General features: G+C 36.3%; 3 protein-coding genes across 4 annotated transcripts in view; 2 read left to right on the forward strand and 1 right to left on the reverse strand.

Annotated features, from left to right (window-relative positions):
- LOC109173226 (glutaredoxin-C4-like) overlaps window positions 1-7900 on the forward strand; it is an 8635-nt gene extending 735 nt beyond the window's left edge. The window contains exons 2-4 of the mRNA XM_019322531.1: window positions 374-447; window positions 7286-7384; window positions 7474-7900. Coding sequence (XP_019178076.1) covers window positions 374-447; window positions 7286-7384; window positions 7474-7547 — 247 coding nt within the window. The 3' untranslated portion in view covers window positions 7548-7900. The remainder of the gene's footprint in view (window positions 1-373; window positions 448-7285; window positions 7385-7473) is intronic.
- A 17582-nt stretch (window positions 7901-25482) lies between these two features.
- LOC109173162 (NADPH--cytochrome P450 reductase-like) lies at window positions 25483-47902 on the reverse strand. 2 transcript variants are annotated; one of them, XM_019322434.1, is made up of 19 exons: window positions 47885-47902; window positions 30024-30399; window positions 29793-29852; window positions 29628-29704; window positions 29226-29283; window positions 29042-29125; window positions 28872-28908; window positions 28681-28750; window positions 28397-28591; window positions 28116-28208; window positions 27798-28017; window positions 27625-27708; window positions 27394-27545; window positions 27179-27275; window positions 26891-27040; window positions 26707-26784; window positions 26503-26625; window positions 26294-26407; window positions 25483-25917 (listed from the first exon to the last, which is right to left on the reverse strand). In XM_019322434.1, the coding sequence occupies exons 2-19, from the start codon at window positions 30369-30371 to the stop codon at window positions 25837-25839; spliced, it is 2121 nt and encodes a 706-aa protein (XP_019177979.1). In that variant the 5' UTR covers window positions 30372-30399; window positions 47885-47902; the 3' UTR covers window positions 25483-25836. The 2 variants fall into 2 exon arrangements, with proteins under 2 accessions (XP_019177979.1, XP_019177978.1); XM_019322433.1 differs by lacking the exon at window positions 47885-47902 and having other exon boundaries at window positions 30024-30492.
- LOC109173058 lies at window positions 41786-46978 on the forward strand. The gene is made up of 5 exons (XM_019322317.1): window positions 41786-41867; window positions 41979-42466; window positions 42812-43361; window positions 44259-45827; window positions 46329-46978. The coding sequence occupies exons 1-5, from the start codon at window positions 41786-41788 to the stop codon at window positions 46976-46978; spliced, it is 3339 nt and encodes a 1112-aa protein (XP_019177862.1).
- Window positions 47903-72089: the final 24187 nt, after the last annotated feature.

The following is a 72089-nucleotide window of genomic DNA, read 5'->3' on the forward strand; positions in this document are numbered from 1 at the left end:
TACAGATTTCCCCAAATAACCGATAAATGGCCCTTTTTTGTTTATTCCCAACTAAAAGAAATCATTCTAGATGCATAAGACTTTATCATGAATGTGTTTTTGCCACAAATCTTTATATCTCGTCACATGTGATTCATCGAATAGGTTAAGCTAATCTTGAATGCAAATTGGTGGTGGATTAATTGATGGTTTTAAATGTTCCATATTGTAATTTCAGTCCATAAATGTAGATGCATTATACAGTTTTCCTTTGAAACATCATGGATTCCTATGTTATGCAAGTTCTTCAGAGTTCACTAAAGTGAGTTTGAGAATTATTAAATCACCTAGCCTTTGGCACTTTCTGCTATGGGATTATCTCTTTCCTATGCAGATATTGTAAAAGGGCAAAGGCTGTCTTTAAAGAATTGAAGCAGAAAGCTTATGTTGTTGAGCTTGATGAGAGAGGTATGTTCTCAGTTCTCACTGTGCTGTGCTTTTTCTCTGTCTCCTATTTAATTGCTTCACTGGTCTCGTATCTTTTTCAAACAAGTATCTGCATTCTTTATTCTTTTACTGCTTAATGATCCAGGGAAAGGGATAACCTAGCCTTGCAGCCTTGAGAATTTGTCGACCTCATTTTTTTTCTTTTACCATTTATGATCTTATGATTATGAAATGCTGTATTCTCAATGGTAATGTAACTCTTTTTTAACAAGTATCTGGCTTTTCTAATTTTACTGCTTAAAGATTTTGGAAGGGACCGGGACATAACCTAGCTTAGCAACAATGAGAACTTGTGGACCTCTTTTTCTACCAATTAAGATGAAATCCTGGATTCTCAGTGGTGATGTAACAAGTTTTAGACAAGTATCTGGCTTTTTTATTTTACTTTTTAAAGATTGAGGAATGAACAGGGAAATAACCTAGCCTAGCAAACATGAGAACTTGTGGGACTCTTCTTTTAAAATTTAAGATTTTCAGAGAAACTGGATTCTAAGTAGCCTGATCAAGCTGCTGATTATTGCTCTTGCTCACTCTATTTAATTTCATTCAAGTATACTGTTTTGGAACTTTCCTAAAAGTTTGTGTTTCATTTTTATTTTTACTTGGGACCTGTTTGGTATCATTCTCCATCAGTTTTTAATGATTTTAGGGGAAAGGGTCAAATATGCCCTTGGACTATATGGAATTGTGCAATTGTGATCTTGAGCTCCAAAAAACTCCAATTGAACCCTCAACCCTCGCAAAAAAGTGCAATTGGCACATTTTTGTACGTAAAACTTATGGCAGCAATAGGTTAATGTTGATTTGGCATTGATGTATCTCTCTCTCTCACACACACACACACTCTCTCTCTCTCTCTCTCTCTCTCTTTGTTTGTATTTTTTTTTTTTTGGGGTTTGAAAAAACTGTGGTTTTTAAAAATTATTTTAAAAACTTTGTCCATAAGTCATGGAGATGGAGTCTTTGAATATGGACAACGACAACTTGGGCATATTTGTCCAATTGAATCTGGACAAAGATGCCCAATGCGTCTTTGGCTTTGGATGTACAAGCTATGGACAATGACCATGGCGTCATTGTGCCTCGTGGAATATTCATTACCATGGTTTCTTCTTCAATGAAGAAGATGATTTTTTAAAAAAGTTATTATTATTATTATTATTATTATTATTATTATTATTATTATTATTATTAGAGATAAGTGTCAAGTACAGTCTTGAACTATTTTAAAAAGTGCAATTAAACCATCAAACTCCAATAGCTTCCCAAAGCTTATTCGCAATTGATGACTAATTGCTTCCCAAAGCTTATTCGCAATCAAGGTTATCAAGGCGGACTTTCTAGGCGAGATGACTAGGCGACTGCCTAGGCAATGAGTAATATATATATATATAACAATTAGTACTAAATATGCAATACTTTAAACATTGTAATCAAAGCAAGTTCAAAAATCATAAAGTCAAGAATCAACATCACACAATACTACAATACTATATATCCAATGTCTCAATTCTCAAACTCCCAAATCTTTGAGGATTTTTTTGTCTTATTCATCCCTCAAACCTCCCAATGATGAAGTATTGCGACGCCGGGAATATTGTTGTATAGGTGCACTCGTGCCTTCACCCGCACGAGCTCTTGTACAGTTGTACGAAGATTGCTTCCCTCCAAATTGGTTGAAGCACCCGGCGCTTCATCAACAAGACTCCAAGTAAGGTCATCATCGGCATGAACATTATCATTACTACCATCCACCCATTCATTTTCCCATTCAAAATCTTCAAGAATTAATGGATTGAAGTTGGTTCCTTGTTCACGCCGCTTTTGAAACCGACTAACAATCTTCCGGTTATACTTCACATAAACCAAATTATTCAACCGTTTATGTTCTAATCAGTTTATCTTAGAAAATAAAAAATAATTACTACTTTAGTAACTTAGAAAAAAATAACACTATTAGTTAGTAACTACTAGTTAGTACTAAGTACTTACGAACTCAAATGTGCTCCAGTTACGCTCACAGCCGGCAAATGAACAACAAAAGGAAATAATGCGCATTGCTAATCTTTGGAGCTCAAAATGGTTGCCTCCAAAAGCTATCCACCAATCAACTAAAATATTAATACATATCATATTTAGTAAGTTATTTTATCAAAAGTATAAAATTAGAAATTGTTTAAACTTTTAAGTTTAAACTTGTTGTAATTTAAATAATACTTACGTGGAGTTTTGGTTTTGTGTTGTTTGATGGCTAATTGCTTCCCAAAACTTCCTCGCAAATAATCATAGTCATCAACTTGATTGCTTATTTTGAGTTATGTTTCTTCATCTCGAACCATCTTACCAAGCACATCATTAAACATGCCCGTTGCTTAGAAGCATATTCAAAATCACTTTCTTTCAAATCAAAGTAGTGGGTAGGGTTTAAAAACAATGCTGCTCCATATAAATCAACTCCCATTTGATCTTGCCAGCGTCCCTCCACAATATCCATCAACCTTGACGGCAACCTCGGTTGGCTTGCAAATGCTTCATTCAATTTCTTCTTTGCAGTTGTCATAGCCATGGCAACCTCGGGCATAGCTCGGATCTCATCACCATCAACGATTCTCAATACAACAAGAATCGGTTGAGAAGCATTTATGCAATCTTCCACCCAAGTCCAGAATTGAGTAGAAAACACAGAGTCATATATTTTCTTTCCAGCTTGTGTGTTTGATAGTTTAGAAGTAGTCCAATGCTCACTAACAAACAAACTTTTTAAAGCTTTCTGGTGTTTGTACAAACTTTGCAATGTAAGGAAGGCTGTGACAAATCTAGTAATTTCAAGTCTAGATCCTTACCACCTTTGAACTCCCTCATAGCATTTAGGATCCTTCCATGCCTATAAATGAAAGTAGTGATGCGCCTAGCACTTTCAATTTTTTGCTTAAACTTTACCAACTTGTCAATATCTTTTAACATGAGGTCCAAGTAATGTGCCGCGCAGGGAGTCTAAAGCAGTGTAGGTATCTTTGCTTCCAACAACCTACCTGTTGCCTTGTAATTAGCACCATGCCTGTCACAATTTGAACAACATTTTCATTTACTATTTCTTGAATCTTGGTCTCAAGTAACCTAGCCAACATGTTGGCATCATGAGATTCGATTGATGCATCAAACTCCAAGAAAAAGGTCTCCTTCGGACTGTTGACATGGAAGTTTATCAAATGCCTATTTCTTTTGTGAGTCCATCCCTCTGTCATCAAAGTGCACCCATACTTCCTCCAAGCAACCTTATGTTTGTCTTTCAATCTGTTTCTTTTTTTTGCTTTCTCTAAGAGTGTGACCGCAAATCATGATAGCTAGGAGGTTTCCACCCGGGTCCTAATTGTGCAATGGACTCTAACATTATCTCAAAACTCCAAGCATTTGCGACATTCTAGGGAATGCCACACTCATAGAAACAGTTTGCAACATGCATTGTTGTTCTCTCTTTCTCTTCTTTAGTTCTTGTACAATCTTCAAGGGTTCTTTGATAACCCTTGCTATGCCTTTCTTCCACTACTTCTTCAGGGGTTTTCCTAACCATTGCAGCAATTGTTTTTTGTGCCGGTTGTGCAAACCTCAAAGCTAATTGCCTCCTTTTGCAACTAGTCCCCGAACTTGAATGACTAATTGAGTTGTGGATGATGGTGGTCTTGGTTGGGTTGGTTCCATTGACACTTCTTGTGAACCTTCATCCCCATTATTGTCATCCAAATTTAGTTGCTTGTTCCTTAAATTTTTGAATATATATTCTTAAGAATGAATTCAAGGAACAAGCAGCTGATTTTGGATGACAATGATGATGTCAATGATGGGATGAATGTTCACAAGAAGTGTCAATGGAACCAACTCAACCAAGACAATCATCATCCCACAACTCAATTAGTTATCCAAGTTCGGGGACTAGTAGCAAAAGGAAGCAGTCCGTTTTGAGGTTTGCACAACCGGCACCAAAATCGATTGTTGCAATGATTAGGAAAACCTCAGAAGAAGTTGTGAAAGAAAGACATAGCAAGGGTTATCAAAGCACCCTTGAAGATTGTACAAGAAGAGAAAGACAGAGCAGCAATGCATATTGCATATTGTTTCTATGAGTGGCATTCCCTTTATGTTGCAAATGCTAGGAGTTTTGAGATAATGCTAGAATCCGTTGCACAAATAGGAATTGGGTGGAAACCTCCTAGCTTTCATGATTTGTGGGTCACACTCCTAGAGAAAGGAAAAAGGAAACGGACTTGTTGAAAGAAAAACATAAGGTTGCTTGGAAGCGATATAGGTGTACATTGATGTCAGATGGATGGACTGACAGAAGAAATAGACACTTGATAAACTTCATTGTCAATAGTCTGGAGGTGACCTTTTTCTTGGATTCTGTTGATGCATCGAGCGAATCTCTCATGATGCTAACATGTTGGCTGGTTACTTGAGACCAAGATTGAAGGAATATGCAAGGAAAATGTTGTTCAAATTGTAATAGACAATGGTGCTAATTACAAGGCAGCAAGTAGGTTGTTGGAGGAGAAGATACCTACGCTGTTTTGGATTCCCTGCACGGCACATTAATTGGACCTCATGTCGGAAGATATTGGCAAGTTGGTAGAGTTCAAACAAAAGATTGAAAGTGTTAGGCGCATCACTACCTTCATTTATAGGCATGGAAGGATTTTAAATGCTATGAGAGAGTTCACATGTGGTAAAGATCTTGTGAGACTTGGAGTTACTAGATTTGACACAGCCTTCCTTACCTTGTAAAGTTTCTACAAACACCAGAAAGCTTTAACAAGCTTGTTTGTTAGTGACCATTGGAGTGGTTCTAAACTATCAAACACACAAGCTGGAAAGAAGGTATATGACTGTGTTTTTTACTCGATTCTGGACTGGGGTGGAAGATTGCATCAAGGCATCTCAACTGATTCTTGTTGTATTGAAAATCGTTGATGGTGATGAGATTCCAGCTATGCCCGAGGTTGCCATGGCTATGGCGATTGCAAAGAAGAAATTGAATGAAGCATTTGCAAGCCAACCGAGGTTGATGGATATTGTGGAGGGGCGCTGGCAAGATCAAATGGAAGTTAAGTTATATGGAGCAACATTGGTTTAAACCTTCCCACTATTTTGATTTGAAAGCAAGTGATATTTCAAGTGCTCGTAAGCAACGAGCACTCTTTGAGTTCATCTGTCGGCTGTGAGTGTAACTGGTGCACATTTGAGTTCGTAAGTACTTAGTAATAACTAATAGTGTTATTTTTTTAAGTAATTATTTTCTATGATTTAAATTCACACAAAGAAAAGAAACCAATTAGAACATAAACGGTTGAATGATTTGGTTTATGTGAAGTATAACTGGAAGATTGTTAGTCGATTTCAAAAGCGGCATGAAGAAGGAGCCAACTTCAACCCATTAATTCTTAAAGATTTTCAATGGGAAAATGAATAGGTGAATGGTAATAATGATAATGTTCATACCGGGGATGACCTTACTTGAAGTCTTGTTGATGAAGTGCTTGGTGCTTAAACCAATTTTGAGGGAAGCAATCTCCTACAAGAGCTCATGCAGGTGAAGACACGTGTGCACCTATTCAATATTTCCCAGTGTTGCAATACTTCATCATGGAAAGGTTTGAGGGACGAAGTAGAAGATGTGGATTCTTTTCCAAATGATGATATGAAGATATTGATGATGAAGATGCTGAGGGAATTGGGAGTGATGACCATAATGTTGGTGGTGAAGGGAAGGGATTGAATTAATGGATGATTGAGATTTGAGAGTTTGAGACATTGGATATTTGATATTTAGTATTGTACTATTGTTTGATGTTGGGTCATGATTTTTGAACTTGCTTTGATTTTAATGTTTAAGTTATTGCATATTTAGTACTAATTGTTTTATATGGGAAGATATATATATATATATATATATATATATATATATATATATATATATATATATATATATATTACTCATTGCCTAGGCGGTCGACGACATCTCGCCTAAAAAGTTGCGTTGATAAGCTTGGATTTGATAGTTTGAGACTGAATATTTGACAATTGATATTTAGTATTGTATTATTGTTTGATGTTGGTTTATGGTTTATGAACTTGGTTTGATTTTAAAGTGAATTATTGCATATTTAGTACTTATTGTTATATATATATGATCAAATGAGAACCCCTCTCATGAAAACTTGCGAACCAGCATGAATGCATACAAACTATTCCAGGTAGATTGTGTGCATTGTGCACTGGAATATAGATTGTGTGCATTGGAGGAGGGGTTCTCATTAGAACATCACCATGTATATATTACTCATTGCCTAGGCGTTGCCTAGTCGACTAGGTGGTCGGTGGTATCTCGCATAGCCGACTATTTTATACTTGTATTACAATGTTACATACTAGGCATTTTTATTTTTTATTTTGGTAGAGTACATACTAGGCATTTGGTTTGCGTAGTTGACATTCCAAGAGAATGTCGTGTACTCGCCACTTGAACTTTTTTCCTCTCTTGGTGGAATTTAATTTTATCACTTCTCTTAGGTTGTTTGAGATTATGAGTAGTTTGGAGATTAATTAAAATTTGAATTGTCTGGTAAGGTGATTATAAAATGTTTCCTTTGCAACTTGGTTACTGACATTTTCTGGGGAAAACTTCCCTGGTTTTTAGGTGCCCAAAATAATTCTCAGATGGGAATTTCTTAATGTTGAAATATATCTTACATTCTAGTGTTGCATGTGTTTATAGGAGACTGACCTTTAAGAATCTTTTTCACAGATGATGGATGGCTTATTCAAAATGCCGTAAGTGAGGTGGTTGGAAGGCGTACGGTGCCACAGGTTTTCATTAATGGAAAGCACATCGGAGGATCTGATGGTAAGTTACTGTCACATGTCCAAACCACTTTGCTTATCAAATTACTCATTGGGCTAATCGATATTTACATTTACTACTACTATTCACAGATACTATCGAGGCCTATGAAAGCGGAAAATTGGCTAAACTCCTAGGTCTTAATGTAAGCAAGGATGATCTTTGAACCTAATGCAATTAAATGGCAGCACAAGATAAATACTTCGGCTTTTGTTACTGCAGAGTAGTATCAGTTATCCATAACAAAGAAAAAAGGACCAGTTTTTGGTTTCAACTAATGTAAGATGTTCTCCTTTAGTGGCAAACAAATGAACATCTAGAAAACCTAGCCTGAATTCTTTAAAATGTAATGTGGTGGGTTTTTGTTCTAGTACTCAGGACTCAGATGTGGTTAAGTTTTGTGCTGAAGGTTCCTTTAGTTAAAAGAATTGAAATGTTGACCTTTCAGTGGTGATTGGTCATTATGGATGAGAATAAATCCTTGTCAAACCTAGAGGTGTGGTTTAGTTCCAATATTAATATCTTGGATCAGGTTCACATAGTAAAATGAATCCTTGATACAAATTTATTTTTAGTATATTGTAGGTTCACTTTAAGTGTGCTACATGTAATTTGTAACTAAAAATAAACGTGAAGAAAATGAAAATCATTTTTCGGGAAAAAAAATCTCATTTTCTAGTGTTTGGTTGAAAGCTAGAAAATTATATTTTTTCTATTTGGGTTTATTTTTAAAAACATGAACACAGATCTATTACTAAGTTATTTTTTTATAAAGTATTAATTATTTGATAATGATTTTAATTATTATTATTATTTATATTAATTAAAATTAAAATAAAAGTGTAAATAAATAAATAAAAATTTATAATAGTTATAAAATTAATTAATTATTAATTAATTAATTAATTAATTAATAATGATTATAACAAAAATGTGTAAGTAAAATGTTTTTTGAATTTTAACTGATTATAATAAAAATAAATACATAAATTTACAAGTAGTAATAATGCATAAATCATCATAGAATTTGAAAGTACATGCAGTAGAAATATTTACTTAAAGCGAGAAAAAGATGTCTGACGAAAATCTTTCCGTCCCTGAGTCACCGGAAGCCAGCGACAGGCCGCCGGACGTTCAAGACCCCATTGAACGGAGCTTGCTATTTACCAAGGAAGATGGACCACTGCATCAATGCATGGACGCCACCACCCTACTGGAATTTGTACCAGAAACTCTTCAGCCCGCGGCAACAGCTTCTGCTCCGACAACCGTTAACTACAAGGAATGCCTACACAATAACCCACACTTCAAGATCGCAGACCTACGAGAGGAAATTGCATCGGATGATGAAGAATCGGTTGATCTGGTGAATCCAGACTGCCCCAGAATCAAAATCACAAAAGAAGACAAAGAGAGAATTCGGCGACCATGGCGGCGCACACTGATCCTTAAGCTGCTAGGGAGGACGGGTGGTGCGTGATAGCTGGTTAGCCCCGGTTTCTGGTGCTCCTATGTATGTCCTGGCCACTAAACTGAACAGACTTGCTAAGGCCCTCAGTGTTTGGAGTAAAGAGGTCTTTGGAAACATTTTTGCCTGCCTGAAAGAGTATGAGGACCGAGTACAAGCCCTTGAGAGGGCTCTCCAGCAACACCCTGATGATGATCACGTTTTATTGGAATATAAGGAAGGGGTTGCACTCTTACAAAAGCAAGTCATGATTGAGGAAGAGTTTTCGCAACAAAAGGCGCGCATCACCGAGGTACAGGAGGGTGAGAGGAACTCTCATTATTTTCACTCTCTTGTAAAAGAGCGCAGGCGGAAACTCTTCATACACAGAGTTAGAGATGATACAGGACAGTGGATTGAGGATAGGGAGGGTATTGCTGCACAGGCAGTATCTTTCTTTGAGCACATGTTTACTGCCGAGATTGGGGGCTTTGATACTGCTTATGTTGAATTTGCAGGGGGCCTGGCTCTCAGTGGGTGATTATAATGCGGTTACGAGCAGGGACGAGACCTCAAGAGGCTCAAGCCTGCCTAATTCGCGATGCTCAAGTTTTAACGAATGGCTATCGAAGGAAGGTCTGATGGATCTTGGTTACTCAGGATCAAAGTTCACTTGGTGTAGGGGTCTCAATTCAGCATCGTTTAAAGCTGCACGGCTGGATCGTGCTGTTTGCAACATTAATTGGAAAATTCAATTCCCAGATGCGGAGGTTATCCATATGCCTATAGTAAGTTCAAATCATGCTCCGCTGCTTATTAGAACCAGGGCTCTGAATCCACATGTCGGAGTGAAGAAGTTCAAATATAATGCTGTGTGGGCTTCTCACCCTAAATTCTTGAAATTTGTTGGGGAAAATGGGAGAAAGGATGTCGATCTGGGTCAGAATAAGGATCTACTAGCATCTAAGTTTCAAGATTGGAATAGAAATACATTTGGGAACATTTTCCATCGCAAAAAACGAGTGCTGACAAGATTGGAAGGAATGCAGCGCAGCCTAGCCAACAATGTTAGATCGGACCTCATCAAACTTGATAGGAAATTACGGAAAGAGTTAGAAGAGATCCTCTGCCAAGAAGAAATGCTTTGGTTCCAGAGATCCCGTGAGGACTGGATTACGTCTGGTGATCGCAACACGAGGTTTTATCACGCTGCCACGGCTGCCAAAAAAAGGGGGTTCCAGAATCAACAAACTTCAAGATGATCATGGGGTTTGGCTCTTGGATGATGAGTCAATCATGAACCATATTTTCAACCATTTTGTTATACAATTTACAGAAGATGCTACTACAATGGCACACATTAGTAGCTCAAATTTGTTTCCTTGCCTCAACGAAGCTGATTGGAGGAACAGACCCTTCTCACCTTTGGAGATTAAGGAGGCTATGTTTGACGTGGCGGCTTTTAAATCCCCGGGGCCGGATGGATACCATGCAAGTTTTTATCAACAGGCTTGGGCAATTGTTGGCAGCAGTATCACCAAGTTTGCACTGGAATTCTTCGAAACTGGTATAATCCCAGAAGGGTATAATGATACATTGATCTCACTCATACCCAAGATCCCAAGCCCGGAGACAGTGAAGTATCTACGGCCCATCGGCCTTTGCAACACCTCCTATAAGCTCTTAACAAAAGCAATGGTTTCTAGGCTAAAAGGTATCATACAGAAGCTAATTGAACCGTACCAGTCAAGCTTTGTCTCAGGAAGACTAATAACAGATAATGTACTAGCTTACCAGGAGATTCTTCATTCGTTAAGAAATAAAAAAGGGGCCGGCGGCTGGATGGTTATCAAGATAAATCTGGAAAAAGCCTATGATCGGCTTCGCTGGAGTTATATTCGCAGCACTCTAGAAGCATCAGGATTCAATGACAAATGGGTAAGAAACATTATGGAGTGTGTAACCACATCCCGATTAGCAGTTACCTTGAATGGTGAACAATCTAACTGGTTTAAGCCCACCAGAGGTATACGCCAAGGAGATCCTTTGTCTCCTCTACTTTTCGTACTCTGCATTGAACAGTTTAGCCACATGGTTTGCCAGAAAGTGTCTTCTGGGGAGTGGAAAGGCATACGCAGCTCCAGAAATGGACCCCTGGTCTCACATATGATGTTCGCAGACGACTTAGTCTTGTTTGGAGAAGCATCGGAACAACAAGCGAGGGTAATTAAATCATGTTTAGCTCAGTTCTGTAATGAGTCCGGCCAGAAGGTAAACTTCATGAAGTCATCCATCCTATTTTCAAGAAACACCAGCCATCACAATCGACAAGCAGTTATTAATACACTGGGAATCCCGGCTATTAATGACCTTGGAAATATCTGGGAGTCCCATCCCTGAATGGCAGGATGAAAAGAGAAACGTTTACAGGGTTGATTGAAAACATGCAGAACAAGCTTTCGGGATGGCGAAGGAACACCCTATCTCTTGCTGGAAGACGTACGCTGGCTCAATTCGTGTTATCAGCAATGCCTATATACATAATGCAAACCACCTTGCTCCCTCATGGGGTAATCAAAGCCATTGAGAAGACGGTTCGTAACTTCCTTTGGGGTGGAACTGGAGAAGAAAGAAAATGCAACCTAGTGGCTTGGGATACGGTCACCAGGAGTAAGGATTAAGGAGGCCTTGGCATTTGGGACCTTGGTGCCATGAACCTAGCTTTACTTACCAAACTAGGTTGGAGGATGCAGCTTGGCGAAGAGTGCCCTTGGAGTGACATAATGAAAGCAAAATACTCAGTTCAGAGCTTAGATCCTGCAACCTGGATCCCTAAAGCATCATCCTCAAATGCATGGAAAGGCATACTAAAGTCTGCTCCAACTCTCATTAAGGGCACAAGGAAACTAGTGAAAAATGGCAGATCCTCCCTTTTCTAGCTAGACTCATGGTTGGGCCATTGCCCACTCAGGGAGCTTCTGCTTACCAGCTTGCCTCTACCAGAACTATACAAGCACATTGCAGATTATTGGGACAATCAGATGGGATGGAACTGGACATCCCCTATCGCTTTGCTTCCGCATGACATCAAGAACCAACTGGCAGCAGTAAGATTAATTGATGAGCAAGAGGACACGCTTGGCTGGGGCAGTGAAGCGGATAAGTTCACTGTGGCCTCAGCATACTCTATTATCAAGAACAACCAGGACACCAACACCCTGAGACCATGGAACAATATATGGAGGCTCAAAGTACCTAGCCGAATTCATACATTTCTCTGGTTAGTATGGCATGACAGAATTATGTCCAATGAGAATAGAGCAAAGAGAGGATTTACTGATTGTAATTTGTGTGAAGTCTGCAACACGGCTGTTGAATCATCTGAGCACATATTGCGTTGGTGCCCGGAGGCCAGGAGGGTCTAGAATCGTATCATGCCGAACATGATTCAAACCACCAGCAGTAGTAGCTTCTCAGACTGGCTAGCCAATGGCATCAGGAATGCCCCGAATCACCAGCAACACAATAAGAGTGTCTTGTTCGCACTAACGCTTTGGTGGTTGTGGAAATGGCGAAACGAGAGTGTATTCAATGGCAAAAGGCTGGGAGATAGCCACAAACAATACTGGATACTTTCACAATCGACAGAAATTAATAAGGCTTTTGAGAAAGCCAAAAAGCCAGGAATACAGTCTGCTCCGAAAGACTGGAGGCTGATCAGATAGATAATACCGTCGAAGGGGTGGATTAAAATCAACACAGACGGAAGCTGTGATCCTCTCACGAACCGGGCTAGTTGTGGAGGACTGGCTCGCAATGACAATGGCGATTGGTTAAAAGGTTTCAACTACAATATTGGTAGCTGCTCAGCAGAAATGGCGGAAGCGTGGGCTCTGTTAAAAGGAGTTCTACTTGCAAAGCTGTTAACTAAAGGCCAAGTATGCTTTGAGAGTGATTCAAAGACTATTGTGGACGCGATAAGCCAGAATATAAACATAGGAAACAATACGGACAACATTGTGAACGCTTGTAGACAGGAGCTGAGCAGCCTTGAAGCGTGGCATATCACTTTTGTTCCAAGGGATGCCAACCAGGCTACAGACTGGTTAGCTAAGAACAGATTGGCCATAGCCAATTAACCCTCTTTGATTCTCCCCCTGACGAGCTAATACGTTTCTTAGAGTTTGATAAGTTTGGTGTCCCTGTTTGGCACCACGAGACTGTATAGTTGTCTGTTTCTTTGCGGGTATTCCCCTTCCCGTTGATCCAAAAAAAATGTATAAATCATCATAATTATTTAATCAAAATAAATATTAATTGTTATTTAAAAAAAAAAAAAACTAACTATAAATTTAGGTAAAATGCACCACTTGAAGAAAGTCCTACAACACATGGTCACACTCCCTTTTCAATTTTTTGTCCACTTGAATTCTCAAACGTCTTGGTTTTTTTTTTTCTTTTTGGGAAGTGGGGATTTGGGAAATGTATGAGGAATGTAGATGGATGAATAGGGAATCCACCACACCAAGTTTTAGGGTGATAAGGCATATTGGAGATGCTGCAAGGAGATGAGAGTATGAGACCCTTGATAAGTATTTTTTTATATATATATAAAATCATCTTAAAAGGCAAAAGATGATGTGGATTGTCTCGAGTACAACCACACAATTCAAACAATCAAAATTCATTATGCCTGCTAAATAACTTGTAGTCTAGATAAGAGGTTACATGTTCAAATTTCAATAGAGATATTGACTTTTTGTGCTTTAATAGATTGAGAAAGTTTATATATACGTATATTATATTGTAATAAAAGTAGTACTAAAAAAAAAAGTTGAAGGAGTTAAAAGGCACTCTCTAATATGCACAACTGAAAACTGCATGCCAAGAGTCTCAAAATTAAATAAGCTAGATAAGAAAGTAATAATGTATTTGGAAATTATAACTAAATTCTAATTATGTAGTTGTCTTCCAGATCGTTATGTTGTGCATCCGTATGCAAAAACGACGTCGTTTTGACGTCTAACTTTAAAAAAAAAAAAAAAAAAAAATTCAGAATTGCATAACTACACCTCCATAATTTCATCACCTCCATAATTTCATAACTATACATCCAGAATTACATAACTACACATCCATAATTTCATAACTATAAACCCAGAATTGCATAACTACACATCCATAACTTCATAACTATACGTCCAAAATTACATAACTACACATCCATAACTTCATAACTACATATCCAGAATTGCATAACTATACATCCAGAATTTCATAACTAAAAATCCAGAATGAATGAACTAAAAAATGAATAACATAATGTTGTTGCTGAGAATCAAAACTGATTTTTTTATTTTAAAAGTGGGACGTACATTTTGATACAAAATGACGTCGTTTTTGCATCCGTATGCACCATAATTTGCCCTGTCTTCCTATCAACGTTCGATGGGACTTGTCAGAAATTATTATCCAATAGATTTTGGGCCAACATGATGACCCATTGAACTTGGAAAATTCCCTCGCCAAGCTAGCTAGTCCAACATCTCATGTTCGACTTCAATATTTGATTTGACTTATGTGATTATGTTCATGGCCTCTAATTGTTTCAGTAGGTAGTATTGAAGAAAAGATATCAATGTTCAAAATTTGACAGAGACAATGTGAGAATTATGTATAAAGTAGACAGATTTTTTGTACGCATTAACATTTGATTCTGTTTACTGAATTACTAAGTTACTTTGATTTACATCATTCTAAATACTAATACTCTATGAGGCCGGGTATGGAGAATCCTTGGAATTGAAAATTTAACCTTTTGGGAAAAGATAATTGATCACATAACATCCCCGGCCCTCTTGAAACTCATCACTTGATTCTTTGACATATTCCAAAAGAACATGAACCAACCCATTCAAATGATTGGATCTTCTTTGATTGGAAGTGAATCTCCATGTTTGTCGTTGTCCTCAACATTCACCTAACAATTTCGTTGTGTATCCTTAGTTATCTTTACTTTTATCCATTTATTATTCCATCAAACTATAACTATGATCCATTGAGCAGCATTATTCCAAAATGTTAGAAAATCCAAATTATCATATGAGATGTCATGTGTATTCCTCTCTTTCAAAGATAACTATAAATGTGTGATGGTTAATATAGGGAAAATAATGATTTTATTAGTCCATTAATTATACTCATATTGTATATATGCTCAATTTATGAATTATTATCATACACAAATTTTTCATTTAATTATCAATTATGTGTAGATGGCCGAGATACATGGCGACTGGTGGGCAGGTTCTTGACCACCAAGATTGTGAAGGTGGAGTTTATGAGTCAAGTAATGACCTCGATTTGACAACCGGTAATGGGGGTGCAGGTTACTGAGATACAACCTAATCTCTTCCTCTTCGCCTTTTACCATGAAACGGACATGCAGTTGGTACTAGATGGCGGTCTGTGGTCCTTTGAGAATAATACCTTGGTTTGCAAGCAAGTTTCGGATGGAGTTAACCCGGTGAGGGTTCCTCTTGATACGGTTGACATGTGGGTATAGGTGCACGACCTTCCGCTAGGGTATACCTCGAACGGAACTTTGGAGCAAAAAGGGGGTTTCCTGGGCTCTTTTCTGAAGGCTGATGATAGGTTTTCTATGCCCCGTGGAAAACTTTCTACCGTATTAGGGTTTCTATACCTATGGCGAAACCTCTAAAGCGGCGTATGAAACTGTTAAAACGTGACAAGACAACGTGTTGGGTGAATTTTAAGTATGAGAGGCTTCACAATTTCTGCTTCTTCTGTAGTTTGCTAAGCCATTTACACAAATATTGCTGGGGTGCTCGGAATGCAGGCTTACCGGTTGATCAGTATCAGTTTAGCGATGAGCTATGTGCTGGATCGAGACGGGGACCGCGTAAGTTTGGCACCTCCCTGGCTTCTGGACAAGGATGGCAAACCCGTGCAGTCGGATGCCGTTGTTACTGTGACGGATGTTCGCACTGTAGCACCGGTTATGCCGTCGGAGGTTGGCCGTCAGGAGGAGGATATGGTGATAACGGCTATGTCGAAACGCAGGCGGGAGGGTTTGAGTGGTACCGTGCGACAGAATGGTGGGGGTGACAGGGGGGATATTGCTATGACTAACGTGTCAAAAAACTTGCTTCCGACGGGCTCTGGTTCCCAGACCTGCCCATCTCAATGAGTACCCTCAGCTGGAACTGTCGTGGCATGGGCAATCCACGAATAGTTCGTGAAGTAGAGGACCTTGTGTCCCGTAAGAAGCCTGATTTTGTTTTTCTTATGAAAACTAAAGTTGACCGGACACATGCTGAACGTCTTCATGTCAAACTTGATTTCGATGGTATTTTCTATGTTAATCGTGTTGGTTTGAGTGGTGGACTAGCTTTGTTGTGGAGAAAGAATAATACGGCAAGGCTTATAAGTTTCTCGAGGAATCATATTGATGTGGAGGTCAGTATGACTGGTTTCCCGAACTGGCGGATGACCTGTTATTATGGTTATCTAGAACGCACTAGACGTATGGAATCATGGGAATTATTGAAATCTTTGGCATCGCAATCTGGTCTCCATTGGATTATTGTGGGTGATTTTAATGATCTCATGTTCCAGTACGAGAAAAGAGGGGGTAACACTCATCCGAATAATCTCCTTCGCGGTTTTGGGGAGGTTATTGAACAATGTAGTTTGGCTCAGCTACCCATGTGTGGATATCAATTTACATGGGAGAAAGGAAAAAAGCACGGCTGGATGGATTGAGGAGAGGTTGGATAAGGTGCTTGCTACTAATGAGTGGTGTGGCATTGTAACTGGGGCAAGAGTGTTTAATTTGCTAACAAGAACATCTGATCATTCTGCCATACTCCTAGCAATTAACGATACTATGGTGAGGGGGGGGGGGTGTAGGAAGAAAGAGGTTCCGTTTTGAGATGGCATGGCTATATGATGAGGGGTGTAGGGATGTGGTGGCTAAATCATGGGATGAAGGAATAAGCGAGGGCACACTTAACTGTATCATACACTGTGGAAATCGTTTCAGCAAGTGGGGCGGTGGCTAATATCAAAAGTTTGGCGAGAAAATAGACAACCTCTATAGGGAACAACTGCACTTACGGGGGCGCACTGATCTCGCCTCTCTGGCTGAATTCCAGCGTTTGGAAGAGGCACTGAGCCACGTGGAAGCACATGAAGATGTGTATTGGAGACAGAGGGCCAAGCAACACTGGCTCAAAGGTGCTGATGCTAACACAAAGTTTTACCACAGGTATGCCTCTCACCGAAAAAAAAGAATACTTTATCTAAACTTATGAATGATTGTGGGGAGTGGGTGGAAAAGGAGGATATGAAGAATGTTATTTTGGAAACATCTTTTGCACCAGTAAATAATCCTATGAGTGGGGAGTCTTTGTTTGATAATGTGGTCCCACGAGTCACCCAGGAACTGAATGAATCATTATTACGACCCTTTGAGATTAATGAAGTTAAGGATGCTCTCTTTGCGATGTTTCCTGATAAAGCGCCTAGCCTTGATGGTATGAACTCGGGTTTCTATCAACACTTTTGGGTCATAGTGGGAGGGGATATTTCGAATTTTATTGTAAATTGTCTGAATTTGCGTTGTTTCCCCTCTGGTTTAAATGATACTGATGTGGTGCTGATCCCAATAAAGAATAACCCTGAATTGGTCTTAAATCTTAGACCTATAGCTTTGAATAATGTGATCTATAGGGTTATGGCTAAAATGATTACACAAAGAATGAAGCCTCTAATGGAAAATATTATCTCGAATTCACAAAGTGATTTTATACCTGGAAGGTTAATTACTGATAATATCTTGATTGCTGCAGAGGTGGGACATTATTTGAATAGAAAGCAGTGTGGGGCTATTGGGTGGAGTGCTCTCAAGTTAGATATGGCTAAAGCCTACGATCGTATGGAATGACTATTCTTACGGGTGATGCTCCATTAGGGAAGACAACGGGGCAGGGTACTCCCCGTCCCCGCCCCCGAATCCCTATCCCCGGCAGGGAATTGAAAATAGTCCCCATCCCCAACCCTGCGGAGAATTAGGTGGGGACGGGGATTCCCCATCCCCGTCAACTCTTAGTTAAAATTTTAAATTTTATTATATATATATATATATATATATATATATATATATATATATATATATATATATATATTAATCAGGGACGGGGCGGGGCGGGGAGGGGTATCCCCGTCCCTGTCCCCGTCCCCGACGGGGAATTGCTTACATTCCCCGTCCCCGTCCCCGTTCCCCCAAAATTTTCCTTATCCCCGTCCTCGTCGGGGCGGGGATTGGGGATCCCCGTCGAGGACGGGGCACATTGCCATCGCTACTTAGCACTGGGTTTTGATGATAGATGGGTGGAACTTATTATGCTATGTGTGTCTATAGTGTCATATAGCTTTCTGATTAATGGCCCCCACAGTGAATCAGTCACGCCCACTCATGGCTTAAGACCGGGAGATCCACTATCCCCCTATTTATTATCATTTGTGCTAAAGGCCTCTCTCTACTACAGCAGGTTGAGGGTAAGGGACTGATACATGGATACAGAGTTGCTAGAGGTGCTCCTCCTATCTCTAATTTATTTTTAGTTGATGATAGCCTGTTATTCTTCAAAGCAAATGTGCAGGAAGCCACTAAAATTAAAAATTGTTTATCAGTTTATGAAAACTTATCTGGACAAGTGGTCAATTATCATAAGTCTAGTATTTGCTACAATAAAAATACATGTGAGGAGGATAGGGGTGAGATTGCATGGATTTTGGGGGGGTGACTCGTGCTCCCGATTTTGGGAAATATCTGGGATTGCCATCTTTCATTGGAAGGAATAAGAAAGCGATTTTTGCTTATATTGAAGATAAGATCAGACAGAGAATTGGATCTTGGAATAAAAAATTATTACCACAGGCTGGAAAGGAAATTTTATTGAAAAGTGTAGCGCAAGCTATGCCTACTTTCTCAATAAGTGTCTTCTTACTACCTATATCTGTATGCAAGGCCATTGAGCGACTCACAAACCGTTATTGGTGGGTTTAGGAACCGATCGTGGTATTCACTGGAAGGAATGAGATAAATTGTGTATTCCTAAGAAATATGGTGGCCTCGGGTTTAAAGAATTGAGAGCATTTAATTTGGCACTGTTGGGTAAGCAGGCATGGCGCTTACTTACTAACACTGACTCATTGGTGTCTCGTGTTTACAAGGCCAGGTATTATCCTAAGGACTCCTTCTCTGAAGCATGTTTAGGAGGTAATCCAAGCTATTGCTGGCGTAGTATTATGGCGGCTAAAAACCTAATATGTAATGGAGTGAGACGGCGTATTGGGAATGGAAATTCTACCTTAATCTGGGAACACCCCTAGCTCCACGATGACCAAGATCCTATGATTCAGACTGAGATGCCACCCTAGTTGGCCGAAGCTAAAGTGATGGGCTTAATCAACCAGGCTACAGGGTCATGGGATTATCATTTGCTTAGAGATATCTTCCAACCAAGTGATGTGCCTAGAATATTGAAAATACTGATTTCGATGGAGTATGATGACATGTGGTACTGGCACGTGGATCCTAAGGGATGTTACACCGTTAAAAACGGTTACATAGTTATTATTGGGAATTATGATGGCAATAGTGAGGGGGCATTTGATAAATGGGTTACTCTATGGAAACTAAAAATTCCACACAAATGGAAAATCTTTCTTTCTGTGGAGAGCTATTAGTGATATATTCCCCACCAAGAACAACTTGCTTATAAAGAGGGTAGAAGTTGATCCGATATGTGCCATGTGTGGGATCATCAATGAGGACATTATGCATTCATTAGTGTTGTGTGGCTATGCAAATTCCATATGGTCTCAATCCAACCTTCCACTCCCAAATATTGTGACAAATATTTTTCATGAATGGTTTAGTGCAATATTAAATATTCTAGACTCTTGATAGAATAATCTACGCAGCTGCAATCTTATATCACCTATGGAGAGCACGAAACAGAGCGGTTTGGGACGCATCTCTACCATTACCGAAAAAGTTGGTGGCAATGGCCGGTGCTACCATGCAAGCTTGGCGCCGAGTACACAGCGGAATTGCAGCCCATGCAGCTGCCGGACATGTCATTGATACCACTGCCACCCAGCAAGTGCCTCCAGCGTCATTACTGCCACACGAGATTGCTGCCAACGCCTAGCCGGCGAACCCGAACACGCCACTGCCTCCCGACACCACCGACGCCGTCCAGCCAACGGACCATGCACTGCCACAACTGTCCGTTGTGCTTCACGCAGAGACACGACCGAGGAAATGCTACGTCGATGCTGGATACCACCATGCGGCGAATTTGGCTACGGTTGGGGCAATACTTATGGATGCGGATGGTGGGTATATTTAAGCCCTTTGTGCACCACTACCGAGCTGTTTCTCCCCGCTGATGGCCGAGGCATATGTGTGTAAAGAAGCTTTGTCATGGTTATGAGCACGTGGAGAACGATCTATAGAAATATACACTAATTGTCAGACACTTCAGAGCTACCTAACTTCAACAGAAGCCCCACATCGTTCGTATACTGGCTATGCCATTGATGGATGCAGAGCATGCATATCTACTTTTACTTCCTGTTCAGTTATCTTTATCCCTAGATCGCAGAATTACTTAGCACATATGTTAGCTTCTACTGCTTTTCAATTTACTACAGCTATGTATTGGGACGATGTCCCGCCTGACACTATCTCAGTTTATCTATAAATACAACCACATTGGTTGACCTTCAAAAAAAATGTGTAGAGTGACAATTTTAATCCACCACTTACAAATTATGTTAATATTAATAATACATTTTAAATCTCCAAATTATTGAGGGACACCTTAGTTAATTATTTTTTATTTATATCATTTTGTGTTAAATAATTAATTAATCGTTGAGGTTGACATGCAATTTTTTTTTTTTTTTGGGGGGGGGGGGGGGTCATTGGAGTGTAGCTGAAACTTCAAAATTGTTTTGGTTTCCAAGTTTACTAAATATTCCGAATTTAAGTACTTTGTTGTTTTCATGTCAATACGTTGGAATGAGTCTTCAATGTATAGGTACTTCCAATTCATGCCATTTCTATTTTCTTAATAAATAAAAAAAAAAAAAAAAAGAAGAACTATCATAATTACATTTTCAATTTTTTCTTTGCAACAAGACATCACAAAAAACAAACATATTAGATCTCACACACACACACATATAAATAGTTTGCTCACATAAAGAAATGTTAATATAAAAATTGATATTATACATATTATAATTCATAAATCAATTTCTATCATTTGAGCATCATTTTGCATAAATATTCTTCAAGAATCTATGTAAGAAACAAAAAACATTACAAATAAGACATATTGATTATATATTATACTATTTTAGAAATATAAAACCAAGCATATAAATATCACCATAGATTGATTATTTAGAAAGATAACCATTTCCTAACTAGTAAATTCGCATTTAATCTTGAAATTAAAGATAAGTAAATACATGTTTATAAATCTTAGAAAACTAAGAATTCTTCATTATGAATGAAAAAAAAATGCATATATAAAGATTTAGTTGAGAAAACTTTATGTAATGACTAACATGTTCTTCAATAATTTAGAAATTTAAGGTTCAACGTTAATTTTAATAGAATTTATTAGTAATATATTGAAACGATCACTTTACACATAATTAAAGGAGAACATATATATATATATATATATATATATATATATATATATATATATATAATAGAATTTATTAGTAAAAAAAACATAATTAATAAAGCTAGCCATATTAACTACTTGAGAAATTTGTTGACAAAGAGAGTATTCGAATCACACAACAAATTGAAGTGAGTACTACATCACAATGCCATTGTTTGATAATCAGCAGTTAACAATTAGCGTTAGCGGATTTGACCAGCGAATTATATCAACGGTTGGTAAAAAGATATTTGAAAATATTAGCCGTTTAGATTAACATGTAAAATGACCTAAGGTATACATAATAATAATAATAATAATAATAATAATAATAATAATAATAATAATAATAATAATAATAATAATAATTGTTATAAAAAAATAAAAAGTATAATTATGTCAATCATATTAACTACTTGGGAGATTTATTGACAAGAAGAGTATTAAAATCACACAACAAATTGAAGTGAAACTATCTCGCAATTTTATTGTTTGGCAATCAGCAGTTAGCTCTTCAATATTAGTATATATTTAATATTTTATGCTCTAATTTTTATTTGCTCTCCCTTATTTTCCGTATTTAGTTTCAACCATACCCATACAATTATTTTATTGACAATTATAATCAATCTTGACTATATTATCTTGCATTTATAAACTTAGAATTATATATTTAAATACGCAAATTCAACATTCAATTATCTATGCATGAATAATTTCAACATAATCTTATATTTATATATTTTATAGTACTTATTTAAAAAAAAATATATATTAGACATTATCTCAATCGCGCAATGCGCGTAAAAAAACTAGTGTATATATATATATATATATATATATATATATATATATATATATTGACTGAGTCTAAAAAATATAGCTATAATTAATGGATTGAAATCGACATTTTCCCGTAAATAAACTAAATATATAATATATTAATAATTGTTTGGATGTTACATTATTAAGTTATTAACAACTGGGATATAAAATATTTTCTTTTAAGATAATACCCTATTTTAATAAAGAATATGAAAAGTTCAACTACTTTTTCTATGTTCATTTACTACCTCACAAGTCCCAACCAACTATTTTCTTCTCTTCTCCCAACCAACTATTTTCCTACCGACCGTGTGGCATATTCCTCGTCAAATATTTCCTAGTGGTCCAATAACTCCAGCTTGCAACTTTCCAACCTTCTTTATTTCCCACAAACAATATTTATTTTATTTTCAATGTGCTTCAAGAACTCAATTAAAACTAACATGTTAATTAATGAATATCATGCTATGCAAAAATGTGGAGGTGGTCCCCGTTCGATTTGGTTGAATTCGGTTAATGGTTTCGAATTGATGGTTAACGGTTCACAAATAGTATAAAATGTAACCTTAACTATTAATATATAATTTTTTGGCGGTGTATGAAATGTCAATTTCAATTCATGAATCTTAGGTTAACCAAATTATTATTATTATACATTTTAAAATTTAACATGTTTTTTTTTAACAAAAATGCAATGGTGTGCATATATATATATATATATATATATATATAAAACAGTTTGGAACTGTGAACCATCCAGTTCGATTCATGAATTGACAACTCACAGTTCACAAAAATGTAAACTTTAATTTTAACCACAGTTATTAAATTCGAACCTTAACAGGGCGTTTGGTTGGAGGCATTTTAAATTCTCTTCCCACTTAATTCCCACATAATTCCAAAGGCCATTAAATTCCGTAGTTTGGTTGGAGGGAATTGCAATTCCCTCATTTTCATGGAATTAAAATCCCATGTCCCCCCCCCCCCCCCCCCTGGTATTTTAATTCCTGGGAAAAAAAAGATAGTGATGAGTCAAAATTACCCCTTCATTTTTTAACCTAAAATTAATGTCTAACAACAATAATGGACATTTTTTACTTTATACTACTTATTCTCTTTCAATTCCCATGTATACCAAACATTGGAATTGAAATTCCCATTAATTCTATTCCTATCAACCAAACACTGGAATTTAAATTCCCACTTTATTCCCAGTAATTCAACTCCCATGGAATTACAATTCATTTCCCACGTAATTTCCCCCTCCAACCAAACGCCATGTAATTGTAATCTTTTTATGTTGTTATGGTTCAAGTTTGATTAGTTCAAATAGTGTACAATTCGATTTTGACCCTTCCGTTGAACCAAACCATGGCCACCTCTACCAAAATAGAGAGAAAAAGAGTCGGAGTTAGGGTTAAATTCTATTAGAATAACAATGAAGAATATACTTTAAAATTTGATGCCTAGAAGTACATAGATTATATTATTATAAATTTGTAGTAGACATTTTTGGATGCTTTTTTTTTTTTTTTGGGATATTCTTGACTATTTTATTTTATGTTAGTGGAAAACCAAAGCAAAGCAATCAACATTAATTAATTAATACGTGATAAAAGAATCAGAAATACAAGGAGTGGATTGATATTCCAAGTCTTTGAGCCACACTGAAATCCAGTAGCTCTATTAAAGACTTGAGTTACATAATTCGATAAGTGCCTAACATGACGAAGAGCAATATCATTAATGGATTGAAGAAATCAATGCCTTCTTTAAAAACAATGCATGCATACCAAAATATCAAGAATTCAAGAGTCCTTGACATATAATATGTTAACTTTAATAAATAATTATGTGTATGCAATTAATAAATTATGTATATGTAGCTAACATATTATGTGTCTTAAATTTATGAAATTTTTTTTTGTGAAACTGTATGTTCGTGAGACGAGTCGGGTTAGGAGAATTTAGGTCTTAATACGTTATTTTATGCAAATTGCTTATTATAGTTTATATATATATATATATATATATATATATATATATATATAAATAATTACATTTATACTATAAAGTATTATATATAAGGAGTATTGATGATATTTGTATTTTGTTATGTTATTATTTTATTCACTGCAAAATGTGTATTACGTTTATGCTATAAAGTACTCCGTATTATATATAAGACTTAAAGTATTTATTATATATGCAATTCTGTTATTTTATTTTTTTGCAAATTGTCTATTACATTTTTGCTATAAAGTACTACATTTATGCTATAAAGTATTATTATTATATATAAAGCAAGTATTGATTATATTTGCAATTATGCTATGTTATTGATTTATTTCCTACAAATTTTCTATTATGGTTTTTCTATAAAGTACCATATCTATGCTATAAAGTATTATATATTCACAATTCTCCTATATAAGCTTCGAATGCTCCTAACCCAACTCTCAAGTGGAAAACGCCCTAGTCTGGTGTGTTAAAACTTAATGTCGACGTCGTCAACGATAAAATATCTAGAGCTACTGGTTTGTGGCTTATCCAACGTGATTCTGAGGGCCAATTCATAGCAGCATTGGAAATGAACATGAAAGTGTGCCGTCATGCAAAAATGGCCGAAGCTTTAGGAGTGCGGGAAGCTCTAAAATAACTAAAGGGGTTAGGAGTGGAAGAGGCACAAGTAGAATATTATGCATTATTGGTCATTGGGGAGGCATAAGAAGTGAAGGTTGCGACACATCTTTTGATTTTTATTTTGGAACATATTAGAGCCCTAACTAATAATTTTTATAATATTAGCTTTGTATTTGCTAAACAATCTGCAAATAAAATTTTACCCATTCACTAACTAAAAGAGCTGTATTTATAGTTGACCGTAAAGAAGGGAGGTCTGCCCCTCCAGCCTTACTTTTTCCAAGGTTACTTCTTACACTAAAAAAAAAAAAAAAAAAACAAAACAAAACAAATAAATAAAATACTCCGTAACTTTAGTAGGACTCCCCTATAGAAATTAAAAAACCTTGAAATTATCAAATAAGAAAAGCTTTGCTTGGTAAAGAACTTTATATTACTTAGTTGAGAAAACACATTTACCAAAATCATATTATGGCAGTCAAAGCCATTGTTCAGACTCATCAAAGGTATTACACAAAGTATACTTACTATGCCTAAAATTAATGCTTAAATTATTTTGCATTACTTGTTTACAAATATAAATTACATGAACTGCATTTCCCTTGAATATAATAATAAAGAAAAGAATCATTGTACGAACACTTAATTTGGTGAAGTAGACTGGCAGATTTCCTTCAAAAGTGGCCTTGATATATAGGCCATTGCATAACTTAACATTCCTTTGGTTCCTTTCTCTCCCAATTATCAGGGGCAGGTAGAAGCTATTACCATACATCGCGCAGATACCTTCCGCTCATCTGCAGATTCTTCACCATACTCTCGGCCTTGGAGCTGTCGAGTGATCCCTGAAATTGAAATCAACCAAATTGTTAGGTCGGAATGAAGGGATGTTTTCTTTCTGTTAAGAGTCCCACATTGAAAAAAATAAGAGAAAATATGGGTTTATAAGACCATTGGTCCCAAAAATAAACCCTCGGGGACACCTTTGGCACAAGGGGTAGAGATACGAACACAATTTGCACGTGGCTAAATAATAGAAGGATAACCAGCTTGGTTGGCGTGATGGCTGTGCAGTCTCATCCCTTAGGAAAAGTCGAGAGTTCAAAACCCTCTAAACCAATATGGCCAGCACTTAACCGTTCAATTAGGCTAGCCCAGTGCGAACGGCTATATATCAAATCAACTTTGAGAACAATAGAGTTAAGAGGAAAAGGGTCATACCTGCTCTTGGAAAATAGTATGGAGAGTTCGGTGAACATCTCTAGCCATGCCTTTGGCATCACCGCATACATAGAGGTATGCTCCTTGAGAAATCAAGTTCCAGATATCCGCTGCCTGAGCACACACACGAACAAATTAATATCATCAAGTCGACAAAAATTAATCTTCACCACACATATAGTGATGACTATAAATGCAAAAACACATACTTTTTGGCTCATCTTATGTTGAACATATTCCTTGGTAGGCCCTTCACGCGAGAAAGCAATAATTAGCTCAGAAAGTGCACCAGTCTCGACAAAGTTGTTCAATTCATCCTCATAGATATAGTCCTGCAAATTACATTATAGATTAGATTGTACTATACACAACTAAACTAAATCACCGCTTAAAATCAATCACAGACTCCTCACCATTTTGCGGTTCCTGCATCCAAAAAACAACAAAGCCGGACCAAGTTCTGCACCTTCTTCCTTCAGTGCCAACCTTTCCTGTAAAACAATGCACATCTCATAATTACGCTTGATAAAGTGCAAAATATTTATAGGAAACAGGAAAATACATCATCAATAACAATAAGAATATCGTTTATCTAACCTGAAGAAAGCCCCTGAATGGAGCTAATCCAGTTCCCGGACCAATCATTATAATGGGTACTTTAGTTTCAGCAGGTAGTCTGAAGTTAGATTGCCTAACAAACACGGGTGCCCAGCTGCAGTCAGGGCTTTCCTCCAAAGGAACCGCATTCTGGATGGGCAAAAATTGTCTCGAGTGAGTTGATACAGAACACACTGAAATAATGCTTCTTTATTGTCTATAGACTCCAAGAAATTTGCAGATTGTGAATATTCAGCCATAAAATTCAAATAGAACGCAAGAAAATACCTTTATCCATGTTGAACAGATCCCCTTGTGGATGCGGCCAGTAGGAATTTTGTCATATACTAAGGCACAAGTGACATGGATTCGTGTAGGGGCCATTCTACATAATATAGATGTTGATTATAAGAACAAATCCGGAGTAATTTTTCGAGTAAAATGAGAACAAATATAGGGTTGAGTTTAACTAAAAAGTTGAAATATTTATTTGAACTTTTTACCTTGGAGAGGACGAGATAGAATAAAATCTCGGCTGCAGACGTGGAGCAACTCCTGCAAAGAAAACTCCGAGTGGAGGCTTGGCTGAAGGAAATGCAGCCATTACTTCAAGAAGGCTTCTCTGGCTCGCAACTACCCATTGTGCATATTCCTCCTGAAATGGAGACAGATTTTCAATAAGAAAAATGATCCCAGGGAGCATAGTAGAAGTTATAACGAGACGAAGTCCTTACCTTTCCAGCCGGGGATGCAAGATGCCTCAAGCGATCAGCTTCAGATGGATCAGAAGCATAGGCCGCCAAAGCAAGCAAAGCAGACTGTAAACCCAAAATACAATCACTTCAATTCACAGATATTGCTCTGAAAATCTATTCTAATAGCCAATCAGCTCGAGGAAATGACCTACCTTTTTAGGTGAGCCCAAGAGATCGGCATATTTAGTCAGTGCCGTTCTTAATGTACAAGGAGGGAAGGGAGGCGGCAATGAGCCAAGTGGTGTGCCATCCTCTTTATCGGTGTGAATGGAAAAGAACGTATTAGGTGGTATGTTCAGTAATCTTTCGGCTTCCTCCACTGTTTCAATTAAATTTTCACAATATACGCCAACATGGTCCCCAGTTTCATACCTGTTCAAAACATTTGTATTTGTGAGAAGATTCTTAAAAGCTCTCACCAATAATGTCGGAAGTACTTTTAGTATCAATAGTTCTAAATAGCCACTTACGATAGTCCAGTTCCCGAAATGTCAAACTCCAGATGAGTACAAGAGCGATCAGATTCTGTAGTATGAAGTTCCCTTCTCACGGCTACATTAGCTCTGAAAACCCAAAACACGAATGTGCAAGAACATAAAAAGATTAGGAGCCAAAGTCACTTAACTGGGCTATAATGCACATGAGTCAAACAGCACTAAAAGATTAAATCCAATCAATTAGCTAGTCTAACCCACAGACTTATAAACCCATATATTCTCTCTTATTTTTTCGAATTAAGCCTCTTTCGAACCTGCAGGGATGCTGGGCATCATAAACACCATGACCATTTGCCAGGCCATTAGCAAGTCCGTTTACTTTGATCGATTCATCCTGGTCACTCAACACAACTCTATATTCCAAAACCGCAGCAGTATAGGGAGTAGCACTCGTTGCACCATCTTCATCACGGAGTAAATTATCCAACTCAGGCCACACATTCTCTCGCCTACAAGTTCAAATTGGAAATACACATTTAGCAACATATAATAACGGTAATCAATCTCATCAATTTTAAAGTAAGTCCATGTGCTATACCATGCAGAAAAGTCATCTTCAATGCATTGATCATCGTCTCCCATACCCACCGGCACTAGTCGTTGCCCACCTGCAATGAACAAAATGGAGCACGTAATGTACCAAAATATAAAAGATATCAAAGCAAATCCCGTTACTAGAGAGTGCATATTGAAGAAACTACTGAAAAGTATTGAAGTAAATATATATACCTTGCTCGGCAAGAACATCATCAACTACTTTGGCAATCTGTGACCAAATAAATCAGGGGAAAAAGAAAACACTTTTACTAAGCAAAAAAGACCATAACCAATATGTTCAAATATACTATAAATACCGATAAAATGGTATGTGAATTTGATACCAAATGAACATATCAGACCTTGTTGAAATGCTCATACTGCCGATTCCCAAGACCAAATACACCATACCGAAGATCTTTAAGCCATACACCCCTCTCTTTTCCCTGTACAAACCGAGAAATGTAATCATTAAGCTACAAACCAGCATAAACTAAAATTCATTGATTTTCCAGATCATTCAAAAAGGCAAAAGCAATTTTTTACCTCAGAAAACCATTTATAAAATCTTGCAGCATTATCAGTTGGCTCACCATCTCCATACCTGAAATCGAGCAAAAACCAACCAAGTTCAATCATCACTGTTGGGCACATAAAGGGACCAAGTCCATCAATTTAGTGGCTATAAAAAATGTCATGGCAGTCTATAATGAAATAAAGTTGTATCTTCGCTACAAACTACAATTTTGAGCCAAATTACAGGTTCAAGCCCCCCGGAGAGAGAATTGTTGATCGGAGGCCGATAAAGGGACCATCAGGCCAAATCCATAAGGAAATAAAGTTACCAAGACAATATTAAAATATAGATCAACATAGGAATGGATCCCTTCTCAATTCTCATCATCAAATTTAGAGAATATGGAAATTATGATTACTAGGACAACTTACGTGGCCAAAAAGAAAAAGACCAGACTTTCTTTCTTCAGTTTCTCCTCGTATTCATCATCATCAACCGCATAATCATCCTATAGAAATGAGCCATATCATTAATTCATGCAATAAAAAAAGGAACAATAATAATAATAATTAAAAACTAAAAATTAAATCACTCACCAAATCAACCACCTTAACATTGGCCTTCTCATATCTTGCTTTTGCTTCTTCAGCAAGTGCCTGAATGACAATATTGCCCTCAAGATCAGTGAAGAATTTAACAAGACTTTTATTGTGAATTCACTTGTCAATAAGGCGGAAACTTGAAGGATTCTTTGATTTTGACATTTCGATCAAAAAAAGTTGAACTTTTTTTTTGTTTTTTGTTCTAAAAGTTATTAGTTCACAAACCTTAGCGAAGCCTTCAGCTGTGCCGGTCTGGGTTCCGAAGAAGATGGTGATCTTCTTCCTCCCATCCTCCCCCGTCTCCTCCTCCGCCGCCTTGGGCACTTCTGGATTCGGCGGCTCCACCGCCTTCTTCGCCGACGAGGACGCGCGCCGCCACACCAGCACGAAGACGCAGCCTATCAGCACCGCCACCGACGTGGTGAGCATCGCCATCAGCTCCTTGTTGTCCATCAGCATCGCCACCGGCGACGCGGACTCCGACGACGCGTTGGACTGGTCGAAGATCCTCCCACCCTTGAAGATCGCTGCCATGAAATCGAACGGCGAGAGCTTCTCCGAGGTGGGTTCCATCTCCGATCACTCAACAATCAAGAAATGGGTTTTCTTTTCTTGAGTCCCCTGGCTATGGACTTGGAGGGAAGTAGGTGAAAATGGGTGGGAGAACTTAGGTGAGATTTGGAGAGACTCTTAGTTGAAGAAATGGAAGAGAGAAATATATATATTTATATATACACACAGAGACACATGGGGAGAACTGAAGGGGCGCAAGGCGCAACGCCTACCAAACCAGACTTGACTATTAAAACTCACCTAACACTAGTTACTAGTAATAAAATAAATCAATCATTAAATTAAAAAAAAAAAAAAAAGAATTAAGAATATGCTGTATTTTGTTAATTTAATTTTGTGTGAGACTCTCCAAATTCGATGTATAATACTTTTTTATTAATGTATTTTGTTAATTTTATTTTGGGTGAGACTCTCCGAATTCGATGTATAATACTTTTATTAATGTATTTATAAAAAATATTATACTTACACAAAATTTATTCTTTAACTTTTCATCCTTTATTTTTTACATTGTTGTTGTTTTTTATGTGATCCCAACTTCGTCGAATTAATCCTAACTCCACATAATCTCGTTCCTAGAGTCACTGTGGAGGTAAATCACGTGTCGCGCAATCAGTCCATTAATAAAATTTGAGTCTTCATTTGCACACAAGGATCGTTATATCGTGGACCGCGGTGCACGTGCACCACGGCCAAAATGGCGCCGTTTCTTTAAGTAAAGAAACGGTAACGGAACGCGCATTTTTCTGTATGTTAATTACCAATTGACACTATAATATATCTAAATCAACACTGCCTCACGTATTATTTTTATATTATTAAATGAAACTGCAGTTATATCAAAGTTATACAGTAGTTGTGGTGAAATGAAACTGCAGTGTATATAAAATGAAACAGAATAACATTTCACACATTTGAGTGTATATTGTACAATGAAACTGTAATTATATCAAAATGATCATGTAGTTGTGTTTTAATAAAACTTAGTGTATATAAAATAAAACTAAATAATATTTTCACATATTTGAGTCTATAAATATCGAATGAAACTGTAGTTGTGTTAAACTGAAACTGCAGTGTATACAAAATGAAACTGAATAACAAAGTTACTTTTTTGCGGAAGGGTGCAGAACGACGGGAAACGGATGCCGTTTCTTTTCATTAAACAAAACGAGGTCGTTTTGATACGCGGCGCATAATTAATTATGTACCGCGGTGCACGATATAATTTGCCGCAAAGGATATCTTCCAGCATCTTAAGTGTTTTTATGTTTTTCACATACATCCTTGCATTGGCATCCTTTATTTTTTATATTGTTATTGTTTTTTATGTAATCACAACTTCGTTGGACTAATTCTAAGTTTACAAAATTCCGTTCCTAGAGTCATTGCAGTGGTTAATTGCGAGTCGCGCAATTCCCTTAGTCTTTATATACACATAAATCAAATACAGACCTTCTAAGCATCATTAAGCCTTATTTTGTTTTTCACATACATCCTTCCCTTGCCATGCTTTATTTTTTATATTGTTAGGTTGTTTTTTTCTTCGGATTATTTGTAGTGTACCCATTTTGAAGTCAATTCAAAAGTGTGCCATCATTTCCATTTTGCCCATGACCGCTCTTAAATGAATCAATTTTCTTATTTTATTTATTTTTTCTTTTGGGCTGCTCATAAACGTGCTCAAACTTAAGCCACTCATCTTTGTAAATAAATATTTTTTATACCATGATTTATCGTATTAAAATAATTATAGATTTATAAAGAGTCATGCAATATTTTATATAAAAATTTATTGTTAATATGTATTACTGACATGCAATTATAGTATTGGATAATTTTTTTACTGTAATTGTTATTGTGTAGACTTTTTATTGAGTTATAGTAGAGTTTTTTTTTTTTTTGGTTGGGAGTTATAGTAGAGTTGATTAAGAGGAAATTTCAATTTTGGTCATATGACTATAGGGGTTTTGTTAATTTCAGTCACTGACTTTTAAAAGTGTCAATTTAGTATTATAACTATGCGATTTTTGTCAATTTTGGTCACTCCGGTCAAATTGCCGGCCAAATTTCACCGGAAAATTTTAATAGTTAAAATAATGAGGATATTTTGGTCATTTCAAGCCTCTTTTCTTCTTCTCCGGCGAGTCAATCCTTTTCTCTCCCGTTTCCGGCGTTCTTTCTCCATGTAAACCATATCTTTAATATCATCAAGCCTTCTTTCCACATCATCTTAGTTCATTGCATTCGCTAGAAACGGGAGAGGAAGGGATGGACTCGCCTGCGAAGAAGAAAAGAGACGTGAAATTGCCAGAATACCCTCATTATTTTAACAATTAAAATTTTCCGGCAAAATTTGGCCGGCAATTTGACCAGAGTGACCAAAATTGACAAAAATTGAATAGTTAAGGTACTAAATTGACACTTTTAAAAGTCAAGGACTGAAATTAACAATACCCCTATAGTCATATGACCAAAATTGAAATTTTCTCAGTTAATTAACACTTTAATAGGTAATTAATAAAAAAATTTGTTTCTTTTTTAGTAACTACAAAATCATGTGAGAATATTATGATACAATTTTAGTAGTTTTTTTTTTCCATAATTGAATCACATAAAAAATTATGTAAAACTATCTTATATGAGACATATCTCAAATATGCAATACTTTTTAGTGCAAAAATGTAATATTTTTATAGGTCAATAAATTTTACATATTCACTTATTCCAAAAGGCTAAATCCCCAACCCTAAGTGCCCCCACACTCCGACCCGACAGAGCATGTGGGAGGATGTAAATCACAGTGACTCAATGGGTTAGTAGGCAGGGCCAAATGCCGGTGCGCACAAGGAAATTTTACATATTCACTCAAAGTTAGGGGTGTTCGATCGGTTAATCCAGGGCCGTTCCAATAAAAATGGAGGTCCTGTACAATATCGTAATTTGGGCCCCTTTTCAAGTATTTCATATATATAAATAATAGTTGTTCAATTGTATAAATACGTTGCACTACTCTAAAGGAATCCCTTGTTTTGCCACAACTATTTGCAATATCATGCACTCAAAGTCAAGTTAAGACTGTGACTACAAGTACAAGTATAAAATGCTCTACAATTTACATCCAAGAGTTTTTTTTGTACACCTTGAACCACTCCTCCAGACCCTGATTAAACTACTTAATGAAGAACTTCAGTCTTTGAAATTCGAAACTTGTATACAGTAAGTATACTACCGGCCGACGACCTCCACTCAGACCACTTCTAGAAAATCAAAGAATCTAAGCCCCCACCACCGAGGTTCAAACCTATGAACATCCATTTGGAATGGTAACCGGGTTGACAATCCTCATATAATATATATGTATATAAGTATATAATTTTATTATTTTTTTTACAATTATGCCCCCAAATTTGGGGCCCAATTGTAAAAAAAATGATGGCCTATTTTGTAAATGGATGTTAGCTGATAGCTGAATGGGTTAGAAGGTAGACTAATTGATAACATTAGTTGATTGTAGAAAAATATTTGGTAAATTAACTGATAGTTGTTTGGTATAATTTATTTTTCTCAAAAAGCTAATTGAAAAAATTGCTTTGAGCATCTTTTTGAATTTTAGCTTTTTGGAATTACAGAAAATTGATTAACCAAACACTTATATTAATTTTTTAACCATGTCAAATAGTTAAAAATAATCAAATAAGCCAAAATTAATAGATAAGCTAACTATCTTACCAAACATGACCAATATAAATAACTCATATAATATATTATATATGTATATAAGTATATAATTTTTTTTTTTTTTAACAATTGGCCCCCAAATTTGGGGGCCAATTGTTTAAAAAAAGAAAATAAAATATTAATATATGCACATACTATACAGCAGGCAGTGCGCTGCCTGCTGTATAGTATATGTATATACATGTTCTCTACTTGGGGCCCCAAATTTTGGGGGCCCTGTGCAAGTGCCCTGGGCAGTCATGCCCAGAGACGGCTCTGGGTTAATCGAACCGATTTAACCGAAGTTTTTAAACATTTAACCGTTAACCGAACTAAAGTTTGTGTTACCGAATTAATCGAACCAATTTTTTTCGGTTAATCAAACTTTTTAAGGTAAAATTTAAAATCCTAAAAATAACACCTAAAATAATAAATTCAATCAAAATAATACATATCATAATAAATTCATAACAAAATATACAAAAACAATACCGTAACAACATTATAAACATATTACATTTAAATATTTAATACATTATATATATATATATATATATATATATATATATATTAAAAAATTCGATTAACCATTCGGTTAACGGACACTTTCAAACCGAATTAACCGTTAACCGAACTTTGGAAAAACCTTTAACCATTAACCGAACTGAAAAAGTTCAGTTAAAAAACGATTAATTGAACTTTGTCGGTTCGATCGATTAACCGAAAATTATCTGAAGTTTGCACACCCCTACTCAAAGTACGTATTTCTTGTTCTTAAAAAGTAGTAGTGCAGCTGTAGTAATTTTTTAATATATATATATATATATATATATATATATATATGTGTGTGTGTGTGTGTGTGTGTGTGTGTGTGTGTGTGTGTGTGTGTGTGTGTGTGTGTGTGTGTGTGTGTGTGTGTGTGTGTGTGTGTGTGTGTGTGTGTGTGTGTGTGTGTGTGTGTGGTAGGATTCCGGTGAGAACATGTGCTTAGGTGAGAACATGAGAACACATCATGTGCATCCATCTAATATTTTTTTTTTTTAATGATATAGATTAGATTAAGGGTGCGTTTGGAAACTCGGAAAATGACTTCCCAAAAATGTTTTCCAAATTTTCAGTGTTTGGCAGGATGGGGGAAAATGAGGTCAATGGAAAATGATTCATTAGTCAAAGGAAAATATGTATGTTTTGGGGGAAAATGACTTCCCTTTTTTTTTTTTGGTAAGTCATTTTTCAACTCTTCCTCCTCTAGCCTCTTCCTCCTCACATCCCTTCCTCTACTTCTCCTTTCACACTCTATAGATAGATACTGTATGTAATATATATATATATATATATATATATATATATATATATATATATGGGTAATCACATGTGGCCATGTTATTAGGTGTGGTCATATGGTCAATTATAGGCCATTAGATTAGATAGATCCAATGAATCATATTAATCAAGATTTTTTCAGTATTTTCGCGCACATTCTCTTACCCAGCGAACTGCAAGGGTAAACTCGTCATAAAACACCAGAATAGGGAAAATCACATTGTTGTGTGTTTTATTACACTATTGGTGTATGTTGACAACATTGTTGGTGTATTTTGGAACCCGCGCGCTATAAATGACCACTGTAATTACCATAACACTCCCACTTACCAAAACGCGCGAAAATCCTCAGAATTATCACTGTCGTTAGATTAAACTGATTCAACGACACAGATACAACCACACGACCACACCTAATGACATGTGTGTGTATATATATATATATATATATATATATATATATATATATATATATATATATATATATGAGAGTGGAAGCGATGATTCATTCAGTAACAGAATCGGGAATACAATAATACTCTCAAGAGAGAGAGCTAATTAATAGGCTAAAGACTAGGACATTATTCTATGTTACATAATATACACAAGATAATATAATAATAATACCATAGTCTAATACTCCCCCTCAAGCGCAAGGCTGGTGGCACACCACATTGAGCTTGTCATGAAGAATTCCAAAACGCGCGGCTGGAAGCGGTTTGGTGAAGATTTTTGCGAGCTGATCCTTAGTTGACACAAAATGAACCTGAAACTAGGGCTGGACACTTCGGGTTTCGGTTCGGTTTTTTTCGGTTTTAAAAAAATTAAACCATTCGGTTTAAAATAGAGTTCGGTTTCGGTTTGAAAAGTTCGGTTCGGTTCGGTTTCGGTATTCGGTTCGGTTTTGGTGAAAGTCTACTATTTGAACGTTTCTTTTTTTGCCTGACCGATTGTTCAGTTGGCTCACTTGGAGTGCCACTTGAAGTGTTTTGTTGATGACAAGATGAAGAATCATTCATCTATAGTTAATATTTGAAAAATAAAAATTATTAAAACACCAAATGTTGGGACTTACAACTTGGAGTTGAGATTTGAGGACTTGAGGAGTTAAAATTATTAATTATTATAATATTTATATATAATACTAACATTTTATACGCATGATGCACGAAAATTTATGTCTAACATTAAAAAATTGATAAATGCAAATAATTACAAATTATAGTTCAAATTATATTTCGTAATTCCTTAAAGTAGTAAATTTTAATCATCGTATTTGAAAATTATAGGGATGAATAAAATTTATATTTTACTATTAATAGAAATTTAATTAAAATATAATCAACAATTAAAGTAAGTATATAATGATTTTAATAAAATGATAATTAAAGAATAGGAAAAAGATATCATAGTTAATTTATATATATATATATATATATATATATATATATATATGTATGTATGATAATAATGATAGAATTATGAAACTTTTAGAATTAAATAACAACGGTGTAATAACAGTATAATGATATTTTAGTTTAACAAGAATGTAGTACGGACAATTTTACTAATTATATTTGAAGTGTGCAACATTTAATGAAAAATGTATACCTTTATTAGCATACAAATGTGAATATAAACATGAATGTGGCTGTAGCTTAGTGGGTAAAGCTTTAAGTTTATAAAGCTCTAAGTTTATAACCAAATGAGTAAGGGTTCAAATCTCACCTTTAACATTTAATTAATACAATATATATCTATTATTATTAAAAAGAAAAAAAAAAAAGCAGAAAACCGACCGGTTTTTCAGTTCGGATTTAACCCGAACCAAACCGAACCGATCGGTTTCCTCAAACCAAGGACCGATCGGTTCTTCGGTTTGAGGCCGAACTGAACCGGTTCGGTTCGGTTAAATGCCCAACCCTACCTGAAACCCACCGGAGGAGACTTTATCCCGTACAAAGTGATAGTCAACTTCTACGTGGGTTACCACATAGGTACATGGCACCAAGGTTGTCACACCATAGTGACGTGGGTTACCACATAGGTACATGGCACCAAGGTTGTCACACCATAGTGTGGGTGGTGTAGAAGCACTCAAGCGCAACTCCCGTAACAGAGATACTACCCAGGTGACCTCCGTGCACACATCTGCAAGGCCTTTGTATTTGGCTTCTGTCGACGAGCGTGCCACTGTTCGTTGCTTCCTAGAGACCTACGAGACAAGGTTGGACCCCAAGAACATGGCATAGCCACTGGTGGACTTCCGGTTGACCCAGTCAGAATCTGAGTAAGCATGGATGTCAGATGACCTGGATGGAGAGATGCGGAGGCCGTAGTCTAGAGTCCCTTTTATGTAGCGGAGAACACGCTTAAGTAGCCCCTAGTTCTCCTCTGTAGGAGTGTGCATAAACTGGCAAAGTCGGTTGACAGCATAGGACAGATCCAGATGAGTGATGGTGAGGTACTACAGAGCCCCAGCTAGACGCCGATAGTGCGTGGGGTTGTGAAACGGATTGGTGGACTAACTCACTGGTTGAGTGACAGCGGCCGGTGTAGCTAAAGGTTTACAGTCGGTCATGCCTGCTCGCTGCAAAATGTCACGCATGTAACGCCGTTGTGTGAGAATCATGCCTTTCGGGACGACAAGAGTCTATATGCCAAGGAAGAAGGAGGGTTTGCCAAGATCCCGAATTTTGAACGCCGCTGATAGTCAGAGTGAAGTAGAGAATCAATCAAGGCAGTGTCGTCGCCTAGCATGATAATGTCGTCCACGTAGACGAGTAAGAAAACTCGTGAATCCCCAGCTAAGTAGTGGAACAGGGACACATCTGTTTTGGAAGCGACAAATCCTGTTACAAATAAAAAATCATGCAAACGGTTGAACTAGGCCCGAGGCGCCTGTTTCAGCCCATACAACGAACGCTGCAAGTGGCAGACATGATCAGGATGATCGGGATCTTCATATCCCGGAGGTTGCCTCATGTAGACAGTCTATAATAGATGGCCGTTCAGGAAGGCATTGTGGACATCCAGCTGCCGGAGTGTCCACCCGCGTGATACGACAAAAGATATCAATATCTGGACTGTGGTCGACTTGACCACCGGACTGAACGTCTCGAAGAAGTCCTCACCAGCGACCTGGTTGAAGCAATCATTATTGTGTGGACCATGGTCCATACAAATTGTGTGTACCATATTTTGTATACTATAAAATAATGTACCTTCAGTACAAAAATAATGTACATTCAACACAAAAATAATGTACATTATATTCAGGAAATGTACATTATTTTTGTACTAAGTGTACATTATATTGTATAATGTACATTCAATATAAAAATAATGTATATTCAGTACAAAAATAATGTACTTTTTGTCATGGTCCACATAACATCGTATGGACCATGGTCCACACAATAATTTGCCCTGGTTGAAGCCCTTGGCCACTAACCTGGCCTTATAGCGCTCGACTGTACCGTCGGCTTTGCGCTTAGTGCGAAAAGCCCATTTACACCCCACGACATTCATGTTCGGTGTAGCAGGAACCAGCTGCCAAGTATTATTATGCAGTAAGGCATTAAACTCTTGGTCCATAGTGTCCCGCCATTGCGGATGCCCAACTGCCTGTGAGTAACAGGTAGGGTCAGCAGTAGAAGCAGTGAGAACGTGAAACTGCTCCCCGGTGCCTTGTGTCATACGCCGCAGCCGCATGACATGAGCCCGGCACGAGTTGGTGCACGAGGAATGATAGGAGAAGGTGCCGCGGGAATTATACAACTGCTATTCTAGAGCACGGGACTAGAGCCCCATGATGGTGCGGGCACATCCGATTGTGCTACATTCTGCTTAAAATTGCCTGTTTCAAAGGGGAAGTTAGATTCATCAAAGCGGACATGGCGACAGACATAGGTTTTCCCGGTGTTTAGGCACATGCAGCGGTAACCCCTAAAGGATGGTGGGTAACCTAAGAAGACACACGGGCTTGACCGATACTCGATTTTATGACGGTTATATGGGCGTAGGTAAGAAAAACAGAGACACCTGAACACACGTAGGTACGTGTATGTAGGCGGCGTCTTATATAGGCGATAAAATGGAGTGTCAAACTGGAGTGAGGCTGACGGAAGACGATTTATGAGATAAGTGGTTGTCTCAAAAACGTGGTCCCAATAGCGTTGCGGGACAAACGCTTGGGCCATTAATGCCAATCCAGTTTCGACAATATGCCGATTCCGGCGTTCCACACGGCCATTTTGCTCGTGTGTGTAGGCACATGACTGTCGGTGCACGATCCCTAATGTGGAAAATAGTTTATGTAATTTCTGGTATTCCCCTCCCAAATCGGACTGAATAGACTTGATAGAATGCGAAAACGTACGTTCTACCGTCGCCCGAAAAAGATCGAATATTTTATATATGATGAATAATATTTATGTTATTATTTTTAATAAACTTTGTTAGAATTAGTAAGAAAATATTTACTTAATTTTGTATTTTCTCTTATTTTAATAAGCATTGTTAAATTAAAGTTTGTGTTTTATCATCATCATCATCATCATCATCATCATCATCATCATCATCATCATCATCATCATCATCATCATCATCATTATTATTACTATTATTATTCGCCAAATAAAAGTCGTGAATAGCAGCACTCCAGACTCAAGACGCGAACACCACAACAATACCGCGAAAGACGGAACACCGAGAACGAACGACGCGGACAACACAAACGGTAGAGGCTCCGGTCTATTATCATCATCATCATCATCATCATCATCATCATCATCATCATCATCATCATCATTATTATTATTATTATTATTATTATTCGCCAAATAAAAGTCGTGAATAGCAGCACTCCAGACTCAAGACGCGAACACCACAACAATACCGCGAAAGACGAAACACCGAGAACGAACGACGCGGACAACACAAACGGTAGAGGCTCCGGTCTTGTGAACGTCTGATTGTTCGGAAGCTTCAATGGCAGTTCTTGATTCAAAGCATTCTGCGGAAGCTCGGACCACAACTTGGAGCGAAATCTCGTGAAAGAATCGAAGGTCCGGAACAGTATAAAAGGGGGGCAAAATCGAAGAGAGGGGATCATCATTTTCATCACCGAAATTCATCACCTTTCACCAAAAACTTGCTTCAAATACGTCCGTTCGGGCGGAAATTAAATTCGGAAACTCCGGGCAATAATCTGATCCGGTGGCTCGTGAATTCCGGCGGTGCTATCCATTGGCGATCTTGGAAGCATTAATCCGACAGCAAAATTCTGGCGAAAGACTTTTTCGAGCAATCTGGTTCTTTTCTCTTTAAAACTTAATTCTTTAATGTGCCTTGTTTTTCTCTTCCTAAATTTCTGAATTGTAAGCAGCTTAATCCTTGGTTCCTTTTTCATTTTCTCTATCTCTTAATTTGTTGTGATTAGAATTCTTTCAATTCCGAAAACTTTAAACTGTGTTGCAATACTTAATGTTTTATGCTAATTGCATTTATCAATATACTGTTAATTATGCTTAGTTGGTAATGTTGTTTTGGTGAAACATTGAACCATTGATGCCAGTTATCATTTCTTTCTTGATTATAAAGGACTTTCAATTTCTTTGTTCTAAGAATATAATGAAAAAGCCATGATCCAACAATAACTGCTTTATCTTGATTTATTATTTAATTGTTTAGTTTTTCCTTCTCTTTAATTCATAGTCTCTCTTCGCATTACTTTGCCAAATTCCAAATTGTGAGTACTGCTTTTAATACTGCATTTTTCCAACTCTTAGCTCTTGAAGCATTGATTTTAATTGTTTTGCACTTGAATTGATTCGTACGATTGATTTTTGTTTCTAGCACGTTAAATTATCGAGTTAATTAACTTTAAGATTATAAATTTCATATTATCAATTCCTCTTGGGTTCGACCCTTGCTATTGCACCATATTACTTCAGTGATTCGTGCACTTGCGAGGACATTATATTAAAATTGTCCAACAATTTTTGGCGCCGTTGCCGGGGAATTGTTTATTTTTCAATTTATTTTCTATATTCTTCCTCGTCTTTCTTATTGTGCATTTTGTTTATTTTATTTATTTTCCTTTGCTCAATACTACTTATAACATCTATTTCTAATTTGCTTTTTGCTTTACTTATCTTGATTGTCTTGTTTCTTTATTTGCTGGCTTATTTCATTTAGTCAATTTATTAATATATTTATTTTTGCTATTTTATTTGTTCATTCATTTATCTATTTATTTCATGCATGGTCGCCGCTCTTTAACCCCTGAACTATTGCCTTTAGACGACCACATCAATAGAAAAAAGAAAAATAGTTTACCTTTAGAACCACAAGAAACAACCACAACCATGGCTGAACTTCCTCCACCCAACCCCAACCCTAACCTCGTTCCCAACCCTAGGCCCGTTCCTAGGTTGATGAAAAACTTTGGTAAGCCCCAAGTAGGAACTTCACCTTCTTGTATAGTGCTTACCAATGCAGCCAGGAATTATGAGTTGAAAACGATCCATTACAATCAGTTGTCATCTTTTCATCGTTGAGCAACCAAGGATGCCCTTACCTTCGTCCGGGATTTTTACGCGGTAGTCCAAAACTTTCCATTGAATGACCTGCCAGAAGATAAACTAAGGAAGAGGTGTTTCCCGTACACTTTGAAAGATGCAGCAAAACAATGGTTCATGTCTCTCACACCTGGATCCCTTCGGACATGGCCGGAGGTTTACAATAAGTTCATAGGTAAGTTTTATTCTCATGCTAAAACTTCTGAATTACGGAGAAAAATTACGAATTTCTCGCAAGCTGAAGGCGAACCGTTCCATGAGGCATGGGAAATGTTCAAAATGTTGCTCATTCAATGCCCCCACCATGGCTACCCATTGGAGCTGCAAAATCAAACTTTTTATGATGGTTTGACCCAAACCAGCCAATCAATTGTTGATAATGCGGCTGGAGGTTCCATGGGAGAAAAAACTGCGGAGGAGACCTTAGCATTGTATGAAATGCTAGGAGCGAACTCCCAACAAAAAAGCGTAAGGGGACAGACATCAGGTATGTATGAAGTTAATTTAGTTACTGATTTGAAGATTCAAATGTCTGCGATGGATGAAAAAATGAATATAACTTGTGTTCTATGCTGGCTACGAAACAAAATACTGCATATATGATTGGAGAAAATGATAGTTTTGAACAGGCCAATGCGATGAACAATTTTAATCAAAGGCCTAGAAACGACCCGTATTCTAACTCTTATAATCCGGGTTGGAGGAATCACCCTAACTTTTCTTGGGGTAATAATCAAACTAATTTTCAACATATTGCTCCACCTCAACCAAAAAAAACCATCTTTAGAGGATACATTGCAAAATTATATACAGGTTTGCAATAAACGGTCGGAGGCAGATGAGAAACGGTTCCAACAAAATGAGGCTTCACTTGCAAGAAATGAGGTTTCCCTAAGAAAATTGGAAGTTCAAGTGGGGCAACTCGCAGAAGCTATGCAAGGCCATGTGCCAGGTAAGTTACCTAGTCAACCTGAAGAAGCTAAAGTTTTGACTGTTTTAAGAAGTGGTAAAGTTATTGAAAAAAGTGTGAAAGCAAATACCACTTCTAAACCAGTTGAAATAGTTGAAAAGTTGCATGTTGATGATAATAATAAGGATGAACCCCAACTGCATAAATCTGATAATCCTTATGTGCCCCCTAAGTCTTATGTTCCCCCAGTTCCATTTCCTGGTAGATTGCAAAATTCAAAATTTGATAAATCATTTGCTGAAATTTATGATTTGTTGTCAAAAGTGAACGTGAATTTGCCTTTGTTAGACATGATTAAAAATATGACTGCTTATGCTAAGTTTTTGAAAGAACTAAACACCAGAAAGCGTAGGTATGCACATAATGAAAAAGTTTTCATGTCTAAAACTGTGAGTGCTGTTTTACAAACTGACTTGCCCCCAAAATTAGAAGATCCCGGTAGTTTCATAATAACTATTACTGTGGGGAATTCTAAGAAAGAAAAGGCAATGCTTGATTTAGGGGCCAGCAATAACTTGATGCCATATTCTGTCTACTTGCAATTAGGTCTAGATAAATTGAAATCTACTACAATGTCCTTCGAGCTTGCTGATCGCTCTGTTAGATATCCTAGGGGCATTGTAGAAGATGTTTTGGTCCAAGTTGATAAATTAATAATTCCTGCTGATTTTGTTGTGTTAGACATAAATAAAAAGTGTAATCATGAGCAGGACATGCCTATTTTGCTGGGCCGACCTTTCATGGCTATAGCAAAAACAATGATTGATGTCCAGAATGGAAAATTAACTATGACTGTGCTTGACGAAACTGTTGAGTTTTCCATTCTGAAATCAATGAGATTTCCTGGAAACGATAATAGTCATTGTTTTGCTGTAGATGTTTTAGATTCAATAATTTCTGCTGAGTTGTTAGATGAATATCTGTTGAAGGTCGAAGAGATTGAGGCTGATGAAGTGGAATCCAGCCAAAGCACAATAAAAGAGGGGAGTGGTGAAGGAGGTTCAGTTACAGGCTGTTTGAAGCAAATTAAGGAAAAACTCCATCCTTCAATTGAAGCTGAAGTTCCACCCAAGCTTGAACTAAAACCCCTTCCTAATTCTTTAAAATATGTTTTTTTTTTAGGTCCAAATAATACTTATCCTGTAATAATTGCTTCTAACCTTTCACATGAGCAAGAAACAAGCCTACTAGTGGTATTAAAAAAATATAAAAGTGCAATTGGTTGAACAGTAGACGATATTAAAGGAATAAGTCCAACGGTTTGTATGCACCGGATCCTACTTGATGAAGGGGCAACTCCTGTCCGCCAACCTCAACGTAGGTTAAATCCAAATATGAAGGAGGTTGTACGTGCAGAAGTCCTAAAGTTGCTTGACTCAGGTATTATTTACCCAATTTCTGATAGTAAGTGGGTAAGTCCAGTTCATGTAGTGCCAAAAAAATCTGGGATCACTGTGGTTACTAATGACAAAAATGAATTAATCCCAACTAGAATAGTAACGGGGTGGCGAATGTGCATAGATTATAGAAAATTAAATGTCGCCACTAAAAAAGATCATTTTCCTTTACCCTTTATTGACCAAATGTTAGAAAGATTAGCTGGACATGCTTATTATTGTTTCCTTGATGGCTTTCAAGGTTATTTTCAAATTCCTATTACACCTGAAGATCAAGAAAAAACGACATTTACATGTCCTTTTGGCACTTTTGCTTATCGCAGAATGTCATTTGGGTTATGTAATGCACCTGCGACTTTTCAAAGGTGTATGATGTCCATATTTTCTGATATGATTGAAAGATATGTTGAAGTATTTATGGATGATTTTTCTCTGTTTGGTGATTCTTTTGATGATTGCCTTGCTCATTTAGCTTCTGTGCTTGAAAGATGTGTTAAAATGAACTTAACCCTGAGTTGGGAAAAAAGTAATTTCATGGTTAAAGAGGGCATTGTTCTGGGGCATATAATTTCTGACAGGGGCGTAGAGGTTGATAAAGCTAAAATTGAAGTTATTTCTAAATTACCGCCCCCCACATCTGTGAAAGAAGTACGCAGTTTTCTTGGTCATGCAGGTTTTTACAGGCGATTCATAAAAGATTTTTCAAAAATTTGCAGGCCTTTATGCAACTTGCTGGGAAAAGATGTTGTTTTCAAATTTGATGATGATTGCCTTTCCGCTTTTAAGTTTTTGAAAGAAAAATTAACTGCGGCTCCCATTCTTGCGGCACCTAATTGGGAGTTTCCTTTTGAAATAATGTGTGATGCATCTAATTATGCTGTAGGTGCTGTGTTAGGACAGAGAATTAATAAAATGCCTTATGTGATTCATTATGCAAGTAGAACTTTGGATAGTGCTCAGGCTAACTATACAACTACTGAAAAGGAGTTGTTGGCTATAGTCTTTGCATTAGAAAAATTTCGTTCTTACTTAATCGGTTCTAAGGTGATTGTTTATTCTGATCATTCTGCTCTGAAATTTTTGTTGGCTAAAAAAGATGCAAAACCTAGACTAATAAGATGGATTTTGTTGTTGCAAGAATTTGATTTAACAATCAAGGATAAAAAAGGGTGCGAGAATGTGGTAGCTGACCATTTGTCTCGTTTACCCGAAGTAGCTAATAATTGTCATGATTTTAATATTCCTATCAATGACAGGTTTCCGGGTGAACAGTTGCTCTCCTTACATAATAAAGAGCCTTGGTATGCAGATATTGTGAATTATTTAGTCTCGGGTCAATTTCACCCAGGCTTAAATTCACAAAGAAAACAACATTTTCTCTCCAAAGCAAAACATTTCTTTTGGGATGAACCTTACTTGTTTAAAATTTGTCCTGATCAAATAATTAGAAGATGTATCCCTGAGTTTGAACAGCAAAATATTTTGAATCACAGTCACACTTTAAATTGCGGAGGAAATTTTAGTGGGAAGAAAACTGCATTAAAAGTTTTGCAATCTGGTTTTTATTGGCCTACTTTGTTCAAGGATGCATTTGAATTTTGTGCTAAGTGTGATAGGTGCTAGAGGACTGGTAATATAAGTAAGCGTCATGAAATGCCCCTTTCGAATATTTTGGTTGTTGATCTCTTTGATGTTTGGGGAATTGATTTCATTGGGCCTTTTCCTACATCCTTTGGTTTTAATTACATTCTTGTGGCTGTTGATTATGTGTCAAAATGGGTTGAAGCTGTAGCCACACGGACAAATGACAGTAAGGTTGTTTTGAAATTCTTAAAAGATATTTTTGCCAGGTTTGGGACACCCAAAGCTATTATTAGCGATGAAGGCACCCACTTCTGTAATAAACTTTTTGCAGGTCTTCTAAAAAAATATGGCATTACGCATAAAGTGGCTACTCCGTACCATCCACAAACCTCTGGCCAAGTCGAGGTGAGTAACAGACAAATCAAGGGAATTTTGGAAAAAACAGTGAATCCTTCCCAGAAGGATTGGGCCATCAAGCTGAATGATGCGCTGTGGGCTTACAGAACAGCCTACAAAACCCCGATTGGTATGAGTCCGTACAGGTTAGTATTTGGCAAGGCTTGTCATTTACCAGTAGAGTTAGAACACAAAGCCTATTGGGCTATTAAATTCCTAAATTTTGATTTGCAGAGAGCTGGTGGAATAAGAATATTGCATTTGAATGAATTAGATGAAATAAGGAATGAAGCCTATGAAAACTCAAAAATCTATAAAGAGAGAACTAAAGTTTATCATGATAAGTTTATTTTGAGGAAAAATTTTGAACCTGGGATGAAAGTTTTGTTATTTAATTCTCGTTTAAGATTGTTCCCAGATAAGTTAAAATCTAGATGGACAGGGCCTTTTGTGGTACGGGAGGTGTTTTCTCATGGTGCCTGTGAGATTGAAAATCCAAAAACAGGTGAAAAATTTAAGGTAAATGGGCAAAGACTAAAGCAGTACCTTGAGGGTGACCCCTCAACCCAGATTGTTGAACGGGTAGAGTTGCACGACTCTGAATGCCCATGTCTAGCTACTGACAATAACTGAAGCGCTATTGGGAGGCAACCCAATTCTCTTTCCCTGTCTCCTTTCTTTTCGTGTTGTTTGTGTTCCTCTTATAAGTGTTGTTCTCCATATTGCGGACAATGTTTGAAATAAGTGTGGGGAGGGAACTATTTTACTATTTGTCAAAACTATTTTACTTTAAAAAAAAAAACAATTAGAATAGTTATCATTCTGTTGAAAAAAATTACTTTTAAAAATAAATTAGTACCCAATGAGCCTTTTGAATAGCCTATGATGAAAATAATGCATGTATTTGTCAAACTCTTAGTATGTATATTGCATGTGGCTAGTTGTTAATTACTTTGTGAAAACAAAATCAAATAAAAAAAATTTTGAATCACAAATACCCTGCTGTGTTTTATACATTTTCTTTAATAGTTTATATGTTGATTTTACTTTATATTACCTTTTTCAAATTCTTAAACAATTCTTGAGTGCTATAAATTGTGGTGTAGTGTGTTGGTTCAAGGATCATCTTTATGGCATAAGTGAGGAAAAAAAAGAGAGATTTAAAAAATATATTTAAAAATAAATGAGAGTGTTTTATTTATTTATTTATTTTATTTTATTTTATTTACTTTAATCTCTGTGATTCTACTCCGCTGAATCAGCCACCTACACATGTATAATAAATAAATCAATAAGTGTTGTGGTCTGGTTTATGAGTACACAAAAAAATTGAAAACTCAAACAAGTCTGGCGTAAAATGGCGAGGTTTTTGGGAAAGTTCTTTTTGAAAAAAGTCAAAAAAAAAAAAAAAAAAAAAAAACGAGTGAACTCGGGAAGAGACAAGCAATTGTTTTTTTTTTCTTTAATTTCAATAAATGCCTTGATCCTAGTTTCCTTCATATTTTACATTTGCACTATGATAGAATGTTTTTGAATTTGGTTTAGGTTGTATTTTGTGAAATTGTCATATTTATTCTATTGAGTTTTTGTATGTCTCCTATAAGGGGTGTCAGCACACAAGCACAAGTTTTATATTTATTTTAGTTGCTAAAGTTTTAAGTTCTAGTCAAATGTTTTGTACATTCTTTGAGTTGACACTGATTTTGCATTGATGAGGCAAATAAATTTGAAAGGCTATTTGGGTAAAGCTCAGTGTAATACTTGATTTCTTTTTCTTTAATCTTTTCTTTTCTTTCTAATAATGTCTTTGTTTGAGGACAAACAAATAAATAAGTGTGGGGAGATTTGATGAACAATATTTATGTTATTATTTTTAATAAACTTTGTTAGAATTAGTAAGAAAATATTTACTTAATTTTGTATTTTCTCTTATTTTAATAAGCATTGTTAAATTAAAGTTTGTGTTTTATTATTATTATTATTATTATTATTATTATTATTATTATTATTATTATTATTATTATTATTATTATTATTATTATTATTATGTTATACGTTACGTTTGTTTCCATCCCCAAATAAAAGTTGTGAATAGCAGCACTCCAGACTCAGGACGCGAACACCACAACAATACCGCGAAAGACGGAATACCGAGAACGAACGACGCGGAAAACACAAACGGTAGAGGCTCCGGTCTTGTGAACGTCCGATTGTTCGGAAGCTTCAATGGCAGTTCTCGATTCAAAGCATTCTGCGGAAGCTCGGACCACAACTTGGAGCGAAATCTCGTGAAAGAATCGAAGGTCCGGAACAGTATAAAAGGGGGGCAAAATCGAAGAGAGGGGATCATCATTTTCATCACCGAAATTCATCACCTTTCACCAAAAACTTGCTTCAAATACGTCCATCCGGGCGGAAATTAACTTCGGAAACTCCGGCCAATAATCTGATCCGGTGGCTCGTGAATTCCGGCGGTGCTATCCATTGGCGATCTTGGAAGCATTAATCCGACAGCAAAATTCTGGCGAAAGACTTTTTCGAGCAATCTGGTTCTTTTCTCTTTAAAACTTAATTCTTTAATGTGCCTTGTTTTTCTCTTCCTAAATTTCTGAATTGTAAGCAACTTAATCCTTGGTTCCTTTTTCATTTTCTCTATCTATTAATTTGTTGTGATTAGAATTCTTTCAATTCCGAAAACTTTAAACTGTGTTGCAATACTTAATGTTTTATGCTAATTGCATTTATCAATATACTGTTAATTATGCTTAGTTGGTAATGTTGTTTTGGTGAAACATTGAACCATTGATGCCAGTTATCATTTCTTTCTTGATTATAAAGGACTGTCAATTTCTTTGTTCTAAGAATATAATGAAAAAGCCATGATCCAACAATAACTGCTTTATCTTGATTTATTATTTAATTGTTTAGTTTTTCCTTCTCTTTAATTCATAGTCTCTCTTCGCATTACTTTGCCAAATTCCAAATTGTGAGTACTGCTTTTAATACTGCATTTTTCCAACTCTTAGCTCTTGAAGCATTGATTTTAATTGTTTTGCACTTGAATTGATTCGTACGATTGATTTTTGTTTCTAGCACGTTAAATTATCGAGTTAATTAACTTTAAGATTATAAATTTCATATTATCAATTCCTCTTGGGTTCGACCCTTGCTATTGCACCATATTACTTCAGTGATGCGTGCACTTGCGAGGACATTATATTAAAATTGTCCAACAATATATGTCCGTTTTTAATCATAGAGGGTAATACCAACAGAAGCGGGTATTATCGTTCATGAAGAGTACAAAATACCGGGATCCATCCGCCAAAATAACTGGTGTGGGGCCCCATATATCAGTAAAAATAAGATCGAGTATATTATGACTTGACGTAGAAACCCTATCTAAAGGAAAACGTGCCGATTTTCCAAGTTGACACGGGGAACATAATTTAGGAATTACAATATTATTGGACGCAACCCGGCAATCCCGTAAGACACGGTGGAGGGCTTGACCATGTGGGTGACCGAGACGCTTATGCCAGACCATGGAAGAGGCATGCGCCGAGACGAACGCATAGTGATTATTAGGAATTGACAGCGAATAAAGACCCTCCGAGCTTGGACCTTTAAGAAGTATCGCCTGAGTGTTGCAGTCCTTCACAACAAAAAAGGTGGGGTGAAATTCAAAATAACAATTATTATCCCGAGTGAATCTATTAACAGAGAGTAATGACACTGATAACTCAGGAACATGTAAAACATTGGACATTTTTAAAGACTTATTGACCGAAGGAATTACTGCATGACTCACACGCGAGATCGCCAAACTTGTGCCATTACCCACTCGTAGGACGTCATCGCCGTGGTAGTCCTCGGAATGCGTGATTACACACGGAGTCCAGAGTAGCATGTGTGGACGCACCAGTGTCCGGTAGCCACGATGTGACCGTCGACGGCGTCTGTGGCGATCCATCACCCGCGACGGCCACGTGAGCCTGCGACGGCGGCGGCTCCGAGTAACTACGGTAACAAAAAGCGGCAGAGTGACCCTGAGAACCGCATATCTAGCAGCGCAATCCGCCGTTCCGTCCACGTCCACCCCGGCCGCCGCGCTGATTGCCGCCTCGTCCTCCTTCACCAGGAGACTACCGGCCACCGTCTCCGCGTTGGCGTCTGCCTCGACCCGCGTACAACGCCGAGGGGACACTGCTCGCCGTCGCCGGTTGGTAGGTCGGGAAATCGTCAGCGTGGATGAGCTGCTGCGCCTGGAGGTAGTCGGCCAGTTGGGGTATGACACCGGTGTGCCGGTGATAGCCAGGGAGGAAGCCATGGCCTGGAACTCCGGCCACAACCCCCAGAAAATGTAGAGATTCTGTTCCGTTGGCGTCAAGCTCCTTCCGGCGAGCGCGAGGTCCTCGACCAGGTGTTGCGCACGGCCTAAGTATTCCGCGGTGGAGCTGTCACCTTGACGAAGCGTCTGAATCTGCCCCAGCAGATTGAGACATCGGACTTGCGTCGACAAGCCGAGAGCCGTCTCTGCCGCCATCCACACGCCACGCGCGGTTGTCTGTCCGAGAGCAAGATACATGACCTCCTCCGAGAGGTAGGAAATTAGTAGTGAGAGGATAGAGGCGTCTTGCTGCACCCACACGCCATACGCCAGGTTTACTGTGGAGGAGGAGGCGTCGTCCGCATTCTCACCGGCGGGAAGCTCCAGGAGCGGCGACGGACATGGACGCGAGCCATCGACGAAGCCGAGCAGTCCTTGGCCTCGTAGGAAAGGGATGACCTGCGTTCGCCAATACAAATAGTTGCGATGTGTGAGTTTGAGTGACACAAAGTGGTGTGCACTCGTAAGGGTGTTGTAACCGGTGTTTGGGGGGGAGATGGTGGTGGCGGTGAGGTTGCGATCGGAACTATTCGACATTGTCGACGGGAAGGGAGAGAGAGAAGGGATGGGAGGATTGTGACTGGCTAACTGATACCAGATGAGAGTGGAAGCGATGATTCATTCAGTAGCAGAATGGGGAATACAATAATACTCTCAGGAGAGAGAGTTAACTAATAAGCTAAAGACTAGGACATTATTCTATGTTACATAATATACACAAGATAATATAATAATAATACCATAGTCTAATATATATATATATATATATATATATATATATATATATATATATATATATATATATATATATATATATATATATAGTAGATGCTATACGTTTTTTTTTTGAAAGCCAGATGCTATACGTATATATATAGATATTCAAAATTATCATCGAGGCTTAGTGCTATTTATAAAAGAATTTTATCAAAAGTATCAAACAATTAAAATGTTGAAGTATGAAATTCTATTTATTTTCCTGGTCATTTTCTAGAAAATGAACCAAACACACAAAGAGAGTTTTCTGTTGCGCAGCCAAACACCGGAAAGGAAAACGTTGTCTGGAAAATGACTCATTTTCCATAAGTCATTTTTCAGGTTTCCAAACGGACCCTAAGTGTGTGCGAACGCGCATTAAATGTGTGCAAACACATTTGATCGCGTTTGCACACATTTAATGCGCGTTCGCACACACTTAATCTAATTTAGACCATTAAAAATATTAGATAGATGCACACGATTTGTTCTCACGTTCGCACCTAAGTAGATGTTCTCATATGATCTTATATATATATATATATATATATATATATATATATATATATATATATATATATATATATATATATATAGAGAGAGAGAGAGAGAGAGAGAGAGAGAGAGAGAGAGAGAGAGAGAGAGAGAGATAGAGAGTTGAATTCAGGTGCGGCCGCACCGATAGTTATGCAAATATACACCATCAACATTAGGAAATGCACAATAAAAAAATGAACAAATTAGGTACGCAACACCAAAATCACACCATTAGGTATGAATAAAAGCACCACACAGTGTTCGGAAATGCACCATTAGGGGTGAGGAGTTATATGGTGTTTTTCTTTTTTGGTGTTTTGTGTATTTTTTGGTGTATTTTTGCATTTCATTGTTGTGTATTTTTCTACACTATTGGTGTATTCTTCAAACGGCCGCACGGGAGGGCGCGATCGCATTTGAGCAGACTTCTATAAATCTATAAATCTATATATAGTGTGTAATATCTTTATATATACATACATACATACATACATACATACATACATACATACATACATATATATATATATATATATATATATAATAATAATAATAATAATAATAATAATAATAATAATAATAAAAGTGCTTGGAAAGGTTTCCCCCCAAAACTTAGGGGCATATTTGTCAAACTTTGTGAGTCTCCAATTTTGATTTCCAAAAAGTATAACGGAACTTTGACTCACAATTATTTTATTTAAAATCATTGCTAATTTATTTAGTTTCCAATTTTTATTTCTAAAATTTATGACGATTAATTGATTACAGAAATATTATTTTGGAATAACATATGATACGGTTAATTGATTATAGAAATATTATTTTGACAAAGAAAATATGTTGGCAATCCTATCCATAATTACTTACCTATTGATTACAGAAATATCATTTTAGAATAAAATATGATGTCAATCCTCTGTATAATTACTTACCTTAAATCATCTTCAATATGTTGGCAATCCTACTACGTTATTACGTTACTACTATAATAATAAGCTAACAGTCAAATGCCTTAATTGCTTACCTTAATAATAATAATAATAATAATAATAATAATAATAATAATAATAACAATAATAACAATAATAACAATAATAACAATAATAATAATAATAATAATAATAATAATAATAATAATAATAATAATAATAATAATAATGATGTTATTACCTTATTTACTTTACTTTCGTTACTAATATATAAGACAATCATTCCCAGAAATATTCACCGTGCCTCCACCACCACAATTATTCACCATGTGTCCACCATTGTATCTGTTATTGTTTTAGCCATAGTCAAATAATCTGCACGTAATGGCCCCAACTTTTGTTCAACTCAATGCCATAAACGCCTACAGTACTGCGTGGGCAATAAGGGTACGGTTGATTCGACTGTACAAGGTCAATAACAATCGAGGAGCTTATACCACAACAACCTTAGAATCTGTTCTAAAAGAAGCAGAGGTATTATTTATTATTATTTACTGTTAAATGTTTAATTTACTTTTTTTTTTTCTAGATATTGTATTTTTAAAATTTTGAATGCTATTTTGCATCATTCACGAAATTATACAATCATTGATAATAATGATTACAGTCAAATAATAAATTTGAAATGATATTTTGCATCTAGTACATGCATTCTAACATTATCACGCTTAGTTTTTTAACCGGGATTAAAAAAATTTGTAATGGTATTATTTAGAATATTTAGTGTTTAATGTTTCTAGTCCTATGGATCATGGTTGCAGTGTGGTAGAAGCTGGTATTGCGATCTCCGGATCGAATCCAGTCCATCTTAGATTTTTGAAACCAACTCAATTCTTCTTGGTATAGAATGTCGTCCAGCTCGCCTTTTAACTTGCTTTCAAGAATTAGAAGACCATTATGAAGCCTCTCTCTATGCAGCATTGAATGCCCTCAATTCTTGCCATCAACTTACGCTTTTTCTTATCTAAATTTACAAACACGGTTTTGTTATTATCCCAGTTATCCTTAACAATATTTTGACAATCGGGATGTCTAGTCCAAGCTACCTTGTACTGGAACGGGAAGCGCTTGCCAACCGAATTTTGCTTGGCGATTTGGATGAGGATTGGAGAGTGATCCGATCCAAACCTTGGTAGATGCTTGACTTTCGTCTCCGGGAACTTGCTAAGACATTCAATGTTGCATAAAGCCCTGTCAAGCCTAGCACAAGTGAAGGTCGAGCTATCATTGCCTCTTGTCTAAGTAAATCTTGTTCCCTCGAAACCGAGATCAACCAGACCCTGTCTAAACATCCAGTCTCTCATCCCGGCGTTTCTATAGTTTCTGAAATTGTCTTTGTTGTTGATATCTTCTATTTTTGTGATTGCATTGTAGTCACCTGTTGAAAGTCAAGTCCCTTCCATGTTGAGATTATTATAGTCCAGACCTTCCTAGAGTTTCCTTCAAAGACTTAGGGAAGGACTACCGTATACAAAAGAAACCTGCTCAAAGGTTACATTATCCTTCTTAATTCGAGTAACAACAAATTGAGGGTTGGTGGCCAAGATCTCGAGATCGACATTAGTTCTCCAAAGGATCCAAATGCCTCCGCTAAAACCCACTACCTCAACATGAAGCCGGTTTTCAAAGCCAAATTTTTTGCACACGTTGTCTGCATTAGGGGCTGAGATTCTAGGCTCAAAAAGACAGACCAAATCAGGTTTATTTACCTTAACGGTGAGAAGAAGGGCTCGCCTAAAGCTCCTTGAGGCAGCCGCTTTGCAATTCTAGCTCATTACAATCATTGAAACAGCGAAAAAAGGTACCCAAAAAGACCTACTAATCGTAGGCAGCCCTGGGAGAGGACAACTCTTCTTCATCAACCATCATAGCAAGAGATGTCGACCCATCTTCCTCTTCTTCGTCAGATAAAGCATTGTCATCCAGGGGGTCCTGATGGTGAACGCCATCATTCGCTTGTCGTTGGGGCTGGAGTTCCTCGACCACATGACCGTCCCCCAAAATCTTCGTTCTGGTTATCAGGTTACCCTTCTCGTAGCCTCTAACGAGAGTATGGTTCTCTATTTCTGCCGCTTTATTTGTTGTGCGTCTTTGCCCCCTATTCTGCTTGAGTCACTCTTTTTTTTGTTTCCATCTCCCTTCTCCATGTTCCTTCCTCTGTTTTGCCCTTGTTTGTCGTTGTTTATTTATGCCTCTGAAACTTGTATTTGTGGACATTTACCTCTACCAGACAATAGGGCTCCTGTTGGGCCGTCTGGTCTTTTCATGATGATATAATCTTCTTTAGGCTCCTCTTGACCTTCTTCTTCCAAATTATCAAACACACCAAACCTAGAGTTATCCCATATTCTGAAGCCTTCCTTTTCGAAAACATCTGATTTGTCTAACTGGTTGCCACCTTTTTTTCCTTTCCCGAAATTTCCTTTACCTTGATTGTTTCTATCACTTCCTTTTTTAGCTTGGTCTTTATTATGGAAATTTCTTTTTCTCCTTTCTGCGATCATCCACTTGCCATACCTGTCTCCCAACGGCTCTCTACTGCCCGTAGACTCAGCCTGATTTTCTCCCACTTTCCTTATTGGACTAGTAGCCGTTTCCCTCACCGGTCCTCCGCTGGAGTCTGGAGTTGCTCCTTCGGTCGCCGGGTTATCTGATTTCTCATCGTTTTTCCCTGCTTTACAAGCATCTTTCCAGTGTCCAACCATACCACAGTTAAAAAAAATGAGGTGCAATCCTTCATACTCTATCGTCCTTACCTTGTTCTTGAGTTCGAACGTTGCCACAAGGGGTTTAGTTATGTCTTCTTCCACGCATATTTTGGCGAACATTCCACGTGATGCTATGCTTGTTGCATTATCGATCTTCTTTGCTTTCCCAATCTTATCTCCCACCCTCAATAAGAAATCCTGATTGTAGTATTCAATGGGGAGAATAGGAAACCATACCCAGACCAAAAGACGTTGTGTCTCCTCGCGCATGGGATCGAAATCAGGCTCCCATTCCTTAACAGCCAAACAATGGTCCAACACTGTCCACGACCCTCCGAGTTTCGCATGCTTCATAAGTGCCAAAGATGCTACATTTAGTGAGGTAATTAGGAGGCATATTGATAAAAGTTAGGAACAAGGACTAATTGTGATTGCCTTTGTAGGAAATAGCAAAATATTGTCAATTACAGGGCATTCCGGTGACAGTTCGGTAATTGGAGCATATCTTGAGCTAGGAGTGTCTAAATGAGGTGATTCAAGTGGCTATGGTTTAGAAACTTCAAGGGCTACAACTTTGCTGAAGCTAAGAAGGCCAATTCCAATGCACGCGCTCCCACGTACATTGGAACATGCGTTGATCGGAGGTAGAAAGTTCAACGCACGTTGGACGGTGCGTTGAATGGTCACTTTGCAGAAATTTTAGCCTTTGCCTATTTAAAGGCCTAGTTGCGGGATTATTTGAGAATCTATCATTTTCGCTCTTTTGAAATCAGATTTTAGAGTTCTTAGTTAGGGTTTTTAGATTAGATTTACTACATTCCCTCTTAGATCTACACTCATTGTTCAACAACTTATGAAGGATTGCTCACATTGATTGGAGATTGGGTAACTCTCATTTCTTAAGCTTTCAATTCCATATTCTATTGTGTTATCTTGAATCTCTTTCATCTGTTAACAGTGACTCACTACAAGGCCAACTGAATGATGCAGCTATGGTCAATGATATACCTATTGGCAATGATTCACCACAAGGCCAATTGAATGTCAGCAATGATCCATCAGAAAGTTATTCTGAGCAGCCTAGAAGAATAGCAAGGGTCAAGAATATCCCTCTCAAATTGAATGACTATTACTGCCAGTCCATGATAAGGGATAAACCAAACTTGAGAACATCTCCTCATACAATAGACAAGTTTATTTCCTATGATAACCCGCCTCATCATCACAAGTTCTGGGTGTCCTCCATTACTTCTACACAAGAACCACAGTCATATAATGAAGCAGAAAAACATGAAGCATGGAAGAGAGCTATGGAGTCTGAAATAGAGGCACTTGTTTAGAACAATACTTGGATTATAACAGATCTACCAAATGGTAAATCACCAATTGGTTGTAGGTGGGTCTATGAAGTGAAACACAAAGCAGATGGTTCCATAGAAAGATACAAAGCCAGACTAGTTGCAAAAGGGTACACTCAACAACTAGGGGTGGACTATATTGAAACTTTTTCACTAGTGGCCAGAATGACCAATATTAAGACATTTCTGGCCTTGGCTATTTCCAAAGGATGGGACATCCAACAGCTTGACATCAATAATGCTTTCCTCCATGGAGACTTGAAGGAAGAAATCTATTGGTCCTACCCCTCAGGATTCAAAAGCGACAAACCTAACCAAGTCTTCAAGCTGTTAAGGTTATTGTATGGTCTAAAGCAGGCTAGCAGGCAATGAAATTCCAAACTTACAGGGGCCCTTCTTGATTATGGTTTTCACCAATCTACAGCTGATCCTTCTCTATTTACTAAGACTACAGACACATCATTCATTACCTTGCTTGTGTATGTAGATGATATCCTTGTAGCAGGAACAGATTCTGCCCAGATCAAGGAACTAAAACAGCTGCTGGACAAGTCATTCAAGATCAAATACCTTGGCTAGTTAAACTACTTTCTGGGAATTGAAGCTTTTAGAACTCCCATTGGTCTCAACCTCTGTCAAGGAAAGTATACTTTGGAGATATTGAAGGATAATGGTTTCCAGGAAGCTAAGCCTGCCAAGACACTTTTCACAACAGGCCAAAGGCACACCAACACTTATGGGAAACTACTTGATAGTCCTAAGGTATTCAGAAGACTGGTTGGTAAATTATTTTACCTCACAAATACAAGGCCTAACATATCATATGCAGTACAACAGTTGAGGCAGTTTATAGACAAGCCTAATGATACACATCTGGTTGCAGCACATAGAGTGCTGAGGTATCTCAAGGGCTCCCCTGGAAAAAGGATTGTTCTTTCATCTTGTTCTCCCATTAAATTGCAAGGTTTTTCTGATTCAGATTGGGCCACTTGCACTGAGACTAGAAAATCTGTAACTAGATATTGCATTTACTTTGGGGAATCTCTCATCTCCTGGAAAATCAAGAAACAAGCAACCATATCAAGGTCTTCATCTGAGGCTGAGTATAGGGCATTGGCTTCTACAGTCTATGAAATCCAGTGGCTAGTTTGGCGATTCCCCAATTAGATTAGTCTAGGTAGTGGGCAGTCTTTCAGTTTCCTTGCGAGACGTGACAGATTGGCGGAAAATTTGAGGGTTGATTAGGACACATATGTGGTTGTGGCATGGTGAGCATATTGGTCTACTGGTCCTCCGATGATCTTCACTTGGGGGGAGGGGGAGGTGGCTTGTTCTTTCCAGACATTAACATAATCATCAGAATCAAGACTTCCACTTGACTTCTCTCTTTTGTCATTAGTCGTTGGCTAGTCAACTTGGTTGGTTGACAAATTCCAACTACCTTCCCAATTATTTTGTTAACATGTTAATTGCACTTGTCTATCATTATACCATGGTTGTTGCAGTATATTTCTCAAACAAATAATTACCTAGAGTATCGGGTTATCAATCCACAGGGAAGTGGGCGTATCAAGCACTAGTTACTAATTTATTCTTGTGAAGCTAATCCTAACGAAAATCATGGATGGTTGACTAATTATAAAACTAATTCAAAGAGCAAAATAGCAGGTTTGTGAAAACAATAGAGAGAGAGAGCGAGATTCCTGGGATTCAAGTGTTTAATTACCTAGTGCCAATCTAAAGTGCAATATTAAATCTGTGTTTAAACAAGTGTGAGAATGCAAACAAGGGAAAGAGTTACTCCCGTAATCTCCATCCTAAAAAAATACAAGTGAATATTCACTCCCGTGATATAAACACCTAACAATGTAAGAACAAACATTCAATATAAACTCTTAACCACTACCATCTCCCGATATGCAATAACTAAGAATTAACTCCCTAACGTATATGCACTCTCCCAAGGTTCAACAGTTAAGTGCAATTGTGAGTGCTCTCAATTATACCCTAACTCCCGTTAAGACATAAAGATAGATGTGAAACAAGTAATCATGGCCACTAACTACTAGCATCAACAATATGAAATCACAATTGCAACACAAGTATAAAACCCAAAAATCAATATATTAAAGAAATTTGAGAACTACGCACAGAGGTTCATAACCCTTTTACCTAAGAATCTCTAAGGTAAATTAGCCACACATGGCTAAAATATTCATAGCAATAAAATAAAGAGTTTACAAGCAATTAAAGAGTGTAAAAGAATAGACCAAGTGATTCTCTCAAATCTTCCAAGCTTTTCTTCTTTCTTCCCAAGGCAAACTTATAACTCTTAATTCTCCTATTTATTGTCTCCAAAACACAGCATAAGCCCTCTAGGGTTGAGGAAGGTGGGATTTTATAACGGGAGCCAAGCGAGGGGGCAAAATAGGAAATTCCAGCACAACATCGCCTTTGCCCAAATCGTTGTCTCGACGCGTCGAGCTTGGCGTCAATTTTCAGGTTTCCTCGGCTGGGCATCTCAACGCGTCGAGAAGTGGCTCGACGCATCGAGCCTTCGACGACACGGACAGAGCAGCTACTGTAATTTCTCGACGCGTCGAGTTTCCTGGACTTCGACTCCTTGCCACCATTCGGCTACTGGATTAGTTCGTCGCGTCGAATCTTCTGTACATCACCATTCATCCCATTTTTTCTCCAAACTTGTCTTAAAACTTCCCTTGCTTTTGCAATTGATCTACTATGGTTTCAAATCACTAATAAACACCGTAAAACATTCATAACAAGTAAAAAATAATATCTTAATGAGAAAACAAGGAAATGTGCAATTAAAGTAACACTTTCATGAACTTAAACCCAACAAATAGATTCAAACTAACACAGGAAACATGTACAATTAAGCTCACATCACATGGACAATGGTCAACCTTATAAGATGAACCATTGACATAACGTTAATTATTAATATATATTAGTTGTTCATTTTTAGTACATTGAATGTCCATTTTCTACAAGTTATTTTTTTGTATACTGAAAGTTCATTTTTAGCATGGTCCATAGTATAATTTGCCTGGGCTTGTAGGTTGGTTCACTTGGCAGTCGTTATACTGTGGACTATGGTCCGAAAACGGCGTTGTTTCTTCAAGTAAAGAAACGATTGCCGTTACATTTTAACAGAGCCCGTATTTTTTGTGTGTTCATAAGAAAATGAAATTACAGTGTATCTAAAATGAAACTGTCTCACATATTGTGTTTATATTATCAAATGAAACTATAATTGAATTGAAATGATACTTTAGTTGTGTTGAAATGAAACTGCAGTATGTATACAATGAAACTGAATAATATGTCTCACATATTGAGTGTATATTGTCAAATAGAACTGTAGTTGAATATAAATAATAATGTAGTTGTGTTGTAATGGAACTAAATAACAGTTTCACATATTTGAGTGTATATTGTCCAATGAAACTGTAGTTATATCAAAATGATATTGTAGTTATGTTGTAATGAAACTATAGTGTATATAAAATGAAACTGAATAACAGTTTCACATATTTGAGTGTATATTGTCCAATGAAACTGTAGTTATATCGAAATGATACTGTAGTTGTGTTGTAATGAAACTACAGTGTATATAAAATGAAACTAAAAAATAGTTTCACATATTTGAGTGTATATTGTCCAATGAAATTGTAGTTATATCAAAATGATACTGTAGTTGTGTTGTAATGAAACTACAATGTATATAAAATGAAACTGAATAACAGTTTCACATATTTGGGTATATATTGTCCAATGAAACCGTAGTTGAATTTGAATTATAATTTAATGGTGTTGTAATAAGACTACAATGTGTATAAAATGGAATTCAATAACATGTCTCCCTGTAATAAGACTATTGTATGTATAATGTCGAATGAAATTGTAGTTGTAACAAAATGAAATTATAGTTGTGTTGAAATTAAACTACAATGTATATAAAATAAAACTAAATATATTATACAAACAGAGCTACTTTACGCGGAACAGGTGTTGTTTCTTTGAATTAAAAAAAAAAAAAAAAAAAAAAAAAAAAAAAAACAATACTGTTTTGAACCATAGTCCACGATATAATTTGCCTTGGTCCTGATTTATTCCTTTATTTATATGAATCTCATTGTAATCCAATAGTAATATTCTAAGGATTTAGGCCCTTAGTATTATATTACTATTTTTTATCTAATTTCTCGATATCAATCTAATTTTGTAGTGGGTACAATACATTTAATAAGGCAAATTATGATCCACACAATGTTATGTGGACCATAACAAAAAATATATTTTTAATATACTAAATGTACATTATTTTTGTATTGTATGTACATTATATAATATAATGTACACTCATTATAAAAATAATGTACATCCCTTAATACAATGTACATTATTTTTGTACTGAATATATATTATTTTATAATATACAAAATATGATTCATATGGATCATGGTCCACACAATAATGATTGGTACATTAAAACCAATCATTATTGTGTGGACCATGGTCCACACAAGTTGCATGGACCATATTTTTATATTGTAAAATAATGTACATTCAGTACAAAAATAATGTACATTCAATACAAAAATAATGTACATTGTATTCAGGGGATGTACATTATTTTTGTACTGAGTGTACATTATATTGTATAATGTACATTCAGTACAAAAATAATGTACATTTAATATATTAAAAATGTACATTTTATTATGGTCCACATAACAATGTGTGGACCATGGTCCATACAATAATTTGCCCATTAAAACCCATCGAACGTGTAAAATGGTAAGATCCAAACTCAAATTTATTAGGTAAAAAAGAAGTGTAGAATATCACCAAAGCGTACTCAACCTCAAAAATGTAAATTGTAACAAAATATAGTTACTTTATTCTTTTAAGAGTACAAAATAGTATCATATCATACAACATTATATAAATCGTCAAATTATTTCTCTTTCTTGAACAAAATAACAAGTATAATTAAATAATTCTCCGTAATTTATTAAAAATTAAATAACATAAAAAGTCGCATTATCAGACATCATAAAATAATGCTGAAAAAGATTCTTAAATCGAATGCCGTTAAATGGCAGGCAACCTTTGATTGTATATCTGTTGTCAATGGCAGGATCAGACAACATAAACGACGTTTATGTAGTATTATTTAGATTATTATTCCTTTTTTTATGTTTATTAAGTCAATGATGGAGTCTGCTTTTTTTTTTTTTTATGTATTATTATTTAGATTATTCCTTCTTCTTCTTTTTTTCCTTAAAAAATTTAGATTTTTTATTTAATTACTAATTAGATTTGCTTTAAAAAATCGTAATAGAATATAGATTTTTATTTTTACATGTCCACATAAATTAAAGAATATTTAAGGTATAAATTAAAGAAAAGTAAATAATATTTTTGATCCTTGAGTTGTTTCACTTTTAAAATGTTGATCTATGTCAATTGATTTAAGCAGATTTAGTTTTTTTTTTTTTTTTTTTTTTTTTTTTTTTTTGAAAAAAAGAAGATTTAATATTTTAATTGTTTATTATATTTCACTTTCTACCCTTGGTATGATATAATTACAAAACGAGTTAATACCCAAAATCGTCCTCGACTATAGTGGTTTTTCTCAATTTCGTCCTAAACAACTTTGGTGACCTAATATCGTCTCAGACTTTTGTGTTTCACTCAATTTAGTCCTCCATTTGTTATTCCGTCAAATTGGTGTTAAATAAAGGGACAATTCAGTAATGTCAATATTGATCTCTCTTTATTTTCAACTTGTGAAGTGCGAAATTCCTCTTTCTTGTACGAATTGCACTCAGAATTACTCCCGAACCTGCAAATCAAATTTTATATTCACAGTTTTAGGAGTAATTCTGGGGATAATTCGTAAAAAAAAAGGGATTTCGCAGTTCACATGTCTATGAGTAAAGAGATGCCAATATTAAAATTACTGAATTGTCTATTTATTTAACACCAAATGGACAGAATAACAAATGAGGGACTAAATTGAGCAAAAACACAAAAGTCTGGGACTAAATTGAGCGAAACACAAAAGTCTGGGACGATATTAGGCCACTAAAGTCGTTTAGGACGAAATTGAGAAAAACCACTATAGTCGAGGACGATTTTGGGTATTAACTCATTACAAAACTCTTATCCATTAGCAAAATTTTTTTATGAGGTTATTTTTCATTTAAAATCAATATTCATGATAAAAGGTTTCCTTCTCTCAATGTGAACATCATTTTTAACTCTGAGAATTAATTTTTAAATGATAAAAATAAACTCTTTTGTTAATAGAGTTTGCCAAATGTATAAAATATGACTAAAAATGCAACCTTATAAATAATTAATGGTCTAGTGACTTCTAGTCAATTCACGCGCGCAAAATATATGATACTACAAAACATAGTTAAATTAATTTGGTTATAATTTTCAATATTGTGAAGGTTGTGCGTTGACAAAAGGTCGAATAATTGAAGTGAATTCAAGTCCGGCGGTCGAAAAAATGTTTATGAAGTCAATGATGGAGTCTGGTTTAATAATTATTGCTAAGTAGCATAAGCCAAAAATTGGCTATAATAGTTTTATGTTTGATGGAGTCATGGAGAAGGCAAATTCTCATGTAACATCATCTCACGGGTCTTAATACGTGAGACGGGTTGAACTAAGAGAATTTGAATTTTATGGTATATAGGTCGGTCTTTTGTGAGACCGTCTCACGAGTCTTAATTTATTTGTGAGATATGTCGAATCTAATAAAAATGGATCATGACAAATTACAAATACCATCAATATTTAAGCCTGTAGAACATTCTTTATAAGCACCTCACAACCAGCTCGGAATAGGAACTTTGAATTCTAACTTCTAACTCGATTTAAAATCTTGTCTTTGAGAAAAGCCAAGATTGCCTTTTTATTTCTTCCAACCAAATATGGTAGTCCTAGGTACATACTAGCCGTGTCACCTTCACTAACACCAAGGATACTTATGACCTCATTCCTTTTTTGCTGCTACACATTGTTGCTGAAAACATACCATGGATTTATCAAAATTAATTTTTTGTCCAGAGGCAATCGCATAGCTATCAAGGATCCTCTTCAGATCATCTATGCTTTCGTCTATATTTGCTCGAAGAAATAAGAAACAATCGTCCGCAAACAAAAGATGTGATAATGGCGGAGCACCCCTCGCTATTTTAACGCCATGGAATAAGCACCTGCGCATATTATTCTCAATAACAGGGTGTTTGGTTGGAAGGAAGGAATTAGGAAGGAAAGGAATTGTAATTCGGTGGAAAAGAATAAGGTGGGAATAAAGTAGGAATTCAAATTATGTTGTTTGGTAGGGAGAAATAGAATTATTGAAGTTGAGAATGAGAGAAGTGGTATAAAGACTAAAATATCCTTGTGTAATAATAATAATAGTAATAATAACCAAGGGTAGTAGTGTCATTTCATATGTTTTCCCCTTCTCAAATTCATTGAATTGCAATTCATGGGGTTCCACATCCGCGAAATTTTTTTTTGGCCTAAAAACGACGTCGTTTTGCCTTGTGTTCACCATTCTCGGTGAACACAATTCCATGACATAATTTGCGACTCCAGCCGACACGGGCTGGGTATTTGAAGATGGGCCAAAATTAATTGAGCCTGTTTGAAGATTATTACCATGCTGGGCTTTCCTTCCTGAGCCGCTACAAAGCTTTTCCCTTGGGCCACAAGGAATTGGTTCATTCGTAATTCATTTAATACTCTTGTGCTCTTGATTTCTTAATAAAAATTATTCATATTGTAGTTTCCTTTTTCAAATACTTTTCCTCAACATTATAATGTGTTAAGATACATATGGTCTATAGTTGCTTCCTATCCTTATATTGCAATGTTGTTCTTCAAAAAAAATAATAATAATAATAATAATAATCCTTATATTGCAATGTTTTTTATTTGTTTAAAACACTTACAGGGCGTTTGGTTCACTGTAATTTAGCTGTAGTTGAATTGCAATTCGATGGATGCGTCAATTACGTTGTTTGGTTGGAGAGAATTACAATTCCACAGAATTACAATTCTCCCATCGAAACAACGTAATTGACGCATCCATCGAATTGCAATTCAACTACAGCTAAATTACAGTGAACCAAACGCCCTGTAAGTGTTTTAAACAAATAAAAAACATTGCAATATAAGGATTATTATTATTATTATTATTATTTTTTTTGAAGAACAACATTGCAATATAAGGATAGGAAGCAACTATAGACCATATGTATCTTAACACATTATAATGTTGAGGAAAAGTATTTGAAAAAGGAAACTACAATATGAATAATTTTTATTAAGAAATCAAGAGCACAAGAGTATTAAATGAATTACGAATGAACCAATTCCTTGTGGCCCAAGGGAAAAGCTTTGTAGCGGCTCAGGAAGGAAAGCCCAGCATGGTAATAATCTTCAAACAGGCTCAATTAATTTTGGCCCATCTTCAAATACCCAGCCCGTGTCGGCTGGAGTCGCAAATTATGTCATGGAATTGTGTTCACCGAGAATGGTGAACACAAGGCAAAACGACGTCGTTTTTAGGCCAAAAAAAAATTTCGCGGATGTGGAGTTAACGGCGCGCGTTTGATCAAATTATGAATTTTCTGTTATGAGATTATGAATTTTATGAAAATTCATAATCTCATAACAGAAAATTCATAATCGCATAACAGAAAATTCATAATCTCACAACTGAAAATTCATAATCTCATAACAGAAAATTTATAATCTTATAACATAAAATTCATAATCTCATGGTTCCAAAGTGAATGTGTAGGCATGGTTCCAAAGTGAATGTGCAGGCATGGATTCATAATTTATCAATGTCCGTGATTTCGGACGGGAATATGTAGGCATGGTTCCAAAGTGAATGTGCAGGCATGAATTCATAATTTATGAATGTCCGAAATTATGAATGTAATGAAAATTCATAATCTCATAACAGAAAATTCATAATCGCATAACAGAAAATTCATAATCTCATAACTGAAAATTCATAATCTCATAACAGAAAATTCATAATCTTATAACAGAAAATTCATAATCTCATGGTTCCAAAGTGAATGTGTAGGCATGGTTCCAAAGTGAATGTGCAGCCATGGATTCATAATTTATGAATGTCCGTGATTTCGGACGGGAATGTGTAGGCATGGTTCCAAAGTGAATGTGCAGGCATGAATTCATAATTTATGAATGTCCGAAATCTTTGTTCACCTCAAATTAAAGTGAAACCGCAAAATGTGAAAATAAAGAAGAAAAGTCACGCAATTAATTAAAAAAAAAAAAGAAAAAAAAAAAAGAAGATAACGGTGTACTAACACCGTTAGAACCGTGTTCACCATTAATGGTGAACACGGTTTCATGGCATAACGTCTGGGCTGGAGCGTTATGGTGGGATAGTTATGTTGTGCATCCGTATGCACCATGCATGGTGCATACGGATGCCAAAACGACGTCGTTTTATTAAAAAACGCGCGTTTTCCCTTTAAAAAAAATTTAGGTTCGATTCCCAGCAACAACATTATATTGTTCATCCATTATGAAATTTTAGTTCATAGATTATGGAATTATAGTTCATTGATTATGGAATTATAGTTCATCGATTATGGAATTGTAGTTCATCGATTCTGAAATTTTAGTTTATAGATTATGGAATTTTAGTTCATTCATTCTGAAATTTTTAGTTCATAGATTAGATTATGGAATTATAGTTCATCGATTATGGAATTATAGTTCATCGATTATGAAATTTTAGTTCATCGATTATGGAATTTTAGTTCATCGATTATGGAATTTTAGTTCATATGTTGTTGCTGGAAATCGAACCTGTTTTTTTTTTTTTAAGGGAAGACACGCGTTTTATTAAAACGACGTCGTTTTTGCATCCGTATGCACCATGCATGGTGCATACGGACGCACAGCATAATTTGCCGTTATGGTGCATACGGTTGCAAAAACGACGTCGTTTTGACGTCTGATTTTTAAAAATAAAAATTATTTTCGATTGTTGTTAACAGCGTTATGTTGTGCACAATTTAAACTATATAGTTCATTCATTCTGGATATATAGTTCATTAATTCTGGATATATAGTTCAAATTATGCACAACATAACGTCGTTAACGGCAATTGAAACTGATTTTTTTTTAAAGTCGGACGCGTCGTTTTTAATCAAAACGACGTCGTTTTTGCAACCTTGTGCACCATGCATGGTGCACACGGTTGCACGGCATAATTTGCGGTGTCTGCTGGATAATAATTGTGTGGATCATGGACCACGGTCCAAAACAACGTTGTGAATTTTATGAGTTAAAATAATGTACTTTATGAGTTAGAATAATGTACTTTATGTATTAGAAAATGTACTTTGTGTTAGAATAATGTACATTACGTGTTAGAATAATGAAACTTCTGGAGTAAAATAATGTATTTTGTAAGTTAAAATAATGTATATTATGCTTTAAAATAATGTACATTATGAATTATAAAAATGTATATTGTAATGGATCATATAAAAAAAAATTATGCAAAATAATATTGTTTTTGGATCGTGGTCACACAATAACTGTTGAAGGATTATTTACTTGGCTCAAATCTAGAGCTGTCGAAACGGGCCGAGGCGGGGCTCGCCAAAGCCCCCCACGCCTTAAGCTCGCGGGCCTCGCCAAATTTTTAAAAATTAAAATTAAAATTAAAATTAATATAAAAAGGTAATAAGTGTATGCTAAAATAATTTAGATAGTTTAAACATATATTGATGCATTTGTAATTTTTTAAACACAATAATAACTACCGAGTAATAAATAATCAATAACAAATCATTTATACAATGTACTAATTTTTTTGAACTTGATTTCACACACACACACACACACATTAGTAATATAAAATCTAATTACTATACATTTGGCGGGCCCCCGCCGACACGCTAAGCCCGCGAGTTAGGCAGGGGCAGGCTAAAAAGCCCGTCAGAATACGGATTCAAAATATCAAAACTCGCCCCATCCTTTTTGCGGGACGGGACGGGCTAAGCCTGTTTTGACAGCTCTGCTCAAATCATTAATATTAACATTAACAATCATTATTGCATGGACCATGGTCCACACAATTGTGTGGACCATAAATAAAAAGTACATTTTTAATATACTAAGGGTACATTATTTATGAACATAAAGTACATTTTTAATATACTAAGGGTACATTATTTTATATAATATACCTTTAATATAAAAATAGTGTACTTTCAATATAAAAATAATGTACTTTTAATATATTAAAAATGTACCTGATATTCATAGTCCATACAATTGTGTCTACCAATTTGCCTAACACTAATGTTTGGGCCTTTACCAAACACGGCTCAAATCATTAATATTAACATTAATGTTTGGGCCTTTACTAAACATGACCGTAGCATTGGTCTGGGGCAAATTATATCATGCACCATGGTGCATGATCAATCATGCATCGCGCGTCTTTTTTTTTTTTTAAATGAAAATAAATAGTGTTTGTTTTTTGCCGTTTCGCACCCTTTTGTAAAAAGTAACTCTGTTCTTCAGTGTCATTTTGTACACACTGCAGTTTCAGTTCAACACAACTACAGTTTTATTTCGATATAACTATAGTTTCATTTGATATTTATAGACTCAAATATGTGAAAATGTTATTTAATTTTATTTTATATACACTATAGTTTCATTAAAACACAACTACATGATCATTTTGATATAATTACAGCTTCATTTTACAATATACACTCAAATATGTGAAATGTTATTCAGTTTCATTTTATATACACTGCAGTTTCATTTCACTATAACTACAGTATCATTTTGATATAACTGCAGTGTCGGTTTAGATATACTGTAGTGTCAGTTGGTGTTTAATACACCAAACAAGCGGACTTCGTTAACTATAACGGCAGGCCGTTTCTTTACTTAAAGAAAAGGCGCCGTTTTTTACCGCGGTGCACATGCACCGCGATCTATGATATAACGACTGTTGGTCTGGAAGCCATTATCAGGGCAAATTATACCGTGGATCATGGTCTAAATTGGTGGCGTTTCTTTTAATGAAAAGAAACGGCACCCATTTTGGACCATTTCGCACAAAGTAACTATGTTTGTATAATATATTTAGTTCCATTTTATATACACTGCAGTTTCACTCCAACACAATTACAGTTTCATTTCGATATAATTACAATTTCATTCGACATTATACACTCAAATATGTGAAACTGTTATTCGGTTTCATTTTATATACACTTTTGTTTCATTACAACACAACTACAATATCATTTCAATATAACTACAGTTTCATTGGACAATATATACTCGAATATGTGAAACTGTTATTCAATTTCATTTTATATACACTGTAGTTTCATTACAACACAACTACAATATCATTTGGATATAACTACAGTTTCATTGGACAATATACACCCAAATATGTGAAACTGTTATTCAGTTTCATTTTATATACAATGCAGTTTCATTACAACACAACTACAATATCATTTCTATTCAATTACAGTTTTATTTGACAATACACTCAATATGTGAGACATATTATTCAATTTCATTTTATACATAATGCAGTTTCATTTCAACACAACTACAGTATCATTTCAATTCAATTACAGTTCCATTTGATAATATAAAAATAATATGTGGGACAATTTCATTTTAGATACACTGTAGTTTCATTTTGTTATAAAAACACAGAAAAATACGAGCTCTGTTAAGATGTAACGACAGTCATTTCTTTACTTAAAGAAACAACGCCATTCTTTAGACCATGGTCCATTTTAGCGAACACCAATCATTATTGTGTAGACCATGATCCATACAACTATATAGACCAATAGACCATAGTCAACATAACCGTGTAGACCATAAATAAAAAGTATATTATTTGTTACATAAAGTATATTATTTGAATACTAAAATTACACTATTTTGTATAATATCAAATAATGTATATTCGGTACACAAATAATGTAATTTTAATATATTGAAAATGTATCTTATATATATTTAGAAAAAGTACATATTTGAGTACTAAAAGTACATTATTTTATACAATGTATATTCAGTACACAAATACTATATTTTTAGTATATTAAAAATTAAAAATATATGTTTTTATGGCCCACACGTCAGTGTGTGGACCATATGATCCATATAATAATTTACAAATATTTTAGACACAAGTTCGAATATTCCTTCCAATTTCGACCAAATTAATTCTACCCAACCTTGTGGAATTAATTCTTCCACACTTAACCCAAATTCTATGTCCTTTCATCTTTGTGCTATCCATACCACCAGTCCACCACATCCATTCATTCGAATAGGAAGGTTGGTACGGCCACATCTTTGTTAGGGAAGATAAGCAACCCCAACGAAGGTTGGCAAACTTTCTGGAAAAAGGAGAACAAATGAAAGTAAAAAGAAATATGTGCCGTGTTATAATAACACTGCTTTAAAAGTGTTATTCCTAGAGATGGTGCAGTCTGAAATTTTTGATATGTTCCTGATGAGTAACACAGACGTTTTACGACCAAACTTTGCACCTGTTAGGCGTAGATGAATCTGAATTAGTGCTCAGACAGAGATTATGATATAGAAGGCGCAGAAATTGTATTCACTGTGTAGTTGTGTCTCTTATGATGAACATAGTGATAGAAAGAGTACCATGCAGTGTCTTGACTTCAAACGATTTGCTTTAACCATGTTAATAGTCCCACATTATTGGTTGAACACTATTTATATAGCCTGCGATTGTAACAGAATTCCTTATTCCAGAACGCAATGAAAAATACGTGAGTGGAGAGCTTTAATTTACACGTATCCTAGGAAAGCATGAAGTGATCCAGAAAAATAGGGAAGTAAGTGAAAAAAGCCAAGCCTTTTGTTTGAATGTATTCTCAAGTCTCAACAATCTTCATACTGTGAATAAGAGAACGGGTGTTGAGTAGGGTTGTGCAGGACCCGAAGTACCCGAAAAACCCGACCGACCCGCCGACCGGTCTACCCCATCCGTTTAGAACCGAACCCTAGGACGGATAACCGAACCCGCCCGTAAAACGACGTCGTGTTGAGGAAGATCGGTTTGGGTGATGAAATAAGCCACCCGAACCGTCCGAATACCCGATGTAGCGTTAGGGTTACGTAGAATGCATATGATACGGCGTCGTTTAGGGATAGTATATATATTCCTTTTGTAGGGCAAAACTTCAGATATCTCCTCATTTGCTCTTTGCGCAGTCGAATGCTTAGGGTTTCTTTCTCTGTTTCTCTCATCTTTGTCTCACAGTATCACTTTCTTCTCTAGTTCTCTGACTTCTCTCGTTCTAAACTTCGAATGTTCAATGTTCTATGACTTCTCTCTGAGTCTCTTCTAGACTTACAGACTGAGAGTGTGAGTCTCCGACTCTCCGGTGGAAGCTAATATTGTTCGGTGGAAGCTAATATTGTCCGGTCAGTCACTCACTCCGGTGGAAGTTGATTTTGTTATTCGGTGCGGTCAGCGGTGGATTGTAGATTGTTGGCTCGGAATCGAAGCCCTCTGTTCTCGGGGGTTTAATTTGGAGAAACGAAGTAATCTCTAAACCCTAATCTTATACATAATTAGATTATAGTCTTATTACTCTTATAGATTGTGATACGTTGTTGTTATTATGATTCTGTGATTTCTGTGGACTGTGATTAAGTCAATCTGTTGAGAAGTTCCAGATTGTATGTCACTTGTCCCTTGTTTGTGATGTTATGATACTTGATTAGGGTTTCTATGATTCTGTGATTTCTGTGGACTGTGATTAAGTCAATCTGTTGAGAAGTTCCAGATTGTATGTCACTTGTCCCGTGTTTGTTATGATTCTGTCATTTCTGTGGACTGTGATTAAGTCAATCTGTTG

Source organism: Ipomoea nil, unplaced genomic scaffold (genome assembly GCF_001879475.1).
Source record: "Ipomoea nil cultivar Tokyo-kokei standard unplaced genomic scaffold, Asagao_1.1 scaffold0465, whole genome shotgun sequence".
NCBI classification, from domain to species: Eukaryota; Viridiplantae; Streptophyta; class Magnoliopsida; order Solanales; family Convolvulaceae; genus Ipomoea; species Ipomoea nil.

Excerpts from the sequence above, each read along its gene's own strand:
- LOC109173162 (XM_019322434.1), bottom strand. The coding sequence starts at position 30,371 with ATGGAACCCACCTCGGAGAAGCTCTCGCCGTTCGATTTCATGGCAGCG. Across the intron at positions 28,909-29,041 it reads AGTATGAGCATTTCAACAAG|ATTGCCAAAGTAGTTGATGA; the intron begins GTCTGATATGTT and ends ATTTGGTCACAG. Across the intron at positions 28,018-28,115 it reads ATTTCGGGAACTGGACTATC|GTATGAAACTGGGGACCATG; the intron begins GTAAGTGGCTAT and ends TGTTTTGAACAG.
- LOC109173058 (XM_019322317.1), top strand. The coding sequence starts at position 41,786 with ATGGCTGAACTTCCTCCACCCAACCCCAACCCTAACCTCGTTCCCAAC. Across the intron at positions 41,868-41,978 it reads TAGGTTGATGAAAAACTTTG|CAACCAAGGATGCCCTTACC; the intron begins GTAAGCCCCAAG and ends TTCATCGTTGAG. Across the intron at positions 45,828-46,328 it reads AATTAGAAGATGTATCCCTG|ATCCACAAACCTCTGGCCAA; the intron begins AGTTTGAACAGC and ends CTACTCCGTACC.